Source organism: Sander vitreus, chromosome 7 (assembly GCF_031162955.1).
Source record: "Sander vitreus isolate 19-12246 chromosome 7, sanVit1, whole genome shotgun sequence".
In the NCBI taxonomy this organism is placed as follows: domain Eukaryota; kingdom Metazoa; phylum Chordata; class Actinopteri; order Perciformes; family Percidae; genus Sander; species Sander vitreus.
This window is the reverse complement of record NC_135861.1, coordinates 19,889,648-19,961,736: the sequence shown is the minus strand read 5'-3', so window position 1 is coordinate 19,961,736 and position 72,089 is coordinate 19,889,648. Positions and strand designations below refer to the sequence as shown.

The 72,089-nt window shown below is 40.2% G+C and overlaps 3 protein-coding genes across 4 annotated transcripts in view; 2 read left to right on the top strand and 1 right to left on the bottom strand.

Moving 5' to 3' along the window:
- Positions 1 to 10,567, top strand: part of emilin3b (elastin microfibril interfacer 3b) — a 13,123-nt gene extending 2,556 nt beyond the window's left edge. The window contains exons 2-6 of the mRNA XM_078255181.1: positions 6,022 to 6,144; positions 7,172 to 7,494; positions 7,633 to 7,979; positions 8,105 to 8,455; positions 8,756 to 10,567. Of these exons, the coding sequence (XP_078111307.1) occupies positions 6,022 to 6,144; positions 7,172 to 7,494; positions 7,633 to 7,979; positions 8,105 to 8,455; positions 8,756 to 9,898 (2,287 nt within the window). The 3' untranslated portion in view covers positions 9,899 to 10,567. The remainder of the gene's footprint in view (positions 1 to 6,021; positions 6,145 to 7,171; positions 7,495 to 7,632; positions 7,980 to 8,104; positions 8,456 to 8,755) is intronic.
- A 3,811-nt stretch (positions 10,568 to 14,378) lies between these two features.
- On the bottom strand, positions 14,379 to 62,480 carry b4galt5 (UDP-Gal:betaGlcNAc beta 1,4- galactosyltransferase, polypeptide 5). Of its 2 annotated transcripts, none has more exons than XM_078255180.1 (9): positions 62,298 to 62,480; positions 22,457 to 22,576; positions 22,030 to 22,143; positions 21,437 to 21,564; positions 20,151 to 20,267; positions 19,791 to 19,978; positions 19,574 to 19,696; positions 19,001 to 19,102; positions 14,379 to 18,663 (listed from the first exon to the last, which is right to left on the bottom strand). In XM_078255180.1, the coding sequence occupies exons 2-9, from the start codon at positions 22,557 to 22,559 to the stop codon at positions 18,516 to 18,518; spliced, it is 1,023 nt and encodes a 340-aa protein (XP_078111306.1). In that variant the 5' UTR covers positions 22,560 to 22,576; positions 62,298 to 62,480; the 3' UTR covers positions 14,379 to 18,515. The 2 variants fall into 2 exon arrangements, with proteins under 2 accessions (XP_078111306.1, XP_078111304.1); XM_078255178.1 differs by lacking the exon at positions 62,298 to 62,480 and adding an exon at positions 44,822 to 45,355.
- slc9a8 (solute carrier family 9 member 8) lies at positions 46,480 to 70,289 on the top strand. Its single transcript, XM_078255177.1, has 16 exons — positions 46,480 to 46,825; positions 47,495 to 47,676; positions 49,499 to 49,579; positions 52,464 to 52,522; positions 58,433 to 58,516; positions 59,022 to 59,123; positions 59,391 to 59,425; positions 61,517 to 61,660; positions 64,096 to 64,234; positions 64,350 to 64,455; positions 64,564 to 64,680; positions 64,767 to 64,849; positions 64,968 to 65,079; positions 66,484 to 66,704; positions 67,264 to 67,410; positions 69,067 to 70,289. The coding sequence occupies exons 1-16, from the start codon at positions 46,596 to 46,598 to the stop codon at positions 69,178 to 69,180; spliced, it is 1,956 nt and encodes a 651-aa protein (XP_078111303.1). The 5' UTR covers positions 46,480 to 46,595; the 3' UTR covers positions 69,181 to 70,289.
- The last annotated feature ends 1,800 nt before the right edge of the window (positions 70,290 to 72,089 follow it).

The window sequence follows — 72,089 nt, the reverse complement described above, 5'->3', positions numbered from 1 at the left end:
TCACTGACTGTGACATCTTAGAGAGTTACAATGCTGTACCTGTCATAGTTTTATTGCACAGAAGCCCATATGGCCCATTGCAGAAACTGTGCATGGGTGGCTTAGTTCAGATTTGAGTGTGTTTTGGTCCAAGGCTTTGGCAAAGTGGAAAATATTCAAGAAAAGAAATTACATTTTAACATTTCATAATGTTTTTGATACCACATCTTCATATCCAAGAGAAAATTATAAGACAATAGAGAAACTTTGTTATTAGATGGAATGCTTGTCAAGTGATGCTATACATAGGAAACTAATTACATAATTTATTCTGTCTAACACATAACTGTATAAGTCACAATGGAAAAAGTTAACTTAAAAAATGTGTCTGGCACCCCACAAGCATCTCCTACCATGCTGCATTACCACTATACCTCAAAATGCATGACAGGTGAAACATAAGCCATGAGCCATGTAATACACCCATCATTGGGAAATGAATGTTGTATAAATCAATTAGGATCCCAGCAGATGCCACATGCCTTCACTGATCAGATTAAAGTCATATCCTTGGGCTTTGCAATGATGTATGGGACAGAGATCAAGGAGGGAAAGGTCAGTGAGTTGGTTGAGGTTAGAGGTTATGGGTTTCTATTGTAAGTTTGTGTTCAGTGGAGGACAAAAATGGAGTCAGTCACCTGCTAAGGGTCAAAGAGGCTGGGCAGTAAACTCCCAAGCTCCTTAACAACCCATATTTATCTGATGTACTGCTTTCACTGACCTTTCTGCTAAAATGTTTGGGATTTTTATGTAAACACTCAGCGAACGCGGATTTTACCATCTAAAAGTCTGATGCACTAAATATTTGCTTGGTTGCTCAGAGTTAAATATGGTGCTAAAGCTAGCAGCCAATTAGCGTAGCTTACCATAAAAAAAAAAAAACAAGATATAAAGTGTCAATGAGTGCTTAGTTTCGCATAAGAAACAAGATGTAATTATGTGAGTTTAAATGTTGCTAGGCAGATTTTTTTTTAAACTTTTGCACATAGTCAGGCTGGCAGTTTTCCCCTGCTTAAAGTCAGTATGCTTAAGCTAATCACCTGCTAGCTGTAGCTTTATATTTAGCTAACATACAGACATGAGAGTGGATCTTCTCATCAAACTCTCTGCAAGAAAGCTATTAATAAGCATTTTTCCTAAAATGTCAAAGTATTCTATTAAATTTTTGTTTTACTTGTGAATAGCCCCCAAGATATTTGAACTGCCTCACTTGGGGCAACCAAAGAGGTATATTAGAGCGTAATCAACAGTTTTATTGGTGCAGCGTAATGCAGGCGTCGTGCCAAAATGTTGTGATGAAGAGGGAGCTGAGGTGGAAGGCAAAGCTTTCATTTTACCAGTCCATCGACGTTCCTCAACCTGCAACCTATGGTCATGAGCTTTGGGTAGTGACCGAAAGGCTGAAACAAGTTTTCTCCAAGGTTTTCAAAAGGTTAAGGAGCTCAGACATCCGGAAGGAGCTTGACGTAAAGCCATAGACCCTCAATGTCTTACGTCAAGCCCTTACGTTTAACCCGCAAAGTTCTAGGTCTTGTGGGAAATGGTGTTTGTTTCTTCCAGTTTCACTTTGGCTCTCTATAGCTATTACTGTATATAGGGCCTATCATTATCAGAAAATGTGTTGCTTTGGTTTGTTCAGCAGCCACCTTCTGTACAAGACATTACTATTGATTTCATTCAAAAGCATATTCAGTACAATGAGACCAACAAATCTAACAATTACGTTTTAAAACCCTTTAATTTCAAGAACACAGAGAGCTATTCTTACCCAAAGAAGATTATGTGCTTTGAGAAATGCTTGAGGATAAGTTATTGGGGTGTTTTTTCACTACCGGTGTTTGAGACTCTTACTGTACCCCATGTCAAAAATAGAACAAAACAACATAAAGAATATATGACTGTCTAATAAAACAAACTAAAAATGATATATGACTAGGAATTAGCAGCTATAATTTTGTTTATCTACATGGTTTTATTGCTGTAGTGAGGATTAGAGGTTGATAGCCAAAGTTTCAGCACTTGTAAAAGTAATGGTCTGCATTTAAGCTATAATAACCAGAGCTGGCATCGGAGCTGACTCGGTCTATGAAGGTCAGAGTTATCCCCTATAGGTTCTAGGGCCATCCAGACCTGCCAGTTGGCTAGAAATAGGTTTCATTAAAAACATATATGGAAAGAGATGGGCCCTGGAGGAGAGTTGTTAGCACATAGATATGGTTGTTAAAGTTCCTATTAAAGATTGCATGGTTTTCTATCTGGCCTGCTCCAGTCATAAATCTGTCAGAGGCAGTAGCCTGGGTTCAAACGGTCAAGAACCCTGCAGGTGAAAGAGTGGTTAGTAATGAGGAAGGTAAGTCCTTTAGTGCCACAGAGCAAAGCAATGGAGGAAAAGTGGCAGGTTAGAAGGCCAGAGATGTCAGGGTCATGATGAGACAACAGAGGGGTGTCGTGAAAAAGCGAAAGAGAAAGAAAAAAGACAATATTAGAAACAGAGGCAAGAGCAGGACTGGTATACTTACGATACGTAAACAGAGATTACCTACAGTTTGCAGATTTTGCAGAAAAAAAGGAGAGGGAGGTTATGAGAAAAATGGGGGGGGGGAGGGATTGAAAGGTTAGTTGTTTTGGGCCCAGCAGAGGGTGGAGGTCTAGAAGCAATACTATTTGCCAAAAACACTCCACATGAGAATCTGAGATGGGAATTCTGCTTTCCCCCTGGGAGGCTCTGAAGTGTTTTAGGAACTGTAATACTATACTGGAAATATTTACAGTCGGACCAAACTAGCAGTCAAAAATGACACGCTCCAATGACAGAAAAAAGACAATATTTAGGCGTTAAAAGAAGGAAGGAGGTGTTTTAGGAGAGAGAGAAAAGGGGAAACCATGGTGAAAGGAGGTTAAGACTGTTATAGAAAAGGTCAGGTGAAAGTGGGAGGTGCACAAGAGAGTTTAATACACTGATGAATTTGAATCAGTGTTGATTGTGTCAGTTGGGGATGGGTGGTTCAGTAAAGGTCTGGATCAACTGGACTTTTTTAATTTGGGTGTTTTCTTGCTGTTGTTGGGATTCAAATAGTAAGTTTCTTTTAACATACATGGAAATAATCAGTTAGAAATATGTTTAAAATCGTCAGAAATTACCAAAATAAAATGTACAGCACTTGTAGAGAATATGCAGTAAGCCAATTAGCATTTTTAGCTGAAGGAAGCCTTTTTGTTGATCTGTATTGTGAAAGAGTCAAATAAGTAAAAAGAAACATTTGACTGAGACCTTGGTCAATTAGTATGGGCATTCTGCTAGGCCTAATTTTAAAAGAAAAATGCACATCAGACGAGCGGAATGTATTCACATTAGATACATTAGATAAGGTTGGTAAGTTCAGTCAAAGACAGCACACTACTCAGCTGCTGTTAGAGACTGCTGGCTCTTAAGGTTGGCAGTGTTGGTTGTTTTTTTGGTCAATCGGTCCACCACCTCAAAAACTGTTAGACAGATTGTCATGACATTCGGTGCACACATTCATGTCCCCCTCAGGATAAATTGAGGTAATTTTGGTGATTTCATCTGGCACCATCATTAGGTCAAAGTTTTCATGTATCCAATACTTTGCTTTAATAACCAAATATCTGCAAAACTAATAACATTACAATCAGCCTCAGCTGTGTTTAGCACTAATTAGCAAATGTAAGCATGCTAACACACTAAGGTGGTGAACGTGGAAAGCATTATAACACTATACCACCATGCCTTTGCTGTTGCTGCCACAAAGCTAAGCAAAAGTTCACCAGCCCTACGTTGACATCTTTGAACTCATATCTTCTCAAACAGTGAATCAGATCAAGCTCTACAATATCACCATGCAATTGCATATTTGAAGAGCTTCACTGCACGTGCACAATATGTGCATGTGTGTGAGAGTGTGTCAGTGTCTCTGCAGCTCACACACACTATCACTATCTCTCAAGTTGAAACTCAACATTCGTCCTACAAAGACACCGCAGAGAAGGTGACGTTGCCCTGCCCTTAACCTTTCTGTCTGTAAGACACTGAGGATAAAATATCACTCATAGACCCAAATGACATTGACAGATCTGTGAAAACAGGCAAAGAGCAGACTGGGAAGAGAGAGGCGGAACCAGAGACCAGGAGAATGTTTTTTTTCATCCCATGTACATCTGGATTCCTGCACTTTTCAGGCATTGTGAGCGAGTCTGAAGGTCATTGGCTCCCCACCAGATGTGCACCTGACAAACAAAATGCTGAACATGGTCCCTTTTCACTCCACTGATCAGCTCTGTGTGTAATGTGAGAAGGGGTCACACACTTACTGTACTGTATACACAGACATACTCATGCACTGCTCTCCATTAGGTGTCATAAATCCTCGTATGCCTATAGAAGCTTTTCCTAACTCTCACATACACAAAAAACAAAGTCATAAAGCGTTTAAGCTTTTTCTTGCATTTGATAAATCTGTCATCTATGAGTGCTGATATTCTCTGGATGACAGCATCATTCGTTTTTATTAACTCCAGGAATGAAGAACAAAATGGCGTTTATTTTGGCACCAAATGTATTCTATGAGCAGTAGATGAGAGAAGAGGGAGTGATCAGTGTTAACCCACCTCAGGGATCGTAAAGAAAAGAGCCTGCAGGTGGTGGGAAAAGAAATGCATGAAAGCAAATTGTTAGCAGCATTGTGCCAGCGGCATCAGCAGACTGAGCAGAGAAACAGTAAATGAGCTTCTTACAGGTTTTCATGAGAGGAGAAATATGCCAAAAATTATGATGCAGCACAATGTATTTGTCAGATTGAGTTTAAAGTCTTCATTTCATGTACTTACCTACCTAAACACCATCTGATACATAAAAACAATGTTTCCAAACTGATTTCCTTGGGGTTTTTTGCGCTAAAAATCATCAGCAGTACTCAGTAAGTTGCCCGTGTGAGTGTGAGTGATTTAACTCTCATCATACCACATCAGTTCAGCTCATAACAGCCACTTCCTTAACAACGCATGACCTGGCAGCAGGTTGTCAGGCTGGTATGAAAGGAGCTCTGTCATTCCGACTCCTGCCCTTTTCCTTCCACCGCAATTAACATATGTCAACAGAGTGGTAACACACACACACAGACACACACAAACGCTGTCAATGCAGTCAGCGATTTGTAGAAAGCAGCAGCAGTGCAGTGGTTTCTCACAGATTCTGATAGGCTGCCTGTTAGCCCTCTGAACCTGTTAACTTGGCATGCCTACCCTACTCGGCCCCTGTGTCCCTCCTTGCTCCTCCAAACACTTCTATTTGTCCTGAAACAGCTGTGGAGCAACTTTAAGTACTGCATGTGTTGCTAAATGCTCCCCTCTGAATGTAAGAAATGCTTCACATGTGAGTCTAAAGAGCGCAGATCATCGTTTCCTGTGTTGCACGGGGGCCAGGGGAACATTTGGCAGTTGCTATAGTTGCACTAGCAATGAATGGGAGAAGGAGAGAAAAGGGTCCAACGCCAGCATGATGCAACAACTGTTCAAAGTAGTTATAATAAAGTTTTTATGTGTTGGATTATGGATTTATCTGAGAACTATCTGGGTGATATTTCTTGTTTCTTGTCTAAATGGTTTTTAGCTTAAAACAATGGAACAATAAAACATCATTTTTCATCATTCTGATTTATGCCAGAGGGGTCAGTAAATTAATATGTGCTTTTAAAATTAGGGGAAGGGAAGCATCACTCAATAAGTTATCCATATGCAACATGAAGCTCTTCTAAGAAAACCCCTTCAAAGCTTGTAAGATGTGGTTATAGGTTGCAAACCAAAAATGCAATATGAAATGAAGATTGTTAAAATCTTAGTATTATAAGATTATCAGGTACATAGCAAAACAAGGGCTGTTGTCATCTTTAATGTAAAGGATAATTGCAGTGTTGATATCAGTACTGTTACCTGTTTAACTCTAATGTCACTCTAATGTCCCCACAGAAACCACTGTGCCTACGTGGTGCAGAAGAACATCACATGCACCATGCAGGATGGAGTGGCTACCTATGTGAAGGCTGAGTACACCACCAAGTGCATCTGGGGTCAGAAGTGTCCTGTTGTCATGTAGGTTTTTCAAACAAAACAACAAAATGCAATTAGTTAAACAGCTAAAGTTCAACCTTATACCTTTGACTGTTCAGTTTGAGTCCTGAGGAGTTTGGTTGTGAAGTTTGAAATGCATAATTATTAGGCTCCTTCAGGAGAAACTGCAGAACGGGGAGCACCATGAAATCTACTCTGCATCAATGCTGCCCTCTAGTGTGCACATCATGTGCTGTCCATATTACAGTAAGAGTGTAGGTAGCTGAATGCACTGTTTGTAGTCAGAGTTCTTCTACAGAGAGACACCACTGGGGGCAAGATAGTGTTAATTTAATTTGTATTTAAAAAATATATATTAGGAACCAGCTACTGTGAGCACCATTTTATTCTCTGCACATTAAAAATTCTGAGAAGCTCCTTCTCATTTATTGATTATTCTGGGTTACATGTGGTCTTGTTTCTTACCTGCCCACCTACCTATACCAAGTTCTAAAACACTAGTATAATTTATGTATTGTGATACAAATTGGAGGTCTGAAGTGATACTTTAACTTTACCATGTGTGTGTAAATCCATGTATACATGCCCATAAAGCTTCTACATGTGATTTTGTGAATATTTTTATTATGCCTTTTAAACGCCCACACACAGGGGACATTAAAGGAATGGATTTTCTCTTCATAAAAGACAGCTGAATGACTGTGTGTGTGTGTGTGTGTGTGTGTGTGTGTGTGTGTGTGTGTGTGCGTTTAGACAAAATAACACTGAAGTTGGGTGCTGAACCAGGTTCAATCCTCTGATGCCACATCATTTACGTTACACTTTGTGTTATCTCCTAATCTCCCTCTAATCCGTGTTTAATCTCATAAAGAACAACTTCATCCCTTTATCTCTGGACCTCCCATCCTCTGTCCTGGCTCTGTGCTCTTAATTAGTAAAAACAAATGCAGCCCTATGTTAAAACTGTCATATCAGATGTTTTATCATCTGATATGACAGTTTTAACATACTCTGATAATAAACATGCTTTCCATCATGTCTCCTTCAGGTACAGGACATTCTACAAGCCAAAGTACAAGGTGGGTTTTAAGACGGTGACTGAGCTGGAGTGGAAATGTTGTCCCGGCTACTCTGGAGAAAACTGCTACGATGGACCCACATCGCTGCCTGACGTCATGATACCACCTTTTAATGGTGGGGGTGTGCCCCAACGCCCAGGGATGAAGGGATTCCCCCATGGCCCAAGACCCCCCATGGACCACAGGCCTGGAGGAGGCCAGCTGGAGCCTGGCAAACCCTTCCCCGGCGTGGCTGACCACAGACCAATACCAACAGGACAGCTGCCTACTGGGAACGGAAAACCAAACTATGGTGGGAACCAACACTAACCAATTTATTGTTATTTCTCACTTTTAAATGCTCTCAATGTTGCATCATTCCATCATTCAGTGGTGAACTTTCTAAAAGAAATCCTACTTTCTTCTTTCGGTTTGATCCTTGGAAATACAGGAAACAAATTTGGGATTTCAGGAGTGACTGGTGAACGTTTGGACCATATGGAGGAGGACCTACGCCGCCTCACCCAGGGTCTAGACACTCTCAACGGGGTAGTGGCTGGCCTTGAGGAGCGACTGCGAACATCTCTCAGGGAAGATACCAAAAAAATCCTGGTGTCCCTGCTACCAAACACTCCTCGTGTGCCCGACTCTACAGTGGGATTTGGGGTGATCCCAGATGGGACTCCTGATGGACTGGAAGGAAGAGAAAGCTTCACTGGATTTGGAGACTTAGCAGGGAGGGTGACAGAAGTGAAGGATGAGCTGCGAGCCAAAACTCACATTTTAGAAGAGATTAAGGTACTGTAACACGATGCTTGCACAAAGATCAGTTGATAGAGTATCTGTATAGATTAATCAGTTCTCCTTATCTTTCCTTTATTAAATGCTAGCTTTTTCTCCTTCTCACCTGTGTGTGTCCATAGGGGATGGTCCTGGGTCATGACAGCCAGCTGAAGAGGCTGTTGGAAGGAGCTAGAGGCAGGCCCATCCCTGGCCACAGCTCCACTATTTATCTGGACGAGATCCTGGACGCCAAGCTGGCCGACGTGCGGGCTGAGATCCTGGATGGCTTTGAGCGCCGTCTGACCGGTCTGGAGAGCCAATGTGACGAGAAGATTGGGGCGGTGCAGAACCAGTGCCATAAGGAGCACATGGATAGCCAGGAGCAAATGCAGCAGTCTCTGGATGGAAGAGAGACCGGGCTCAGGGAGGAGTTGGGCTCTTTGCAGGCACAGATCCAGGGCCTAACTTTCACTGAAAGCTGCTGTGGACAGGTATGACATGGATGTAATCAGCATGCAGTAAACAAGCAATTTGTCAAGTGAACAGTCCTTAAATAAATGGACTCATGGTGTTTTCATGTAAAGAAAACTCTAACAATACGACACTACCGAAATTTGGGAATTGTATCGATCTTCTCTTCTAAATCTCTGCTAGAAAGCTTATTTCCTTTAATTACATACTGTACATTTCAGTCACTCAATCATTGCTACAGAAAGAATAACATAGCTACAATGTAATCAGGTATGACTGGACATTTTATCAGATTACTAACAAATGATTGATTATTGCAGGTGAACAGTCTCTCCCAGCGTGTGCTGCTGCTGGAGGAGTCCGTTAAAGGCTTGACAGAATCTCAGAGACAGCTCCAGACTGCCCTCACTGACCAGAGCATACACGTAGAGACACTTATCGAGGCCCGCCTGGTGGACATAGAGGGCCGCCTTAATGCCACAGAGGGTGGACCTGATGGAGTAGCAGGGCTCCCTGGTGGTCTGGATGGCTTCAAGACCATGCTGGAGGACAAGCTGAAGACCCTGGAGGAGAGAGTGTTTGTGGCCGTTGAGGAGCTGAGTAATGCCACTGCTCCGGCACTCCTGGAGGGTCAGGTTGTCCCGGCACTAGAGACAGAGATCGAGTCTGTAAGGAGGAGAATGGAAGGAGACCTGGATGGCATTCAGAAACAGTTAATAGATCTGGAGCTCCTCTGCACCTCTTCCTGCTCACCCTCCACCCCGCCAGCAGGGGGTATCAGTGTCACTGAAGTAGAGGAGGCGTGTGAGGGGATGGGGAAGAAGATGACTGACCGCCTTGACTCCCATTCTAACCAACTGAACCACCTAAACAACACCCTGCAGAACCTGCTCTTCCATATCGCCCAGGAGGACACGGAGGGCACCGTCCAAGGAGAGATCACCCTGCTGAAGGTTAACATCAACTCTGTGAACCGCTCTCTAAAGGGCCTAAAGGACTCTATTCGATTCATTGCGAGTGAAGTGGGCCAAGCTAACGCCACCTGGGAGCAGAGAGAGCACCAGATAGTCAACCAGGTTCAAGGAATCACCAAACTAGTGGGCCACCAAGCTTCTCTCCTGGGGGCCGGGGAGAGGCGGCTGGCCCAGCTAAAGGGAGAGCTTGTGGCCTTGAAGAGACGGCTGGCTGGGGAGCTGCAGGGCTGCCGGAGCACAGCGATAGAAGTACAGAGGGAGGTGAAGGATGTTGATAGCAGGGTGAGCCATGTAGAGGGCCAGTGCAGCAGCCTGGGGGAGCTGGCAGAGCAACTGGAGAGGATCAGAGCAGAGCTTGAGAGACACTCAGACTCCTATCTGGCCGAGGTGAATGGCACCCTGGCCGTCCATTCAGAACAGCTAGCTGAGCTGAAAGGCGAGATCAAAGACTGCAACAAGGAAGCAGCCAACCAAAAAGAAGACCAGTAGCATCTGAGCTACAGAATTTATTCAAAAAAGAAACTTATGTGTGCTATTCATTAGGCTCAAGTGACTTCCTCTGCTTCTCTGCTCTCTCTTTCAAATTCCATCTGCGCAGATGCTAATTAAATGAACCGGCAAAAGTCATTTCCCATAAGCTCTCCCACCCCAGTGTCTCTAGGTGTCCTGGGTATTTAGTTTAGTGAAATGAGGAGAGGAAGACACAGAATACAGAGACACACCTATGGTTGTATAGCTGAGCAATATTTCCCCTTGAGATTTTATTCTATAGGGCATTTGTTTATTTCCTCTGATCATATTTTGTTTTCACATTTTACCTTTTTTAACTTATATGAAGTGATTGCATTGTTATGATGTTAAACTGTAGAGAAATGATTAAACAAGTGGATGATATGGGACTAATATGCTGCTACGGGTTTCTACTGACAAGGACACTTGACATCCTCTGTTTTTTTTTTAAATACTGTAAGTCAACATGGTGCTATTTACAATTTTGTAAACTTCTGTTTCACACGTTAAAAAAAAAAAACGTATTTCTGCTTTGACAGTTGTGTTTGTTTCCTGCCGCATTGCTTCAAGTTGCATAGATGTTCCAAAACTCACCATTAGGGGACAGTGACAACGCATTACATGGCGTAAATAAAATTTAACACACTCCAGGGTGGAAGTGTTTTTTAGACACAATTTTGGCAATGTAGGCCTTTTTTCAAAATGCATGTAAATACATTTTGAAAATGACATTTAATTCAACAAAACTGTATTTATCTCTGTAAGGAGAATTGTATGCAGCAGCTCGCCTATGGAGTTATTGTTGTTGGATGGTTAGCAATTTCACATTTCTTTGTGTTTTTATTAATGCACAATATTAACTCTATACTCTCCATCCATTTAGTGTATGTCAACAAATACACACAACAAATAAGGAGAAAAAAAGATTTTTTATTTATTTATGAGGCAACAATCAAATTCTATAAAGTATGAGCCTAATGAAGCCTTATGAAAGTAATGAAGCTTATAAAAGCATAAAACATGATCTATGAAGAATTGAGAAAGGGACACTGGTGTAACACCATGTTCTGAGACGCAATAGGAATTTAATCTGCAGTATATTACAACTGCAAACTTTCTTATTCTTATCTCATACTTTATTTTAATGTATAATAGTATAGTGCCTCAATCGTAATTAGATATGCAAACATACAAAACACTTCCTCTTTTCACTTATTAATCAGAAGAAGACTCTTTGAACAGATCTTAAAATGATTGTCCAGACTGTTTCTATCCTTCACCAACAGCATGTGGAACCAGCACATAAGAGATGTAGAAAAAAGAATAAGTAAAAAAAAAAAAAAAAAAGAAGCTGCATCCCATTTAATTCTCTCAATATGTGTTTTAGGATGTGTTTTAGGATTTAGGACAGCAAACAGATTTTGAATTATGACTAAGCTTGTAGTCAGGTTGCACTGTCTGCAGGTTTCACAGATATCAGCACGTAGTTTACGAATGCAACATCTCTCACTGATTAACTTGCTGTCAGCATGTAATGGGGAACAGAAATGTATCACTAATATATGCTGTGCAGCACATTGGGTGGAGGAATCTTAGGTGTGACTGTACAGAGAGATTAATTTTTTGTTCAAAACCTCTGACCAAATTGATACATAGCAAAAACTGTGTTCAGCTGGTAACAATGTAACTGAAATAGCATCATAGAGTTGCAAACCAAACCAGCTGACTAAACTGTGGTCACATGAAGTGGTCAGATGATAAGGTGAGGTCATTAGGGGAAAGTGTGGAGGATATTGTTGTGTTTGTAGAGTAAGGGGTTAGGGTAAGACTCAATGCTAATGTACTGTATGAAGCTGAGTGACATGAGCTGTAAAAATTAGTTGACCTTGCACCACTGAAGCACTGTTAGCTGTTCTTCTGCACAGCATCAGCACATAGTTTTTAAAGACAACATCTCTTAGTAACAGGATGAAGCAATCATAGCATAATAAAAACCAGAGGCTAGACATAAAAATAAGAAGGCTGGAGGGACAGTTGAGAGCGAATGGAGAGGATGGAGGGTTATATGGATATGCTATAATTGGAGAACAGAACTGACTGAGGTATGATAGTGAGATAATCATGAGCAGGGGACAGGAGGAATAAAGTAGAATGGATGTAATGAGATTAAAAAAAATAAAAAAATAAAAAGATGCAGTGAGATGGCGTCAGAGAGGAAAAATGAGATGATGAGATGAGTATGGCTGCAACAGCCAGTAAAGGGAGGAGGCGAGCTGAGAGGATGAGCCCGGCTCCGCTGAAGAGGGATTTATTAAAGCTGATAGACGGGGATGTGACGAGAACAGGGAAGACAAGAGAGCAAAGGATGGACATTGAGAAAGTGAGCACGGCAGTGTCATGGAGGATGAAGAATGTGAGAATGGAAAGCAGATGTGTTTACATGCTCCTCGTCCCTCGGCTGTTTCGCCTTGTTGCCTGACAGAAAAACAGCCAGGCAGGAGTCACAACAGGAGCTGGAGAAAATACATGTCTGCTCAGATAAGCATGCACAGGGCACATACTAAAACACAAACAGTAAGCTACAACTGGGCAAACAGCAGGAGCGCAAGTTTAAACCCCAGGGTCTGACAGCAGCTGCATGCTCGGCTGCAATCACTCGGGAAACAGCAAGCACTGTCCCATTGGGGACCTGGAGAAGACACAGCAGAGGGGGAGGCATGACGACATAAAATGGAACTAAATAGGAGGGGTTGCAGGTTCCTATAACGCTGGGTAATGCTCATACCTGAAACCAACCATGATAAATAGTTATGTAATCCCATGAAACAATGTTACAGATTCACGTGACATCCACACACAAATCACATGAGCACTGTGGCTTCTCTCTTCTTTATTTGCACGTGCTTTTTACACATGCATGAGACATTTTTTAATTAGTGCTAAGCCCGTGTCGAGGAGGCACACACACACACACACACACACACACACACACACACACACACACACACACACACACAAAAAGGAGCACAGAGGAAGTGTGAATGAAAAGTGCAACACGATTCTGATCCACTGAAAGCCACAAATGTAGTTATTCAGCTATTTTCTGATTCAGATTCCAGTTTAAGACACTCTGTAGGGAGAAGTGCACTGACACAGACACACAAGCAGAATACAAAGGCAGAGGCGACACAAATTACATCAGAGCCTTTGAGTGGCACAACACTCAAGGGATTGCATGTAAATGAAATAATAAGGGATGTGTATGTGTATGCTGGCGTGTGTTGTATGCACATCTCGAGACGACTCTTGAGATCTTAAGAGCTGTCCTCTGTGTGAGTCTGACAGCCTAGTTTCACTGGTGTTAGCATACCAAAGCCTTGTGTTTCGCAGACTCCATTAACATGTGGCTACCCCAGCCGGGCTCTGTGCCTCTGCCAAGCCTCTCACACACAAACACTGCAACTACTGTTACACAGCAGGAGAGAAAGCAGGGCCATTTTCAGAGAGGATAAATGGAGGTGCACATTTTCAAATGCAGTACATTGCATGAATTACTGCCATCGCAATCTGTTTCCTTAGGTTTTGCTAAGGAAAAACAGTGTGGTAAGTGGCGCTCAAATTCTGTGGAATACATTTAAATTCCCATGTAGATATCCCATCCCGGCCACTTAGGATTTCCTTTTCCGAGAGCATAATTAAATTATCAGCTGTCACTTCTGTTGACTAGCGGATATGCAGAGTTAATGTGCTAAATGCCACAGGGCTGGAACTGCTCTAATTCAATGAATCTTAAGTGACCTCTCGTCAAAGCATCTCATTCTGCTCTCTGTTTTTCTTCTCTGGGTGACAGGCTGAACAATCCCAACAAGCATCATCTTTGTCTTGGATTCCGGATGTGAACACTCTCACTCTCACTCTCTCTCTCTCTCTCTCTCTCTCTGTGATGCCGTCTATATCCTTGCTTACAGTGCGGTTACTCGGTGCTCATGCAGGCATTAAGTCTTCAGACTATGAGGAAACTTAGTTAAGGACGGATATATTTTTAGAGGACTTTCAAACAGTTTCTGCCATTATATTAAGTTAATGAGAGAAACATTCTTCCTTTTTGCAGAATATCCTCTTGGACACACTCAATGAACGTCTCCCAGTCTTAGCTACTGTTGTTATCTCTTATAAGCCATTCAGGTTATATAAAGTGACAGCAGTCTTTTAAAACTACAGTATAATACAAGTAGGTAATGAGGTGTAAACTAATTGTCTCTAAGTATGTGTGCCTGTTTGCACTCTGTGCAGCATGCATAGTATGCAGAATAACCAAAATAGTACTCTGAATATTTAAAAAAGAGCTACTGACCACACTGAAGAAATGCTTGGTTAGAGGCAGCAGTTCCAGGAAAGCACACTGAAAGCAGATGGACCTCAATATGCACACAGAACAAAAACACAAGCAGGGACGGGGTACTGTATTTTTACAAGTTTCATTTTATTGGTGTACTTTGACAATAACAATGATGGTATAAAAGAAAATCTCCATCATACAAATTTCAATAATCAAAAGATAATATGCTGATACACAAAACAGATCCACATAAGGCTGACATCAAGTTTTGACAAGTGGCTTCAAATGGCTTCAATTCAAGGAGAATTACTCTCCTTACAATCAGAGAAGATATATTTTTAATTGAGCAATGTGGATCTTTTTTTAATAGTAAGCTTTCATACAAAAAAATAATGTGTGTGAATTTTAGAGTGGATTGTGTCGCTGGTTTGGGTGCCTGTGATTCATTGCATTGTAAGCATACGGTATTTTTGGCTGACACATCGCTATTCTGCAGTGCTTTCCTCTGACCTACACCTTACCCATCCTGCTGTCACTATCAAAGAGACATCACATTCACAAACAAGGACACTGAACTTAATGTGACGGCGTCTGCCATGATATGTCTCTTCTACTGCTCCAGCATTTTAAGTACAGGGAGGCCTCTGAAATGCAGAACACCTCAGAGATTGCGAGAGGAATCTAAAATTTATGGGATAAGGATATTTTTAATAATTATAAAAAAAAAAAGGCTGTGCTGGGAAGCAGTGATGCAAAAACATTGATGTCGCTGTGTAAGCTTCACTAGCACTTGAATGGCACCAGATAAACCCCCAGCCAAATCGCTCCAAAACCTTGTTCTTTATGCTAGCATCTGTAGCGATTTAAGACCTTAAAGAACTTCTAAAACACTACACACAACAATATTTACAATGATCATTTTCTTGATATGCACTTTTTTTCAATTTAAATATTTTTGCTTATAAAAAAAAAACTTGAGTGAAAAACACTGCAATAAATTAAAAAGCTTTAAGGCTGCCAGTTTTGTCAGATGCCCAAAGCACGGGTCCCTTCATTTAAACTGGTACAGAATGGATCAGAGCAGGTGAGATTATGGTACGATGAAGCCTCTTTAGTGAGTAGCAGGCTTGGTCTTGGTCTGGATTGAGACCATGTACTGTCTTATCACAAACTTAAAACAGTCCATTTCCTGTTTTAAATAAAAAGCAAGAGAGAGCTGACTGATTTGCCCTTGTTACTTAGTCATAGTGAAAAACCCATCTTGTTGATTATGGTCTTGGCTGAAGAAACTGCATGTTCCACATTGTGAAGTATAAAGCCTAATACTGACTCTTAGAATATCTATGTCATCCAGAGGACATCTGTGTATTGAGAGGTCGCTCCATGTCAGAACCGTCACCTAAACACTTAAACTAAAACCATTTGGCTTCTGCTATATGTCCATCTAGCCTTTCTTTTAAAGCAATGAAAACAAGAAAAGATAATAGTATACAGTGTATCATGTAAGAGTGGACTAAGAAAAATAACCTGTGAGTTGTTCACAACCAGGTAATTATAAATAATTTTCATATCAGTGCTGGAAAACAAAATAAACTCAAAATATAGATGGAGGACAGTTAGACCTCTGAAAGGTTTAGCCATTTCTTCAAACACACGGAAAAGAAAACACAAATGCTGCTACTGTTCATCACTTCCACTGGGTACCTGCTGAGTATTTGGCTAGAAGGTAAACCCACGTTTCTGTTTGTGGCAATGAACCAGAGCAACAAATATACAAATGAGCTTCATCTGGCAGGATGAAAAGGCAGCAGGTTTACAAATGTGTGGATGCAAAAACACTGAATATATTTTGCCACCTATATGCAGTAGAGGGATGTTTTGCCTGTCAATACTAGCCTTTATGATGTTAAGTATGGTTCTAGTAAGCACGTAGAGAGAGACTCCCACAGAGGGAGCTCTGGAAGGTCAGCACCATTGATTATCAATTAGTATAAAGGAGGTGCCCAGTGAAAGACAGTGACAACTAGCATTTTCTGATTAGGCGTTTTGCTCTTCCTGTGGTTGTCACACAAAATGGCCTCCTCCAACATGTCTATTCATCAGATTAATACACATCAATTTCATCAAAACCAGCTATTCATTTCTTTAGAGGAAATCTGTGGCTTAATGAAATAGCTTCCTGTTTACACAGACCTGAACCTCACAATCCCACACAAATACACATAAACTACAAGTTTCAGTGCATCTAACACAGTCTGTCATATGTCATCTATTACATCATCACATCAACCGCAAGAAAAAAAAAAAACCTGAACAATTACAATAAGAAAATAATCCATAAAAGATCAAATAAATAAAATGAGGTCCAGCCTCTTTACTTCTTATTTCATTGTGGGAACACAACAGTTTGTCAACCACCCAAATCTCCCCCCAAAAGATACATCTTAAGAAATGCATACAAGGCGATTTGTGTGAAATGAAGTAGCTGCATGACTAGAGGACAAGACAGTGAAGAGAGAGTGTCTGCATGGTTGTTTTTTTTAATGAACTACGTTTACAGTAATGGAATATTTTACTCAAAATCAACACTGTTAAAAAACAAATCAGAGTAGGGACATTTTAGCAACAGCCGTATTGAGTGCTGTCAGTCTGTCAATGCAGTGTTAGGCTGCATGCCAACCAAACCAAAAATTCTAATTTCACATACATCCTGAAGTTTGATTTAGGCAAACAAACTCACTGGCCACGCTTGGCCAGAAACTAACAAAGCTAATCAATGGTTTATTATGAGACGTGTCAATTAAGCATTCAGATCCGCTTTCCCCTACCATGTCTCGATAAAGAAGTGCCTGCTACAAAAAATGAAAGGCAGCCATACATTGGTTGTTGAAGATACAGTTCTCACAGCACCCATGGTGGAGGGGGGCTAGCAAACAGTACTACAAACACTAGACAATCTGAAAAATAACAAAGCAAAAGCTTCTGTAAACAAGTGACAGGGACGGCAATCAAGTATTCTCTACCTCCAATTCTCTCCTGTAAAAAATGAAGGTGAATAAATATTAAGGATGTGTGATCTAAAAACAAAACGGCAACTGTACATCTCTCCCTGGCCTAGACTTGCACACCACACACAAAGTGAGGTCTAAAGTCAGTCAGTCACAGGTTCAGGGGTGAAGTCTCCTAGAGGTCATCCTGAAGACCTTACACTGACAACAGGATACACACAGGCCATTTGCATAGCTCTCCCTCACTTATATAAACACACAGGTTCTGAAAAGGGTGGCATGTTTGCTTAGGCAAAGGTGTGTTGAATGTGAAGTTTGCATACGCAGTCACTCCTTCTCTGTCGTCCAATAACGGCATGATAGCACCCGTGCTATTGCATCTGTATAGTGAGGAAGTCAGGTCTAAGTTCTGCTGTCTGATATTACAGCTTATTGCTAACAGGATGAGCATTGCTCTCCAACATATAGCCACATGCAGGCAGCCAGAACATCCAATTCAACTATGCAAACACAAACATCGTAGTCTTCAAATGGTATGTTCACAGGACAAAATATAGTCGGTGAGAGATGATTAAGGTATTAATATTCTCTAAAGTCAGGATAAACTATTTCACATACAGTATACATGACCGAAAACACTCACACTTTATATAATTTTCTCTTGCTTTCTTCACTTGTAGATTTGGCAAACCTTCTGCAGAACCAGCTGCAAGAGTCCACTCAGTTTAAAAGTTGCTGTATTGTGTGGGCATGCAAATGTTTTCATAGGCTTACTGCATTTATGAAAATAAGAAGTGCAAGAGCAAAATAAAAATCAAAGCCTCAGGGACCAGGTCAGCACATGTAAGTCAAATTATTGTGTGCGTGTGTATCATGGCCTATTTTAATAAACAAGCACAATAGTGTAGGGCTGAGCTAATCATTGACTGAATTAGAAAAATGAATGAATGAATGAATGAATGCTGAAGGCCAAAATGGTGCAAAAGGCATGTGGAGACTGAAGACTAGTTAAGCCCAGATGAGAGGAGTGATGGACTGTGGCACAAGCAAGTGCAGCATTTATCCTTAATTTCTTTTATGATTTATCCAACATACTTATTTGAGTCTCCTTTTTTGCATACAAACTAAAGAAATTAAGCGAAGAATCAATCAACTAAAAAGTCCTAAGCAGTGCTGCCACTGGTGAGATATGGCTGATGTCCCAGAGGACTTTGATTCCCAGGTGTTTTGCAGTCCAGCTGTTCCTACATCAGTAGTCAGCTATGGGTGCAAGCATTCTGCTCAAGCTGACTGTAATGTTGGTGTAGAGGGGTCTCCTGGACACTAGGGGGGAGTAGTTTAGGTTGTTAAGACCATCCACTTTCTGTCTCTCCTTTGAGTGGCGTAGTAGACTATACCTGCAAGAACAAGCAATCAATAAATCAATGAGGAGAGGAAAAATAAAAACAGTATGCAACAGCTGTTTTAAGTAACTTGTGTGAGCAGAGAGAGCATGATGGAATTCAGCCCTGAAGCATACAAGCAAATCACATGCAAAGTCTTTAAAAGAGTTGAAATTCTCTCAAAGTCACTACTCTGGCTTTCTCATGTGACTGGCTTACACCACATGAGCCTAAGCCTCATTCAAATTAGCAGCTTCCACATTTAACCAAAGTGTGTGTGTGTGTGTGTGTGTGTGTGTGTGTGTGTGTGTGTGTGTGTGTGTGAATGAGCTGTGCATGTATAGACACCAACCTTCCTAGGAACTGGACTTCCCCACGATGGTGATGTGGAATTGACATATAGCGCCCATGCTCTCCGTGTGGTCTACTAACTGTGTAATTGGCAAACTGCACCCTACACAAACATATTAATGCTCTATTAATCCACAATGTACACAGGCAGGCAAAACAAGCATTGCAGTGATCACTACGATTGTCATATTTTCACAAAAAGCATAATAACTATTACTTTGATAACAATACTATCATATTAACACTGTGAGAAACATGATATAGACATGTACAAATACAAGAGGGAAAGGCTTTGTAATAACTGCATACATTACATACAGAAACAATTGGCAGAATTGGTGGTGTTTACTGAGAGCCCTGAGTGTGTACAGCTGCCTGTGCGCTTTGTAGGTGTGGGGAGGGACAACAACATTCTGTGGCAAAGGCAAATGGAGTGAAAAAAACCCCACTAACAAACAAAAATTAATACAAGAGCCTGTTATGTGCAAACTGACCTAACCCATTTCTTAAGGATGCCTTATGTCAACGATACTGAGAGCCTCATGCTGCAGCTGTGTGTGTGTGTTCCCCTCACCTGTTCCAGAGGTCATCATCCTCTCCTCCCCAGCCCCAGAATGCATTTGGAAAACCATTAATCTTTTTGAACTGCTTCACCGTCAGGCCACTAACACCACCGAAGAACTCATTATACGGAAGCCTTGGAGGGACAGTTACACATATTAAACTCATATTAAGTGAGGAATACATTTACTGTATATGCCCATGGAGATGGAGACAGAATCAGGACTCACATGTAGGAGTACTTGTCGAGTTTGACCGCAAAGTGTCGGGGCATGTCTGTGCAGCCGTAGTAGTTTCTGTCATTCTCCATGAGGTGGTCCACATCGTGGAAGACCAGACAGTCCCAGTCCAGATCCTTCATAGCCTCCTTGTAACCCACGTTGAACAACATGGCTCGGTTAAATGGCTCCGTGCCCAACTAAAGAAAAAAGAAAGAGACTCTATTTTTGTAGGTCATAATGCGACAGCTTAACAACTCCTGTAAAAGACAGACATTATCACAACCTGAGAAGGAGACTCACTTCCTGCAACTGACTTTACACAGGTGAATCTGTCAATCCCTGCCAATAGTGGTATAGGTGTATGCATACCTGCTCTATGAAATAAAAGGCAAACTGAAGTCTCTGTTTTTTCAGCACTGGCACCAGGTGTCTCAGAAGAATGGGTAAGTGCTCATGTCGGTTCCTGAACGGGACTAGGATTGCCACCTAAGGGACACAAAATGGATTAGAACACAATAGATATGAAATGGCATGCATGTGCAAACACCTGGAGATACATATACATGTATGGGGACACACAGAGAAACAGAGCAGCCTGACCTGCACAACAAAGTAAACTGTACTATTTGCACAAAGTGAATGTTTCTGAGAGCTGTGATCTCTCAGCAGTAGGTAAATGGGAAAGTGTGGGTGAAGTCAGCACCAAAAACCACCAACGAACTATTATAATAGAGTGGCAGGTTCTTGAAATCTCATTTTCACAATGAGATCTAGCATGCATCAATCATAGAAGCACTGAAGCACTAAATGTCTGTAAAAGGGTGTTTATTTTTCCCCATAGAGTGGAAGCTATGACAGTCCCTTGTTTTAAGTTTCTTTTGAAGCTCCATGAAAAGCAAACTGTCACAGGAAGCAACAAAAAGCTTTGGAAATGGAAAAAAAACGAGTGGCTAAGAGAGAAACAATAGAGGTAGATGAGAGAGAGACTGCTGATGAGAGAGAGAGATTGCTGATGAGAGAGAGATTGCTGATGAGAGAGAGAGAGATTGCTGATGAGAGAGAGAGAGAGAGAGAGAGAGAGAGAGAGAGAGAGAGAGAGAGAGAGAGAGAGAGAGAGAGAGATTTGGTTGTCAGAACATTCACAGTCCTTCTGGGCAAATGAATGTGAGACAGACACACAGATGGCAGGCAAGATTGCTCTGTTGGACAAAAAAAAGAGTGACAAAAAAGAACACAGTTCAAGGCTATGAAACAGTACTGCAAAACACATAGAAAGGGTTGAATCATGTTTCGCCTTTGTGTAAATTGTTTTTGCATTTGAACGTCAACCAAAGCAACCACATCATCCTGATTTGCACAGTGAGCAACAGAGCAAGCATTTTACGTGGTGTAAAATCGTGTATATGACACATACTGGGACATGAGTCAGACATGCCAGTTACTGTATGTGCACTGTATGAATGGACTGTGAATGCTGCAAACTTCTTCCATTTGGGGCATTGATGAGCTGCTAAAATCTCCCATATGTGTTCACTTTGGTTGAGATCTAGATCATGTTCATACTAAAAACTAGTCATGCCCTGTATGGGAGCATCTGCATTGTGTTTCTCCGTTCACAGACCTTCTAACAATCATCCACACACATCCACACTTACTTTCCAGCGAGGTAAACAGTCGTCGGGCTTCCAGTGGCCTCCTTGGGCCATGTTAGGCTCTTCCTCCAGCAAAGATCTCTCCACCTCCTCCAAAGACACCTCACTCATATTCACCTCCAACCTGCCCTCTGCGTGTGTGGGTGTGTGTTTGGGGAGGGGGTGGGGCAAAGAAAAGAAAGAAAAAGCAAGGAAGAAAGAGAGACAGAGTGATGGCATACATGTGAATAGGATCAAAAAGTAAAGTAAGGGATGAGGGAAAAGAGATGATGAAAATGTTGAGAATTGAAAAGGGTATGGAGAAAGAGGGAGGAGGGGAAAACAGAACAATGCTTGTCAAAGCTTGGAACTGCTGACCAAATAAAATACAAGCTCTCAACCATTTCACTACTCATCATTAAGGTTAGCTCATTATGTACAGAAGCACAATGACAGTTTACTTACAGGAACATGTTACTAGGCCAGTAAAACATGAAGAGCAACTGCTTTATGTAAAGGTCAACTAAGGGTACCATTTTTTCTCATTTGGTGCCTTTCATACAGTACAGCCAGGACCAAATCAAAGCATCCAATCAAAGCTTTAACCGTGAACTTACTCATGGTGTGCAGCCTCTCAGGGCAAACCTGAGAGGGGAGGTAGGTGAAGCCCTCAGGGAGGTATGTGGTGGGAGGAGCATCACTCTCGCTCACGTTGAAGTCATAGGCATAGTCTGGAGTCACACACAAATAGGACTATCAACATAACAACCAGAAGCATTTAAAACCAGTCTTTATCTGCATGAGTGTAGCTGTGTGGCTTTTTATTTTTATTTTATTTTTTTATCATCTCCTCACTTCGTTCACTGCTGCCTAAGCTACAGTATGTGCTCTATACACGTGTGCATCACATAACAGTAAGACTAAAACAGTTCCTTTACTTTCTTTATACAACCAGGGTGGAAACTGTGTTCGTTTCCACATAACTGCATGTAAATAGTTAGGAATTCCCGATACACCTTGGTGTATCAATGTGTATCTTTTTACCTGTGCCATTGATGCTGTAAGCCCCTCTCACAACCTGTTCCAGAACCTGCGCCCCAATGTTCTTCACGTTCTCTCTGATCTGGATCCCTCTGGCTTGAACCATGAACACATACTCATTCACTGTGGACAGACGGGAAACGGACAGAGAGTTAAGCCATTTTTGGACACACTGTAAAAGTAACAATATTGTTTCTTTCCAGAACATTGGAAGATACTTTAGAATTAAAGAGCGATAGAGCAGTTATATAATAACCAAAGATAGTGCAGCAATACAAACAATTATTTCAAAGAGGTCCTTATCTTCACAAAATATTTCACTCATGACCAACATCTTCCTCTTTTCATTCCTCCTCTAGTGAGACACAATATGGAAAAATACCCATGTTTGAGAAAGACAAACTTGGAATGCAGGAAGGTGAATGCGCTTTCACCTCATCTTGCCCAAACTGATTTTCTGCCATGGTGACTTAATGAGGGGAATTTCCCTACCACACATCAAAGGGCTTTCATTCCAAAGAAGCCAACTATTAGAATGTTAATCTATGGCGATGGAGGAGGAGAAGGGAGAAAGATACAACTTATTTTAGGGAGAAATAAACTGAGATAATCAGTTTAAAATAATTGGTCAGTTCCTGCCTTCTGTGAGTTATAACTGCAATGTTATTTTTATGCCTTATTATGTACCCTTTTCGGTCATTATCTACTGCACTATCAGTTGTGGGTTAAGATTTTTGTATGTTTGTCAAACAGAAAGGCCACAAACAGGGTGGAAGTGCAACATACTGCACAGACATCACATAGAGGAAGCACCAAGTTTCTGCATGTATTTCAGTGTGTCCGCAGAACAGAACAGAAATGACCACAACACGCGTCATAAGAGGGTGCTGTGTTGTACATCTCATGCAATGACCAGCAACATATCAGCCTTCATCATGCACAATACCTCATTACATCTTTATATCATGTTGGAAGTCTCTTATTAAAACTGTTGAGTGGAGATGCTGTTGGAACTCACCAGAGAAGCTTAGTGCTAGTTTCGCTTAGTGTGGGTTGACATACATACATATATATATATATATATATAACACCACAACAGAGTTCAACCTGCCAAAATGGAGCAATAAAGTGGAACAAAAAGAGGGGATGTGGTCTACTTGTTCACAAGCTCATATACAAATCTAAATTCCAGCCACGCATGTGCGCTCGCTAGGCATACAGTATGTGGTAAGCGGCTGTGTGTTCCTGAGTTACTACAACAGTGACTCATACAAGTTTCTGATAAATTGAGGAAAAGACCTTTTGTCCAAAACTCCTGGAGTAACTTCCAGGATAACTGACTACTACGCCTGTTTCTTTATTTGGAGCCACATGCCAGCACAATGCTGCTAAATTGACAGATCTCTGCCTCAGCAAATTTTAAATTGTATCCAACTGCACAATCTCTCAGCATTAATTCAATCAGCATTTATCTTAAAGCAATCCCAATATGATCCACATCCTCCTGTGAATGCACACTGTCTGTGTGTAATACTGCTGAGCTAGAAATCCAGGGAATGTGATTTGTCATTAGTAATTGTATTACAGTTTCCATCACATTCATCTTGTTTTATACAAACTGCCTGGCTGGCAGGACTAGAGAGACAAGTGGCTAAGCGGCAACTGAAATCGATGTTCTCATTTTACCTCTGCAACACGCAAATATTACAGTACTGCTGAAGCAAATTTGCAAATGATAATAATGATAAAAAGGAAAATAGGAACACAGACTAGATCCTGTTCAGTCTCAATGCACACAACAAATGCAGACGTGGATCAACAGAGTCTCTCTCTCTCTCTATATATATATATGATGGAAAAAGCTAAGAGGCGTCTGGAGTTTGATTCACGCCTGCAGGCACCAACTTATTTTGACATGTTGGCTTGTCCTCCTCATGCCTGCCAGACATAGGGAGACATATTATCTATGCATATCTTTACCAGGACAAATCAAGACATATGCACTGACTGCATATGTATACTCTGAACAGCTTTAGCTTGCAGAGGAAAGCAAACCAGAACCTCTGTCTCATCTTTGCTGTCAAATATCATCTCTGAAACATTTTAGATTTTTTTTAAAATTTTGGGTCAGCAAAAGTCTAGAACCACAGAGATGCAGGACGTGAACACTTTATCTACTGTACACAAAGAATTGGGCATGCAATTCCTCTCTCATCAAACCCAACGTGCAGGGTGGTAGTGCCAGGGTATTCAAGGCTACAAACTGTGACAAATGCAATTACACATGAGAGACCTGGAGTTTAGAGGAAGCTAACGTGGTAGGCTTCAACACAAGGCCATTAGCGCTAGACATGCAAGCACAGGGATGCATGTACACACACTGCATACTGATGCGTCACTGGCAAGCAGCATTGCATGCACAACATCATGATACACATGGAGACCAGAAGGACCCCCACAAACCCAACCACACTGCCCCCTCCTTGTAACCCATCAAGCATGACGGGAGACCTTGAACCACCTTGTCCTCCATAGCTCAGTCAGTCAGTCAGTCAGTCAGTCAGTCAGTCAGTCAGTCAGTCAGTCAGTCAGTCAGTCAGTCAGTCAGTCAGTCAGTCAGTCAGTCAGTCAGTCAGTCATCTCTCTCTCTCTCTCTCTCTCTCTCTCTCTCTCTCTCTCTCTTCTCTCTTCTCTCTTCTCTCTCTCTCTCTCTCTCTCTCTCTCTCCGAAAAAGAAAAAGCCAACAACCAAGCAGAAAAGTAAACGCACACAAAGAAAAAAAACACAACAACCCCCCCCCCGCTTTGCCTCAGAAAGGCAATTAACTCCACGTTGATAGCTCTGCAGTGGGAGGTGATCGGCCCCGTTCTGCTAGCTCCCTGATAAGAGCTGAAATGCAGGTTTTTTTTCTCCTCCCAGCAGAAATGGTTTCTGACTGCTCACACCATACATACACTCATATCTGTCAGGGTTTAAAGCTGTCACTCTCAGAAAGGGTCATTTTTACTGCCACTGGATATCAGTGACACCCAAAGACCTGACCATGCACACCCAGGCAGTGGGGCCCTATGGGTGCAAATACATCATTCCTCAGTGAATGCTGAATGTGTGTGATGCCAGTGTAAAAGCTGAATTAATGACACTATCAGTAAGGTTACACTCTAAATTGGCCATTCATGAATCACTCGTCCAGTCCATTTCAATGCCATATTGGAAAGTAAACAACAGATTACTCAAAGCATTAGCAGTAAATTCCTCACAATTAACAAGAATAACCACTGCAATGTAAGTGTATTGATCTATTGAGGATTGGCGTGATTATCAGGATTATATTTTATTATGTTTCTGCCTCAATGTAGGAGGATATTTTAAACACATAAAATGTGTGTTCTTTTTAAAACCATTATTGGATGTCATCTGACGGGACAAGCGTGTTATTTCCTCCTTTGACCCTCTGTAAGTGATGCCGAGAAACCCTGAGGCTGTCGTAGATCAATACAAAACACACACAGCAGCCTCTCAGTCTGTACAGAAACACACACACACAGTGGGCAAAGCCATGTGTTATTATATAGGGAAAAATCATACATTTCTTTTAGCTTAACTAATTTATAACTTTGAGAATAAAAAAAAAATAAAATAAAAAAAACAGTTGTCAGGTTGTTTTTTTTTTCTCTGCCTTTGTTATCACTATGTGAAAATAAATCACTGTAAAGGTGTTTTTTTGTGATTTGTCTGCAGAAACATGGGAGGGAGCTTTTTCAGGGGTCCAAGCCCAAGTCTGCAAGAACGGGCAATAGCAAAGCTATACCGTTCGCACAGCAGGGCTGTAGAACCCTATTGTTTTTCTACTGATTTCTGATACAGCCTAAACCGTACATGGGGGTTGGCATTTTCAGGAATGGTCCAGAACTCCGCAAGGACCTCAGGTGCAACAATTCACCCACTTCCACCACTAGGTGGCGCTATAGCAGAAAAAACACATTTGGCCCTATAACTCCCACACCGTACATTCAAAAACCATACATCCATGCATTCCCTGGATCCAACTGAATCACATGATATAGGTCACGCCCATTTCCGCCTAAACTTTAATGCGTGAAAAATCGCGATTTATCAAAAACCTACTTTTTCGAACTCCTCCTAGACCGTGTGACCGATCGGCACGAAATTTGGCAGGTAGCATCTCCAGATGGGCCGGACAAAAAGTTAATAAAAAGAATTTTGATAGGATAAAAATTGTAAATATTACGCACAAACAAATTTGTGTAGCTAACTATGAAAACACCAACTTTGCCATATCTCGGCCAAAATAAATGCCATCAATGCCAAACTTTAGATTCTTGTTTACCATGACCCTCTGAAGGTCACCCACACGTTTTACAGGGTAGATAGACAATGGGTCATGGACTACACCTACCAAAAATTACACATGTGGACCACTAGGTGGCGCTATAATGGTTTTTTGCCTTTAACTCCTACATTACACATCACACATTAAAAATCCTTACATCCACGTGTTCCTTGAATCAAGCTGAATCACATGATATAGGGCACGCCCATTTCTGCTTAAATTTCTTTCTGCAATATCGCGCAATACCAACTTTTTCGAACTCGTCCTAGGCCGTGCGACGGATCAGCACGAAACCTGGTACGTAGTATTTCCAGATGGACGTGACCAAAAGTTACCCAAGGAATTTTGCTACGTTAAAGTATGCGCATTTGACGACCAAACAAATTTTCCTAGCTAGCTACCACACACACGTATCATATCATATCTCGACCAAATTAAATGTTATCAGCAAGGAACTTGACATCATTGTTCAACATCCCACTACGATGCTCTGTACCAAATTTGGCAACGATCGGCCTTTAGGGCCTTTAGGGCGCTATAAGCAATGTTTATTGGTTTTGGCCAATAACTCAATGCATTTAAATGGGGAATTTGCAATTGCAATATCTCTGCCACAGTAAATGCAATCAACATGAAATATAATATAAACGCTATAATCAACGTAGATGTATTTTGGCCCTTTTACTCAATGTTAATGACATATTTGCAATGGGAATGTACCACAGACCTTGCAGCTCACACTTCTCAATATTTACTGATGTTTGCCTCCTACGTTACGCTTTGGTTTTCGCGTGCTCCTCTGGGTTTTTTACAATAAACAAACTTCTTAAGCCACCTGACAAAGTTTCCACAACCTTCACAGTGGACAAATGCAACTCTTTTCTCTCACTTTCAATCCAAAATCAACACCATTCATAGGCGTCGATACCGTGCAATTAAACATTGCAGTTGGTGCTAAGTGGAACGTCTGGTCAGGGGGGTTAAGAAGTTTGTTTATGTAGAGCATTCTTAAAGGTGGTCTGTATATGCATGGAGGTGAACTGTTGACCGCTATGTTTGCAACGGCGTTGTACTGCAGACCTCAAGGCTCGCACCTCTCGATATTTACCGACGTTTACCTCCCCGCCGCCGGGCTTCGGGATCCGCTTTCGCGCGCTCCCCGGGGCGTCGGGGGGTGACTGGCGTGGGTGGCTTGGGCCCCGTCATAACTTCTTGCAGTTCTAGTTTTATAATGTGTTTCCTGCATCAGAAGGGATATGCCAGTTAGTTCGTCATAAAGACACAGACTGATAAGTAAACTCACATCCTGTTTGTTCGTCACCGACAAACCAAAACCACACAGAAACACACACACACTTATGTTCCCACTTGCCAAGTATTTGTGTGACTCATTCTGTTGAAATACAACACTACATAATTTGTGGGTTTTTATAGAGCATTTCAGAGTTATTAGAGAATTACTTTATGAGTATTTTGACAAAAAGTTAAGTTGGTCTTCTGCGTAAATCCACACTGTTTTTTAGTAGATTCCCTTGCCATGGAAAACACAGTAAGGCTGTGCCAAATCAGGACGCCTGCACAGCTCTGGTATTTATAAATATTTGAGTTTCTGATTAGATGTGATGTGTGATACCCATATTGTTTTTGTAACTGGCAAATACATCCTCCTCCATATTTTAGGTTGACAAGAAGAAAAGGGACTACATTCAACATTGTACTGTACTGACCTGAACACATTCAAAACACTAATCAAAACACACTTCTTCAGATTAGCTTTCCACATACAACACAACATTTATCACCTGACAGCTACTGGCTTTATTGTTTTTAATTGTTTTATTATTATTGCTTATCTGTATTAATGTGATATATGTGCTGGTTTTTACTGTAAAGTGTCTTGAGTACCATGAAAAGCACTATATAAATAAAATGTATTATTATTAGGGCCCGAGCACGAAAGTGCAAGGCCCCAACGGTGCCTTGCACCCCAACGGTGCCTTGCACTGAAAGTGCAAAAGGAACCTATTGTTTTTCATCAGATTATTTTTCCGAGTCCTTCGTCGCATTTTTGAGGGGGTTAGAATGCACGAAAACTCACAAAAATTTGCACACGTCACAACTGGTGAAAATTGCAACGATTCAAAAATAATTACTCATATGCACCACTAGGTGGCGCTATTGCAGAAAAGAAAAAAAAACATATCTTCGCGTTCCCTGGATCCAGCTGAATCGCCTGATATAGGCCACGGCCATTTCCGCCTAGACTTTTATGCATGAAAAATCGCAATTTATCGAAAACCTACTTTGCCGAACTCCTCCTAGACCGTGCGATCGATCTGCACAAAACTTGGCAGGTAGCATCTCCAGACGGACCTGACAAAAAGTTATCCAAAGAATTTTTATAGGATAAAAATTGCACATTGCGGACAAACAAATTTGTGTAGCTAAGTATGAAAACACCAACTTTGCCATATCTCAACCAAAATAATTGCCATCAATGCAAAACTTTAGATTCTTGTTTGGCATGACACTCTGGAGGTGCCTTACACATTTTACCAAAATTGGCCACTAGGGGGCGCTACAAGTACATAAAGTGTATAGCTCATGAACGGCTCATCCGATTTTTACAAAATTTGATGGGTACCATCTAGGGCCACTCCTGAGGCCATCCCTATAGTAAGGTACTGATTGGTCAAAGTGGGCATGGCCTAATTGGTTTTAGCCCTTGGGGACGGCCTCAATATATACAAAACTCACAAAAATTGGCGCCCACATAAACACCTGAGAGCTTTGCGAGACTGTACAGTGATTTGGCCCATACCTGTAAGCGGACTCCATAGCGCCCCCTTATGCGTGGAAGGCCTTAACTTGGAGATAGTTGCTCTGATCTTCACCAGATTTAATACACATATTGCTCTAATCATTGCAGACATATTTGCCAATAACCTTCATTAGCTCCGCCCAACCGGAAGGCAGCCATTTTTATTTATCCAAAGAATTTTGATAGTTAAAAAAAATGCGTAAGTTATAGCAACTTCCTGTCTAAACAGGAACAATTATTCAGATTGCCGCGAAACTTGACAAGTTTGTTCGTCATGGCTGGTTTAGCATCTGTGCCAAACTTGGTGGCAATTGGCCATTAGATGGCGCGGTTTTAAATTGTATTAATTAATCAGCAAAATATTGATATATGGGAAACATACTTTGTCTAACTACTCCTGGGGTGTGAGTCCGATCGGCACGAAAACTTGCATATAGACTCAGAGGACCCTCATGACAAAAAGATATCAAAAGAATTTAATCTGTAATCATGTCAGCACTAATTATAATAAGCTACAATTCAGCACTGAAATGCACACAATGTACTGTAATGTATTGTAACACAAACCCTAAATCTTGTCAGTGTTTGCCCTACTCTTAATACACATGACCCACTATCTACCTGCTGGTTACTCATCGTTTATATCTACATACAGTTAGGGCTGCTTGATTATGGAAAAAAAAAAAAATATATAATCATGATTATTCCGGTCAATATTGAAATCACGATAATTTAACATGATTACTCACTGACTTCTGAAAAGATGTAATTATTGAACTTAAAAAACAGTGGAAAAAGGTAAATAAATCAACAGCAAAAAAAACAAAACACATACAACTGTGAAATTTGTCTTAATACTATTCCTATTGAAACTTTATTTTTTCATTCAGAACACAAGAGAAAATAAGAGTTTACTTGCAAAACGTAATGAGCTAAATAATAGTTTTCCTCGATTATTCTGTTTTTGTGATCATTGGGAGCCAAAATCATAATCACGATTAATTGCACAGCCCTACATACAGTATAATTTACATGCATTTGTTACAGTAGTTCACCCAAACAGCTTTCTTTCTCCCTGTTCTCAGCTCAGCTGTTGAGGCCAGGAACATGGTCCTCAGTTCACCACAGGAAGGAAGAAGAGGAGGAGGCTAGAGGCAAGCCAAAGACAGAAGAGCAAGACCATCTGAGCAAGTTAAAATGCAATTTTGCTCTGTGAATTGGTATGTTAATTTACAGAACCAAACTCACATGAGCACAAGCAGTTGCAGCTGATAATCAGGACAAAATTAGTTCAGTGCTAGTTATGGTCAGATGTCACTCAGTCATAACACACACACACACACACACACACACACACAGCCAAGAGTCCATGACCACAAAAAAAACACGAAAGACTATATTCTCAGAGCAGATGTTATGTCAGAAATGACGTCAGCACTTCTCCCAGTCCTTGGCATCCTGCCCACATCATGAGAGCATGCACTAATTCCCCTCTTCCTGACTTCCCACTTCCTCTTGTCCGGTCAATTTCATTCATTCAGTTGTCATTTATCTCCCAAATCTTGCTCTTCTTAGCTTTCTCCCCTCCCTGTACTGGGGTTAAACGTCTGCCTGTGAAAGATACTTGAACAAATTTTTTCTTTTTAAATAACCCTAAAAGGAACACATCAGGTGTTTTTAACAGTGCTTATGACGCATACTATGTCTTTGATTTCATCTATTTTTGAAACAGACAGGAAAACCATGTATGTGACATCAGCAAAAATTTCACTCTTGCACTTCCTGCCAACATGTTTTATTGATTTCCTTTGTGTGACTAATAGAGGTGAAAGTAAGAGTGCTGATTGGGTAACCAGCCATTAGAAATGTAGGTACCCTAAAGTCTTCATGACTTGTTCTATATTCTAGGAACCATTTCCTTTTTTCTTACCCTCTCAGCTTTAATGCTGCTGTGAACTGCCCTGGTTAATCAATGACACTAATCAATTGATTAACCTCTAGACAGAGAGCAAACGGCACTGCTGTCTTAGCTAATAAACGCAGCATGCCACTGTAAAGGGAAATGGTGACCTTTTCCCACTGATACACCTAAATAAAGATAAAATAAAAGGAGTGGAGCTGATAAATTACATAATAAATATGTGCAATATAATGGAAAATATGTGTCATGGAAAATGTCTTGTAAGAGATAACCTCTCCAAAATGACATATCGCACACAGACACAGCATACACTAACGCATGCCAGTAGGGACAGCATGGAGTCTAGTTTGAGTTCATTTTTGGTCTTGCACGTGTTACTCTGCCCTTCCATTTGCTCCGATGTCCCAAGTGTGGGTGTGTATGTGTGATTGTATGTGTGTGCATGTAACCGCCTGTTTGTGTGCATGTGTGAACCTCCCCTGAGTAACTGTGTCTGCCGAGCCACTACATGGCAGAGAAACACAGCGGCCATACGCAGAGAGGTGGTGCCAGCACCCCTTGTTTTCAGTCTGCTGCATGCAAATACTGGAAAACAGATCTGAGTGACTGAAAGTGAGAGATGGAGTGTGGGGCAGATTGTGTGTGTGTGTGTGTGTGTGTGTGTGTGTGTGTGTGTGTGTGTGTGTGTGTGTGTAAGCTTGAGAGAGAGAATTCATTTTCTGAGCAAACACTCAACACTCATCTTTTTCTCTATTCCACTGCTGCCTGTGCCATTTTGTGGGTGGATAAGAGAATATATGCAGGGGGAAATCCAAGGGTTATTTCTTTCAGTGTCAACTTAGTTTATCTTAGGTCCTAGCTTTGGTCTGAAAAGGATATCAGCGCATAGATGAGAATATAGAGAAAAGAGGACATAGCACTGTTATAGGTTCTCAGTTTTGAGGAAAGAAAGAGAGATTAAGTGAGACAAGTGTGACAAGAGTGAGAAGTTGCAGGAAGGCAAAGTGCCTTTATCTTGCACCAACTTTAAATAAATGAGCTAAGCAGGTGGAAAAAACTGAACATCTTTTTGGCTGAGGTGTTATTTGGGTGATATCAGGGTGTTATTTGCTACAGTACACAATAATACCATGTATTTCCTCTATTCATAAATGCATCTGTTTAACTGTTCTGTTATTCAGTGTATTAAATGACAAAATGTGAAAATTTAAAAGAGGTCACGTGGTGATGAACCTACAGAGAAATATTAGCTGAATCTGCAGCTCCACTTTACTTTATGGAGCTTTATAGCGAGTTTCAGCTCATTGTTTAATTTAATTGATTCTGCTGCATCAAAGTTACCAAAAAAGTTTTAAAGAAAGACAAAAATGTGACCATCATTCAATTTTCTTCATTTTATTTAAAGGACTACTGGTTTTAACGCTGTAAACACCTACAACAGTTCTGTGGGACTATGCACGTATCATTCACTTCCCGTTTCCTCTGGCGACATAGAGGTTTTCCAATTGTGTGAGTTTCCTATCCATCCAAGTTCCTTTGAAAGCAAAGCTGCAGGTTAAAAAAGAATGACGGCAGGACATAGCTTTCGCGGTTACTTCTGCATAATCTGCAGCCGCTGGTGGAAAGTCTAGAAATACAAATTTAAATCTTCAGCATTAAAACTTTACAGAGCAAGCAGACACGGGTCTGGGACGCTGATAAGGAACAATAACTTTTAAACAAGTTTTGGATTCTGTCTGACATGTAGGGTGGTTTTCAGGCTCTTAGCTGCTGTAGCAAGTGTGCCTCCAGGTGGTGATAACCCTCTCCTCACTCATGCTTCCCCTCCCTGTCCACTGCTGCTCTCCATACCCATTTGATTGCAATTGTTCCGGTGTGTGGAGAGGGACAGAAACTGCAGGTTTCATCAACGCTTTTAACTCAGCTCCTGCCAAATGCAACTACACTGCAGATCATTAAATCAACTCAAGATTGATGTCAGTGTCTTCCCTCAATGTGCCCTCTCCGCGTTCTGTCTCGCCACAGCTTTTCAGTCTTCCTATTTCCAAAGAACTCATATGCTAACCCAGCTGCCGCATTGCATCCTTTTACAATCTCTTAGTTTATTACTAAGTAAATGTACATGTGTGTATTTATGATCTTGTTGAAAATGGTTAACCATCCCTAATGCGCTGTAACAAGCACTTACTTTTTCACACCAAGTACTGTCCCAATCTTGGGATTTACAGTAAACAAGACAGTTGTGGTTTCGGTAGCACGGGGCCGGTGAATAGTAATTAATTCTTGCAGTGCCTCCAACGCTCCCTTTTGCCAGCACATATCCGCCTGCTTTTATATTTGGCAGCTGCCCAGAACATTCTTGTGTTATTGCAGTGGCTCAGTGTACAGAGGACATACACAGAGACCTACACACATGCACACAAACACACGAGTACCTAATGACACAGACACACAATACTGCCTCTGCCTATTTTCTCCTATACACTCTATTTTCCTACCCCCCTCCTAGATGAGGTCTCTTCGCAGCTGGAGGTTACTCCTGTTGACTGAACAAAAGGGCCAGAGCAGGCAGCTAGTATACCACGCTGCCACAGTAGCTACATACAGTTGAACAAGACACAGGAAAACCACACAAGCCCTATAACTTTCCTCATCTAATTCTCTGCAAGGGCCTATATGTCTGCTGTAGCTTAATGGTTCGGCTATTCCACTAAACACTGTGGTTTGAGTATACACACCTAAAATCACTGTGAGACACAAGGTAATTTGGCTAATCACACCAATGCTAAATTAAAACCTTATTCTGCTTCACTAAAACATATGCTGTCAAGTGACTGTCCTTGGGAAAAGTTAAGGGCATAGTAAATATTATAATGTTAGTATGGGCTAAATAGTCCCAGTACTGCATTTTATTATACTGCATGTAATAAATATTTGTCTATGTATTTATTGGAAAACATTAAGGAATTGTGCAGACTTTGTAGCTGTAATATTTCATGAGAAAAAAAAACAAAAACAGATTTGTTGCTTTAATGCACTGAGGGTTATGCAAAACAACTCTATGTGGTAGTAAATTGAGGAATTTCAGATTTAAACTACAAAATGTGTTTCTGCCAACGTGAATCAAGGTCATGACACCGATTCTGCTGATACTTCGTAGACTAGCATGTTTTACAGGCGAGCCTGGTGTTAAAGTTAGATTTGCTGTGCATACAACAAAAGAGGTAAAATATAGTCTAAGGAGGAGGAAGGTCTGTCCCAGGGAGAAAATAGTAATAAGAAAAAAAAACGGTTTTATCCAATCATATCCAATCTAAAGTGTGTTAAAAACTAGGATAAATTGTGTGTGGCACTAACTCCACCTGAAGATCTAATAAATGGTCATCAGCCCACTTTACCAACTATCTTCTAGCTGCCCTCCTGAGGTTTTTATTAGCGGAGCCTTGTAATGAAGCTCCTACGTAGGTTCTGTGCTGATTAATTACTGCCATGGCCAACCTAAGGTGTTGATCTGGATACCTGAGAATAAGGCAGGTGTGTGTTAGAAGGCAGCATCAATATATCCATGTCAGTTAGGTTGCGTTTACACTGACAATAGCAGTGCATCAAATTACGTAACCTCCTTGTCATTTTAATGGGACCGATTTATTGGCCAAGTGGAGATGATGTGTGAAGACACAATTTTATACATAGAATGTAAACACATGAAGAAAATTACAACAATAATTTGGCAAGGATCAGCAGGATAATGTATTATATTTCATACCACTAGTAAATACAATACCTGGCTGTCAGCATAAAGGTGATTCATGAATCCTTACATTTTAAGGTTGGACATGGGTGGATTGCACATAGTGGACTGTTCTACTAAGAAGTGCTTCAAAAGGAATATATTATATCCTTATTCAAATAATTATAAATAGGTCAGCATGAATGAGTCTAAAGTCTGTATGGAAAACAGGTTGCCAGTGCCTGTCCAGAAGTAAAGATTAGACAGAGCATACTTGCTTTCATCAAACGCTTATTGTGTGCAAACTTTAAAAAACAGGTGCAGTCATCACAACCATTATCCCTACAACCAGCAGTACTCCACCCGTCATCAACATTTGTGTTTCGACTATGCCTCACTGGCACCATTAGCGGCTGCAAACCAGCTCATCACAAGTTACAGTTTGACTGCCCTCATAACACATGACCAATGTAACCACGGTAACAGTCTCCATAACAATGAGAGGCCCATACCAGTTCAACAAAGACTGGGATTCTCCTCAGGATGATTAGGTTACATGACTGATTAGGGCCTCAACACAAGACCTTCAGTCTGCCTCTGAAATTACTCACAACTCTCCATCTGAACATTGGTACACCACCACCCCCCCTCACCTCTCCTGCATGCATCTCCACCCTCTGTCAGACATGGCTGACTATTGGACATAGGTCATCTTACAGACAACAGTAAAATACGTAAGACTGGGGTGACTATGTGTGTAGGGATCACCTTTGTTTGCTGTGTCTTTCTATAGTCGGGCAAGACGGACTCAAATTGCAGTGACAGTATCTAACAGGAACTCCGGTTGATGGAAGCTGAAAACGGAGTACAATAAGTCATCTAAAAAATAGGTAAACTATTTGAAATCTGTGTGAAACTTCAGGTACATAGTGTCAGAAGATTAAACATAAAGAGGAAGCAGGTTTTCATATATCAACATGAATTTAGGTGCACACAACAATCAATGTTAGAATAAATAAATAAAGTAATGCTAAAACTCAAGTTTACTTGAAAAGGAAATGTATTGGTAAAACATGTTTTGCATTTTTCTTCCCTGTTAAATATAGTAAGTAATGGCCTTCTGTGTCTATAATAATTTAAATCCATTAATTTTGAGGACTGGAGACTGACATAATGTCTGCTTGTTTATACCCAAATAAATATTACAATGGAATACATCAGCAGCAACAGGTTAAACCATCTGTTCACAATAGATCTGTAGATCTGTACATACCATGCTATCACATTTATAGAAAAATATATGAAAATCTACAAATATAAACTGAATTGTCTTGAAAACATTGGATGGAGTGATTTCCTCTATAAGCTAAGACGTGTTCAGACAAAAGCAAGGACTTATCAGTCTCTTGTCTTCTGCAATCATAGGAAAAGAATGTTTTAACATGCTGGCCAGTTGGCTTGCTTGCTAGGGGGCTCAGTTCCTAACCATGGTGCAGAGGGAGAGAGGTCTACATTTACAGTATGGGACATTAGTTTATTTGTAATTTGTAGGTATGTAGATCTTTTAAAAGACATGTTTATGTTGAAATAAATATACTACAGAAGTAGTTATGTATTCTGTTGTACGTTTGCCCTCTTACGGACATAATGTGCACAAAAAAAAATTCCAATAGTTAGAACACAGTGTTTTTTATTGGATTGATCGGATAAGATGAAAATGAAAGATGGTAAGAGCTTTCTGTGTGCTCTCGGCAGTCATTTGCTTGCTTTCCTCACTAATGTTTTTCTTCTCAAGCACTAATTCAATCAAGCCGGATAGCCAATCAGAGGGATTCCCCTCACCAAAGTCTCTTGACGCCAAAAAAATGAAAATCCAGACAGACAGACAATCTCCTTGGGTTTGTCAGCACCTTTAGATTTAACAGTGTCACAATCAAAATGGATGTGTTATCCGTGTCCTTTTCAGGGTGACGCTCAGTGTTCCTGCATATTCTAGTAAACCATATTTGGAGTGTACAGTAAGTGTATTTGTGTTTGTGTGTAATGGGGGATAGTGGGCAGGGTGTCACACGGTCAGTGAATGGATTTAAGAGGATTGCTCATGCCTCTGACTGACTCACAAGGTGCAACAAACTCCCACTCTATTGATGTTTAACTAAATTCCTTTGTTAATGGAGTATTTAGAGTCACATGTCCTTGGACTGTGCACACAGATTTACAACACAAGAATGTAGCAGACGACCACAGCAGGTAGATTTAAGTGTAAAAAGTCTAGAGATGCAATCAGAAATAACAATCTTGATGTGTTTATATAAATAATGGGGCACGTGTTGTTCTGACCCGTCAGTGGTAAAGAAAGAAAAGAAATTTATACTAGTTGTAATGGCTTTTATTGAAGGTTCTCCTTTACAGTTTACAGATGTCCCAGACAAAGAGACAGTCCATGGCCCTGTCCCAAAGGACAGTATCCTTGGGGATTTTTTGTCACTCCGATCATCAGGGGAACAAGGGTGGCATGTTTCTGTGGTTGTTGTGACGACAAAAAAGTGTGAGTCTTGGATGGGAACAAGCCCTCAGTGAACCATAGCAACTGCAGTGAAAATGTCAAACGCCAGACCTTAAGTGGTCTAGCTGGAGGGATTTCAGTGATTGAACTGCTGTGTAGCCAGCTATTTATGTTTTCCTTGCATGCTGAATTCATACAGTTTTCATTGTTACTCAACTAGAGATTTAAAAAAGGCAGAAACACTTTACAGAAGCTAAATAGAGAAGCTGCAATATATTACAATGTACCATGCCTCTTTATTCACAGTGGAATCTATCTGAGGCAGCTTGGCACCAAGTTAATGTAAATGCTGATGCCTATAAATGCAGACAGTTAAAGTACAGCTAGTAGTGATTTGGAGTTTCTGTCCTACCAGTGGTAGATCAAACGTTATTCATTTATCAGACTAGCATGAATAATATCAGTTCTATGTGCACTTTGCAGTACGTTAAACGCGCTGTCTTCCTCCTCAAAAAAGTTAATGATCTACCCACATTAAGTCCGCCAGGGTAACAGGTTAGCATCTAAACAATGCTGTCACAAACACATGATAATCTAGGCTAAAGCTACCTACATATTTCCATTTCTAACTCTATGTAATGCTAAGCACCAAACTGCATAGCACCAAACTTAATCTGTCTGATCTTTACAAGCTGCTTCCTTCTTCAATACCTCTCCACTTCAAGCACCAGTTTTTACCCAAATTAGGATTCAAATGTCCTTGGGTAAAGGCAGCCAGCCACTCGTTTCATTGGAAATCGGCTTTGCAGGAAGTGGCTGCACAAACAAATAGACATAGAAGTGTGTTGACAATCATATATGTGCAAACTAACACACAGCTTGGAGGTTGTGACCAAAGGAAATGTTAAAAGTGCTCTAGCACGGTTACTGAGTACCATTAGGACTGAGAGAGTGATAGCACCGAACCGGCCTATGATATCTCTGCCATGACAGTGATAACAGGGCACAAGGCTTCTATTATTTATCCGAGTCGGAGTTCTGACTAGAAAGACAGACGTTGCCTAGCAACACGCACCAACACGCCCCCTTTCCTCGGATTTCCGAGCTCGGAACTCAGACAACCCTTGAGGACACCGAGCAAGAATTCCAATACGGAATCCAAGATGGCTGCGCCCTGTGTGGCTTGAAGTATGAATTGCTTTCATTGTTTTTGGACCGCTTTGGTTGTTTAAATGACGATTTCAATCACTCGTATTACTGCAATACCTTACTGCGTCCGTATCACTGCCTGTGGGTATGGGAATCGGTCTTGTTGTGAGTGCAATATTGAATGAAGACTTGTTTCAAACGGGTGTTGCTAAACGTGGCTAGCGTTGCTAACAGAAGATAAACTAAAACATGAAATAAAGTGAAAATGTTAAAAGTTCAAATGGCTGCGTTTTGATAAGGTGGGGTAATAGTCATAATCAAACAATGTAATGTAAGTGCTAGAAGTGTTACCCATGGATGTATTAAGAGCTACCGCAACAACAGCTTTCTGGGTGGCGTCCATGTTTTTCTCCAACTCGAACGCACAAAACATACCTTGACTCCAACGCTTGAAGTGTGGAAGTGACGTCATATCCGAGGTCCGAGTCGGTTCGTTGAGAATAACAGAACGCAGCATTACTGTAAATCAAAAGCATGGTCCTTGTGCTAGTCTCCACAAATGAATCCCTTAGGTCAGGGTAGGAAGAGGAAGAGAGCATTAAACATTCAATTATCAAACTATATAACACTATATTTGATGGACCAGGCATTACAGGGTAACTCATGACATGATAGTATTTTGCCTGTGATAATGACGTATCACTGTACAGCAGATTCTGCAAGAAAAGATAGAAAGTCAACTGCAATACATCGCAATCTCTTTGTTTTTTAACCAATGATTCACCTAAATATTTTATGTTTATGCGGTACTGCTGACGGCAACTACATCATATCTGTTTCCAGCAAAACAAAAATACATCTTATGTACTTCTTTACAAATAAAATATGTCAGACTGACTGTCTGCATTCTTGAATATTGTGCATTCTTCTTAGAAAACAAATCGTTTTTAGGAATGTCTCATGATATATTGTCTAGGAGTGTATTATTCAACTTTTGTTTTTGTTAAAGAAGGACAATAAAATTGCAATATTCAACACTACTGAATCGCAATACTTCATCGCAATACTTCTAGAATCGCAATACAAATTGAATTGGCACCCATGTATTGTGAAAAAAATTTAATCGGGACGAAAGCATATCGTCCCAGCCCTAGTTGCGCCCTTGCGAATGCAAAAATACAACATGCAGGCTAAATGTAAATGGACTGTATTTATATAGCGTCTTTCTAGTCTTAACGACTCCTCAAAGCTCTTACAGGTACAGTACAGGAACCATTCACACACAGTCATAAACTGTGGCCGAGGCTGCTGTACAAGGTGCCACCCGCTCATCAGATAAACATTCACACACATTCGCACACCAATGGCGCAGCATCGGGAGGAATGTCTTGCCCGAGGACACTTCGACATAAGGACACTTCGACATGGCACTGCAGGGCCAGGGATTGAACCAACAACCTTCCAATTAGTAGCCTTCCTGAGCCACAGCCGCCAATAAAATGAAAACACGTGACATGATTTAAATGTCATGAGTAATAAGCTGTCAATAGGCTGAACAGCAAGAAAGCAGAATGGTTTGAAAGCTAAAAATGTGTTCAGCAAAAGAAGGATACTCCTATGCCTCAATATCCCAAGAGCATATATTGCTATACTGCTGCCAGTGTTGTTAATGTATCAGAAGAGACTGCATCAAGATATACATTATGTGTCCCAATTCCTGATCCACACTAAAGTTTATTAAAGTTTTCACAGTTAAGCACATTTCACAGTTTTAAGCAAAATACATACTGTAGGCAGTTGAAAAGCAGTCAAAGGCTGAGGTTCACATGTGTTTCTCAGGTAGCTTAAGCACTACTTAGGAAAGCCATCTTTATTCAATATTGAAGTAAATACTATTTGTCTGCGGTTTATTTTTGGTGAGATTTGTTTTTATGATAACTTACCCTGCACACCTATTATCTTACTGATAGAATTCACACTGGGCTTATCATTCTATAATAACAATTGCAGGCATATTCTCAAAAGCATAAAAATAAGGGCCACACAATATTGCACTGTGCAGGAGAGAGTTTATCATTAGTTATTCTCAGTGTAATACTTGCTCATCAAGCAGCACCTTGAAAACCTGACACCAGAGAGCCTGTGTCTTCCCTGGATCTCACTCCAGTGGGATTCTCTCATGTTTTAATTAAACTGCTACAATCAGGCCCAGCTGTGCCCTGCATCAGTCAGTATCCATGCTCGGGGGAAACATAGAGGCAGTGCATATGAGTACATGGAGATAGAAAACCTGAGAGAGAGACAGAGGCAGTCGGGAAGGGAGAGAGAGAGAGAAATGGACTAAGCCGTGAAATTGGGGCATTCTGCACTGAAGCCACCTGGGTATTACAGGAAGCCCTGCTCAGGTGTTCTAGATGGGTTCCCCGATGTGCAAACCAGCAGAAAGGAAACGGAAAGGAGCTAGGCTCATCTCTTTCATCCGTTCCTCTCCGTATCCCCCTCGTCTTGCCCTTTTCCATCGTTCTGTTTCTTCTTTTTACTCTGAATTATTCTGCTAATTCTTTGCAGTGTCCCCTCCTATATGGTCTCTTTCAGCAAATGTGTTCACCTTCAAAGTGTGGCTACCATCATACATAGATATATTTAAGACATTCCCCATTTGATGAGATGTACTGTATAGTCTATTGCTATAGGAGACCCCAAATTGGAGGATTTTGTTGTAAACTCACATTGTATGCAGAAAGATAATTATGGAAATAGGAAAAGCTAGAATGATCATACTCTTGCTGGGATTATTTATGGAGAATGTAGCTACAATATAGTAAAATAATGTGAAGGATTCACTGGCATCTCTGAAGCCCCCCCTGACAACTCCACCTGCTCTTTTAGGGTTAGGGATAGGATAGCAGATTTCACACATGCAGTATGATGGTTAAAGTTAATTACTGGAAGTAATATTAATGCATGGACATTAGCTCAGGCTACGATTATGTGAAGGATGTCTGAGGAAGGCAGCAGTTTGTCAGATACAAATTAAGAGTAACCGACAAATGGAGTCACACCAACACGGTACCCAATAAGGTGAATAGGGTGTGTGATCTCTTTGCACAATCCTCTGATCATTATTCTTGCAAACCCTGCGCATAACTGTCCAGCCTTCTTTTCTCATTCTAAAAAGAGCATCTTGTAATAGTGTCTTTTACATATTTGTATTATATTTCTATTGATGATCTTGTCTGTTGCAGTACTTTGTTTTATTGTTTAATTCCTTTTAATATGTTATTGAATGCACCAAACACACCAAAGTAAATTCCTTGTAAGTGAATACTTACTTTGGCAATAAGTCCTATTCTGAATCATTTTAAAACACACACACACACACACACAACAGAATACAGCATCTTGTGTGTGTGATGCATCTCTCAAACCTCTCTGTATCATGGAACCATTTTCTTTGTTAAATAGGTCCATGATACCGAGAGGAGATTCTACACTAAAGATGATGTATTCTGTTGAGGATAGTTAAATGCTATGGTTCAAAAGGTTTTCGTTAACAGGCTACATTTTCTGCTGTTTGTCTCAAGCTACGGCGCAATTGTGCATCTCTGACCACAGCATCTGAAACCTCAGCTAATGCCCATGCATCAATATCATGACCAGTGAGTAAATCATACCACCTTATGTAAAATGAAATTAGTATTGCACCATCCTCCAACCCCCACATGATATATCTGTTTGGGCCTGCTGCTAGAGCTCCATCAGGCACCCTCAGTGTAAAAGACTAAACTGTAGCTTCTAGTAACAGCAGCATAAGCTGCCCTGCTCCTGGTTACCATATATAATTAATGGACTGGTGCTGTGCCATTACAGCCCTACAATAGTCAACACCCAGGAGGACAGTTACGGCCAAAAGCAGCTCTCAGACAGTTACCAGACACCATCAATACTTGAGCTGGAAAACTAGTGAACAAATAAAGGATTATTTTTACCCTGGTTGCTCAACGATGTAGCCTATCTGTTTATTTGTTTCACATTTAGATTATGTTGTAGATGTAGATGTTATTGAGATTTACACAGGCTACTTCTGTCAGTAAAGTGTCCTCCCCATGAGAATTGATTCAATTATTGATCAAGTTGTCCACAGCAGGTAAAAAGCGTGAATGGATCAATACCCATTTTGATGAGTAAGTAGGACCAGTTCTCTCTTTGATGTTTTAGAAAGGCTGCACATGACATAAACACTATTTCACTCATACAGTCACTCTCTACTCCAACAATGACTGGCTCTCATGTTTGGCAGTGAAAAACCATTACCTATTGATTGTAAATGTGTTCAGTTGGAAATTGAAACGTTTTTTGACTTTCTTGTGTAAACTATAACACTGGTCTATCTAGGGCTGGGTACCGAATTCAATACTTTTTAGGCACCGACTAAATTGCCTCTAAAGTATCGAGTATCGAAAAATGCCTCGTCATTCAATACCCAATTTTCAATACCTAAGGAGTAAATCTCATCAGCGTCAGTGAGCTAATAAGCATGCAGCATGCTTCTACCAAGATCTAATAATGCTCGGGATTGGCTGTCTAAAGTAACACCTCGCAGAGGTAGGCAGTAAAAACTCAACGTTACGCACAGAGACAGGGCTAGTTGTAATTTCTTTTTGTTTAAAAAAAAATTGGTATCGAAAGAAGTATCGTTTAAGAACCGGTATTGACATCACGGTATTGGCATTGCAAACGATCCCAGCCCTATGTCTATCATTATATTATAGGGATCAGATAACAATGTTCCAAGGAAGTCCAACCAAGCATGCCTGTTCAGCAAGCACAACAGGATATCGGTGAAATATTTCCTCGTGAACTTTTCCACACAACTGAAGTATATAGGCAACCATGTAGTTGCTGCTCATTTGCACATTCATCAATGTTTTTACACCCACTCAGTGAACAATTATAACAGATCTGGTTGGCACAGAGTCAACTACAGAGTCAGGTGAAAGTCCCAGTTTTACAATATGTATTAAGATAAGCAGAGCTGGTTAAGCTACAATAAAGTGACAAATGTTTGGACATCACATGGGTGATACTGACCAAAATAGCAAGCATGAATGGCCCTACGTATCTAAGCTGACAGGATGAGTGGACAATGGCCTCAGCTAGCAGGTGTCAAGAAAAGATGCTCAAGAAAGATTGAGGTGACACACATGTCCGCATATACATTCACTGAAAGAGACAAAGAGTGATAGAGAAGGGCGGGGATGATCGAGACACATTAATAAAATATAATAATGATGGCAGAAATTCAGAACATTCAATATTACACAACTGCATGTGACTTACAGACAGCAAATGATGTAAGAATGTATTTTTTTGTCAGTGATCTCTATGTTAAGATTGACTTCACAAATGTAATTTAGGCCTATGAATCCATGACTCACAACATGACCTTTGCCCCCCAAAAAAGAGTCAGACAGAATGAGAAAGGCAAAGCACACATGATTCAACTTTGGCTGTTCTATGGATACCAACAATAAACCCAAAATCAAAGCCAAATACCATATTTTGCCTTTGGCCCCAGTCCCTACTATAAACATAATAATCATAGTTGTTAGGCCTGCTAACATCAGCATGAATAGCAGCCATGATGCTCATCAGTAGCACTATTATTATCATGGTCAGGTACATGGATATTACAGGATTGAGTTCCAGCATCCAGCTGAGTCTCATCATCGATTGGGAGAGATCAAGGCTCAGCAGAGGAGCATGGCCATTTCGCTTTTCCACACTCCCAAGCCGAGCGGTCACACATGACCTAACAGCCCATGCAAACAAAATCACCTTATTATAACTTCTTAGTATTTCAAATACAAACACACAATTCACTTACCGATTCCGGGGGCGGAGTAGATGAAATACAATGCGGAGGTGGACAGTGAAAAAAGGAATACAAGCCCAAGGAATGACCTTCTCCGGAAACGCATATGTGTCGGCATTATAAAGGCAGCACAAGCACACACAGGCACGTTAAATTCAACAACGATAGACCAGCTCTGATGTGTCCAGATGCCAAAGACAGTGTTCGGCAGACAGTGTGGATTAAATGAACCGAGTAGAGTGGCTTGTCTGTGGCAGCGATGAGGAGCCAGGCGACGAGGAAGTCAGTCTATATCCGCGGCAGGCAGTCAGCGCAGGAGAGGACCTAATCAAGACATTCAAATTCCATTCCTGAGAGGAGGTTTAGGTTTTAGTTGCGGTTATGTCCGATGCCGAAATGGCTGATGATAGCGCAGTTTAGCCTGGCCTGGAATTTTCAGTGAGGGACCATCATTTGTCTCACACACAACGTCGGTGAGGATGTGTGACCGCTCCTGCGCTTTGCCTGCCTGCCTACCAGCCCTATGAATGGGACTGCCTTTCCGCAAAATGAGCAATACCTAAAGTGGGCGTTAACGGTACCCAACAAAACAACGTGCCTACAACGTAACCTGGCGACCAACCATTCGAAGGAACATAATATGACACTTTGACGTTACGGCATACTTGTTTTAAGCTAGCGCTAGCTATTTCGTTTAACAAGATTACATTGGGTCTGATGATTTAGCTATATGACTAATCAAAGCACCAATGTAACTATTGCCGGCTCAGTAATCTGCAGTTTCACTCTGAAACAAAATTTAAGTTGTATAAAACCAGTTTTTAACGTTAGGCCTAGCTACTGAGAAGTGCTAGAACCTATAAGGGGTGTTTAATAATATCTGTCCTCCCCAATTAGGCTACACGATAACTCAGTTACAGCCTCCAAAATGACTATAAGCTAAATCAACAGTTTCAATAAAACGAAAACTGAACTCGTCATTTGAATTGGATTTATAGCATATGTAGGATTTATTGCAGGGATGTTGTAGGCCTATTTTCCAGCGTGAGGTTAGGCCTATAATATGTGTAGGGCATTTATGAAGCAAGACCCGACACTGCAAAAGTGTAGAGGTCCTATGAAAGCTGTAGGCCTAATGGCCACCGACCGAATATACTGTAAGTGTATGATGAACTTGCAGTGGCCTACTTATTAATGCATGTCTTCATATTGAAGATGTAGGGGATACACACTTTTCCACTAATATTTATTATTTTTGTCATTCATTTGTCATTCATTTACATATATATATATATATATATATATATATATATATATATATATATATATATATATATGTGTGTGTGTGTGTGTGTGTGTGTTTGTGTGTGTGTTTTACATCTCCAGGTAATTTGCAACTAATGCAGGTTACAATAAAACTACAGTATCCCTAAAACAGCAGGTGGACGGGTGACGCTACACTACAATGGCTTATGGGAAATCGAGTGCACCAGGGTTTACTGTGAACCATCGACACTTCATTTATACTATTAAAAGTAGAATCTTATCCACTTTGACAGAAACATATATATTTGTTTGACAATGGTTTTATCAAAATGCGTGCGTTTGTGTCTTTGCTAGACTCTCAGGTCATTTATGCAAAGTAAAGACTACAACTCCCTAAAAAAAAACCTTTACCAGGAAATGGAGTTGTGATGTCAACAGATGTATTGAGCTGTCGACATGGAACTTCCAGTCTTTTTAATTACAAAACGTTGTTTTTGGGGTTAAATGCACTGGTTTGAGAATGCAAGGTGTTAACCATAAAGTTGTGTTGCTGTCCTTTTTGCTGTTATTTGTTAATCCGTGCGCGCCAGAGCGAGCCGAGAGGGAAAATTCGTTGGACCTGCATGAGAGAGATGACGACGGAGGGGATGTGCACCATGCTCATGATGAAAACCAGCAAACTTTAGTAAAAAATACAAAAGAAGATGGACACGATTCAATCGGCCCACAGAAGGATGGACAGTCTGTCAGGTTTGAGTGCTCTCACTTTGGAGTAACTTAGCCCAATATTGTAGCTAGCTAGCTAGCGATAGCTTGTTTGTAATGTTTCTAACCGGTTTCCAATGTGACGTTACCGCAATCTAGCTAACGTTAACGAACAACTAAAGACACGACACAAAAACAGGTGGTATAAAATGATACATTTTGGCTTGAGAGATATAGATAGCTAGCTAGCTAACTAGCTAGCTATAAACAAACCCCTGCCTCTACTTAATCACACTTTTCTAAGGCCCTTTCTTTTGAGTCTCTAGTGTAGTCAGGTTATTATAACCCTTATGATTAAAGTAAGTAACGTTAAGGTTCAAATGAAGTAACGTTAGTTGTAACATTCCAAATTTACTGGTTTACACTAATTGCACCTCAATAATAATATTAAAGTTTAGGAGGGGTATCTCTGCTCTTCAATTTAACACTATATTGTTCAACAGAGTTTGAAAACATACAAAATTAAACATACCAAATTATACACATAGCAATATAGATACAGATATAGACCGTACAACCTCTCCATGAATGCTTCAAAAAAAGTGATTTGAATGACTTGTGATGTATATGGAATCCAAAGCCATATCTTTATTGATCTATATAGATTAATTGTATACATCACGCCAACATGCTTTTTCTCCTGTCTCCTTCCAGCAAGTCCAATGACACCGATAACTACGGCAACGAGACCCTCCACTCTACAACACCTGCTGTGAAGCCAACGACCCCAGCACCCCCAACCGCCAAGCCCATTCTGCCTGTACAGACAGGGGTCAAAGCCCAGGAAGAAGAGCAGTCTAGCGGGTTGACCATATTCTTCAGCCTGCTGGTTATTGGTTGGTAGTCTCTCTGTTGCTGCATCGCTGAGTATCTGTAACTGTCAGCATGCTCACAGTTTTTATCCTCACGCACATTGTTTTGCAAGAGAAATCTAGTCTAGTGTCCTTCTGAGCATACAGGATAGCAAGGAAGATGGAAATATATCCACAATGGCAAATATGATCACTGTGGTTTACGCAATATACATAACTTAGACCTCATACAGCTAATAATGGAGGGAAAATACACAACCACTTTAGCAATTCATTAAATCAGTGGGTGGTGATTCAGGATGAAGGAAGTAGATAAAGCAAAGGATGTGGTTAAGTATCAATACAGTATGTGTAAGTTCACAAAGAGCTTCTTCAGAAGTGCCCATTATGCACTTTAGTTCACTGAAGGTTGAGTCACAGGCTTACCACTGTAAGTGTACTACCAACAATTTGGCATAAATCATGCATAAGGTTAGCCTTGTGAGACCGTCCTGATCTCGCGAGCTCCAGTTTTCCACTCGCAGATCAGTCTGGCATCTCGAGACAAGAAAAATTTTGAGCCGTTCGCCAAACGACCGACCAATCAGCGTTGATTTTGAGGCGGGTTTAGGTGTGACGCAACAAGAAGCGCTTGTTCAGTCTAAACAACATGGCGGCTTCCACGGATGAGATGAGCGTAGCTATGCTACTGGAGGCTTTTCTCGGAGGAAAAGATGTTTTTGCTCTTCTCCCAACTGGTTTCGGCAAGAGTTTGATATATCGATCTGATTGGTTGATTTGGCCCGTCTATCACCAACATAGGTGGTGATAGACAGATGGTTTATCCAATCAGCTAACCAGTATTTTCGCCCCTTCCCAAAAGTTATCCAACGGAAAGTATGCCGAGCAAATCCATCTGGCGGAGTCAGGTTAGCATAAGGTTACCAATTAGACTAATTCACTTTGTAGACACGTTACTTAGTCTTGAACCAAATGTTTCACATAGCAAACGTTTTATTGCTTGCAGGAAGCACAACATGCAGAAAATCATTAGTCATTTGTCTTCTGAAGTTAATACCATCTCATCAGTGGTTTGACTGAGATGGTATAGATCAATAAATGAGAGCCCACCTCAGAGTAAAATAAAGAAACCAAACATTAGTTCTAAAAAGCACTTCTGGGAAACCATACTAACGTTATGTACCTTATGTGCTTTAATTAGGCCTAAATTGAACCTATGTCCCTTACGACAAAACAGTCCAGCTTTGATGAACCCACTTCTGCTGGCTTCAGTGTTGCATACACTGTGTCTTATGACCATCTCATTTGCTGCACTGCATTTCTGCCATATGTTTACTTCATTATGGCCTTGGAGTTTGTCGTCATAATCATGCTAATATGCGTATGCGCCGATTCAGCACATTGATATACTGTACATGGTTGTCTATCGTACTGTCTTTAACCTAATTTGATGTTTTAATTGTGGGCAATTATCTTTATTGTACAGTCTCAGAACTCTAATTTTAAATGTCAAGCAAATGCTTTGTACGCATATTTATGTCAAGCAACTGTATTTGAACTCATTTGCATAACATTTTTTCATAGACTAGTATGATGTGAATTAAAGTATCCATTTAGACTTTCAATGAGAGGAAATAAAGTTAGATCTATATGAATTTTTATTCAGACATCCCTGTCCAGTCTACAGTAGTTTGTGTGAAGGAAAGCAGCCAGAGAAATGATCTTAACACTATATGATGTGGGGGCTATTTTGGGCTGATCTAAGTTGGTGTGACATGATGTTTGGGACATGGATGTATTTGTCCTAAATATTCATTCAGTGTTCTTTTCTCTCATCTCACCCCAGGTATCTGCATCATATTGGTGCACCTGCTTATCAAGTTCAAACTGCATTTTCTCCCAGAGAGTGTGGCTGTCGTGTCCCTTGGTGAGTACTTCTTATGGAACGTGTTACTCTGCACAGACTGGGTCTAGGAGTGTTCAATGTTTCTGTATTTAAGAGCTCTCTAGGAAATCTTGTTTTCAAAGCAGGGAAAGTTTTAGTACAGCAAACTTATGTTGAGACTGATTTGGGCGTTTTCCCGAACACGCCACTCTTAAGAGCAATCAAAAAATGTATTTGAAAGTTGATCTGTTCTCATAATTTACATCTTTTACTCCAGCCACTCTTCCTTGTGTTTTCTCTCTTGCACATATTGTATGTCATAGAAAATTCTTAAAATGATTGCCCATTTGTGTGTGTCCAGCTGTGGATTGAAACCACTGTAAGGTTACAGTACTAAAATAACTTACGTCTTAGTCAAATGTGTGTCTTTTACGATGAGTAAAGGCTAACCGGTAACACTTTATAATAACCATCATTACTAGATGGTAAATTGACAGTTAATTAATCTTTAGTTAATTGTCATTTAACTGTTAGCAAACAGTCATTTTACTGTTAACAAACAATTAAATTATAATTACTAATGTTTACTAACAGTTTATTGTTACACACATTATATCCCTCATTTACTATATTAGGTATCGGGTAATGATTAAAAAATGTTTGTAAACCTTTAAGAAACCATTTTTAAAACATCTATAAACATTACATCGATAGATGGACGAGATATTCCTAACACTTTGTTGAGGGTTACTAGTTGTTTTGTAAACTGTCTATAAACATGTGTCTGGATGGTTATTATAAAGTTGCAACATATAAAATAATTATATATATATATATATATATATATATATGGGCACCATATGCATTTGTGGGATTAGCAGCAGAGCTGAGTATGTGGGTTGCACCCATGAAAAATTTGCCAAATCGTCTCTGTCAATGCCAAACAGCTTTTCTTTGCTGTTGCTATTAACTCTTGTTTTGAGCTTCTGGTACCCCCAGGTGCTGACAATCAGGTACCTGATTCTGCAATCAGTGGCTATACCATATCTCCACAGTCTGGGACCGAACTCTATCCTCCAAGATGACAACGCTCGCCCCCACAGGGCGGGGTTTATCAGAGACTACCTCCAGAATGTGGGAGTGGAGAGGATGGAATGGCCTGCCAGCAGTCCTTATCTCAACCCCGTTCAACACTTGTGGGATCAGCTTGGGCGTGCTGTTCGTGCCAGAGTGACCAACACAACCACGTTAGCTGACTTGCGACAAATGCTGGTTGAAGAATGGGATGCCATCCCACAGCAGTGTGTGACCAGCATGAGGAGGAGGTGCCAGGCGGTTGTGGCTGTGTATGGTTCTTCCACACGCTACTGAGGCTCCTGTTTGTGAAATGAATCAATTGCCAATATGTCTTGTTTCTTCAAACTTCAATCATCTAATCCACCAAACACCAAACGAGTCAATGGCAGAATTTTGGCATTGGCAGAGAAGATTTGGCAAATTGTTCATGGGCGCAACCCACATACTCAGTGCTGCTGCTCATCCCACAAATGCATGTTCCTTACAAATGGGGCACCATTTGAATGGGAACAAAACAGGCTTTCCAACGGTATAAGATTCATTGCCAAAAAGCATTGTTACCACAGAGAAATAATCTACCAAACACAAATTTCCTTACTTTTTGTGCTAAGTGTATATATATATATATATATATATAATTATTTTATATGTTGCAACTTTATAATAACCATCCAGCCACTGTTTACAGACAGTTTACAAACCAACTAGTAACCACTGACAAAGTATTAACTATCTAATCGAAATAATGTTTACAGATGGTTTACAAAGTATTTATTAACTATTTAACAAGGTATTATAGTCATCTGTTTACCAACTAGTAACCCTCAACAAAGTGTTAGGAATATCTGGTCCATCTATCGATGTAATGTTTATAGATGATTTAAAAATGGTTTCTTAAAGGTTTACAAACATTTTTTAATCATTAACCGATACCTAATATAGTAAATGAGGGATATAATGTGTGTTACAATAAACTGTTAATTTACATCACTACTAATAATTAGTAAACATTATTAATTATAATTTAATTGTTTGTTAACAGTAAAATTACTGTTTGCTAACAGTTAAATGACAATTAACTAAAGATTAATTAACTATCAATTTACCATCTATTAATGATGGTTATTATAAAGTGTTATCGGCTAACCCATTGGTATCACTGGCAGCCTTATCCAAGATTTAGGAAGTGCTTTGTTGTAAAAAGATTTGTTTTAGTTCTTGTGGGAGGTCACTTTAGATTAATTCTACTTCCTCTCCATTTTTTACGTTTGTGCCGTTACACTTACTCAAACTCAACTGACACACAATCTGACTTGACCCTGAAGGCCTTTTCCTCTTTCCTGAGCTTCATGTGAGACAAAGCTTGTTGCTTACAAATTAGGAAGGGCTGCTCTTCCTCCCTCATCACTTCCTCTCTCTCATTTACCGATTGTGTGTTTTCTTCTGCAATAAACCCCTTCAATCTGCCCACATATGTCTGGGTCTTACACAATGCGTTCTTCCTTTTTCCATCTTATCTCTCTCTCTTTCTCTGCTCTTTATACATATTTTTGTTTTCCTCAACCTTTTAATTAATGTTCTGCTGGGCTGTGTAACAAGAGAACTGAAGGCCCAAGGGGACTTTCCCTACAACAAAACTACGACAATAGCCCTTTTACACTCTTCATATCTAATTCTTTCCTGAACTATGGTGGACATTTGCCAGGCTTCCATTTGTTTTAACCACTAAAATAGCACTTTGCCACAGGTTCCCACTCCATCTGTATTCTAGTTGTATTAAAATATTCATATGAAGTAGTAAAATATTTAAACAGTGGTATTGTTTTTCGTTTCTCCTCAATCTCTCCAGGAATTCTAATGGGAGGCTTCATTAAGATCATTGAGTTCCAGGAACTGGCCAACTGGAAGGTATAGTTTCACACCCCGCTTCACAGCTCTTCACTGGCTACAATTTTTGTTGTCTTTTGTCTCAATTAACACACAGTTATAGGTGCTAAGTTTGGTTTAATTCATACAGCCACATTCCTCCACCCACCACACACTTAAACAAACACATGAACACATATGCAATGCATGACATACAGTCAGGTCCATAAATATTGGGACATCGACACAATTCTAATCTTTTTGGCTCTATACACCACCACAATGGAGTTGAAATGAAACGAACAAGATGTGCTTTAACTGCAGACTTTCAGCTTTAATTTGAGGGTATTTACATCCAAATCAGGTGAACGGTGTAGGAATTACAACAGTTTGTATATGTGCCTCCCACTTTTTAAGGGACCAAAAGTAATGGGACAGATTAACAATCATAAATCAAACTTTCACTTTTTAATACTTGGTTGCAAATCCTTTGCATTCAATTACAGCCTGAAGTTTGGAACGCATAGACATCACCAGACGCTGGGTTTCATCCCTGGTGATGCTCTGCCAGGCCTCTACTGCAACTGTCTTCAGTTCCTGCTTGTTCTTGGGGCATTTTCCCTTCAGTTTTGTCTTCAGCAAGTGAAATGCATGCTCAATCAGATTCAGGTCAGGTGATTGACTTGGCCATTGCATAACATTCCACTTCTTTCCCTTAAAAAACTCTTTGGTTGCTTTCGCAGTATGCTTCGGGTCATTGTCCATCTGCACTGTGAAGCACCGTCCAATGAGTTCTGAAGCATTTGGCTGAATATGAGCAGATAATATTGCCCGAAACACTTCAGAATTCATCCTGCTGCTTTTGTCAGCAGTCACATCATTAATAAATACAAGAGAACCAGTTCCATTGGCAGCCATACATGCCCACGCCATGACACTACCACCACCATACTTCACTGATGAGGTGGTATGCTTTGGATCATGAGCAGTTCCTTTTCTTCTCCATACTCTTCTCTTCCCATCACTCTGGTACAAGTTGATCTTTGTCTCATCTGTCCATAGGATGTTGTTCCAGAAATGTGAAGGTTTTTTTAGATGTTGTTTGGCAAATTCTAATCTGGCCTTCCTGTTTTTGAGGCTCACCAATGGTTTACATCTTGTAGTGAACCCTCTGTATTCACTCTGGTGAAGTCTTCTCTTGATTGTTGACTTTGACACACATACACCTACCACCTGGAGAGTGTTCTTGATCTGGCCAACTGTTGTGAAGGGTGTTTTTCTTCACCAGGGAAAGTATTCTTCGGTCATCCACCACAGTTGTTTTCCGTGGTCTTCCGGGTCTTTTTGGTGTTGCTGAGCTCACCGGTGCGTTCTTTCTTTTTAAGAATGTTCCAAACAGTTGATTTGGCCACACCTAATGTTTTTGCTATCTCTCTGATGGGTTTGTTTAGATTTTTCAGCCTAATGATGGCTTGCTTCACTGATAGTGACAGCTCTTTGGATCTCATATTGAGAGTTGACAGCAACAGATTCCAAATGCAAATAGCACACTTGAAATGAACTCTGGACCTTTTATCTGCTCCTTGTAAATGGGATAATGAGGGAATAACACACACCTGGCCATGGAACAGCTGAGCAGCCAATTGTCCCATTACTTTTGGTCCCTTAGAAAGTGGGAGGCACATATACAAACTGTTGTAATTCCTACACCGTTCACCTGATTTGGATGTAAATACCCTCAAATTAAAGCTGAAAGTCTGCAGTTAAAGCACATCTTGTTCGTTTCATTTCAACTCCATTGTGGTGGTGTATAGAGCCAAAAAGATTAGAATTGTGTCGATGTCCCAATATTTATGGACCTGACTGTAGTTGCTTCACATCCATAAATGAAAGAGCTACACCCACTGCAATCTTGGTGTTAACTGCAATTTAGAGTGTGGAGGACAAACGTTTGCATTGCTCAAGTGTTTGCTTATTGAAAACATAATACATCAAGCCTATAGGATGTAACCACTTTTTCGAGTTCGTACATGATGCACTTATCCTACAGCAAATTCTCTGGGAACTCCCCACCCAATACCAACCCAATAAACAAGCATCTCTCCTCTCTGTGCTGTAGATTTCCATCTGTCTTTCTGTGCCATTCTTTTTGCTCAGTCATTCATTTCCTGGCCACTGTTTTTGTCACAACTCGTATCTCTCCATCTCCACTCTGTTACCTAGCCATAGTGAAGCACACCATTCTTTGCTATCTTTCCCCACTGTGTCCCGATGAGCCCTCCATTTTTCTCCTGGTTCTCACAGCCTTCAATTAACATTCCTTGTTCTCTGCCAGTGAATGAGAGAAATTCACAAAAGATGCAGAGTGAGGGAGAGGGGAGAAAAGAGGACAGGTTGTGTCAATGTTTCTTGCACACTGGGGCCCATTGTTTTTTAGCCTGGTGGCCCCTGGGTGTTGCTGAGTCATCGGCGCACTACTAGTAACCAGAGCCCCTTTCCCCAGTTTCCCCATGTCCTGTGAATCTCTAGACTGCTATCTCTGTGTCTCACATCAAGCAGACCTGCTCATCTGACCACATATAGCAGGCAGTGGCTTCATGACCTGTTATCACTACACAGTTTGATAAAAACAGTCTCAGTAGAGTGTAATGAAGTTACAATGTGATATACAGCAGCTTCTTTGCAGGGGCATGGATATGCTAAGTGGTTTGTCTTTGTCTAAGTCTTTGGAGACTTCAAAAAAACCCAGGCCTTGATGCAAATCCATTATGTCTGACCTATTTGTTTTTGAGAAAGCCCCTAAGAGCAGGATGCACCATGTAACCTGTTCAGTGAGCAACACAGCCGGTGGAAAAACTGTGATTCTGTCAGCATTATTTTTTTCAACTGCAACTCTTTTGAAATTGTGCATATAGTGCACTTACTCACACATCCATATTTTACCACCACAGTCAACGGAATGCATCTGTCTTTTTTCAATCACTAGCTCATTTTGCAGGTTTGAACTGGATGCGTCATCTTTTAATGCTGGTGCTTCTCTTCCAACTCGCATGTTTCTAAAGATGGCGCACTTGGCTAATCTAGCAAGCCTCCAGGACTGCCCCACAAAACCACCAAGGGTATACAACCCCCTCAGGCAGCAGCATCCTGTCATCACTGGCTTTACCCTTGCCTTTAACCACCAAACTGCTTTTTGTTACCAACCCCTCTATCTCCAGTCCTCTCCCTACAATCCAGCATATAAAGAGAAGCTTTCCCTTATGTGCTTTTCTGGGACTGTTCACTGCTTCTCCTTTTCTCTCATCTGCCCATCTCTCCCCTGTGCTCTGACACAGATTGAAGAAGAAATAGCATGCTGGTAAGAAGTAACATGCAGCAGCAATTTGTCTCCTAGGCAAAGCACAGAGAGGGATACATAGGTGTGTATATTTGCATCTACAGTGTACTCCAGATAATAATTTAGTTTTCTCTCTGTACTGTATTATGTTGCCTTATTCTCCTCAGTGGCTGCAGTGGTGTGTTTTAAGCCTCAAAGGGCAGCACATCCTTTTAATAGATCTTTCCCACGCTGGGGAAAGAGCGACACAGGGAGAACATTTTTAATTGTGGTTTCAGGGGCCTTTTTCCCATGTGGTCTCTCCATCGTTCCTGCTCATATTTTTTCTGTTATCTCTGTTTCTGTGCTCCCTTCATCTTTGCCATTCATCTTTTCTCATTTAGTTCAAGCTCTGTATCAGCACTTCCCTCTTCTATGCTCTCTGGTTTTATCCGTTTCATCTTTTCTTCTCTTACCACATATATTATATATATGTCTATCAATATCCGCATGCCTGAAATCTCATAATGCCTTCTCAGGCCACATCTTTACTCATGGTTTCAGGACCAGGTCAATCTAGTGCATTAAATTAGCATTAAATATCCTTAAATCTAGTGCAGAATCGATTAGTCAGTCAACAGTAATTAAATCCCCAACAATTTTGATAATTGAATAATCATTTTAGTCATTCATTAAGCAAACATTCCAGACCAGAGATGTGATGGTTTGAACTTCTCAAATGTGATGATTTGCTGGTTTTTGTTTTGTTTTATATTGTAAATTGACGAAATTGTATTTGACTTTTTGTTAACTGAATGATTAATCAGTTAATCAAAAAAGTAATCAACAGATTCATTGACAATAATTGTAACCCTTAATTGCAGCCCTACTAATATTAGCCTTTTATCTGCTTATTTAAAGTAGTATATGCAGGTCTGTGTTTGCTTCAGTCACTCCAGTAGACATCACTATATGTGGCAGGGAAACATGAGCATGCGTGCATACATGCAGGAGTACAGCTGAAGATGTCACATTGTAGTGCATGCATGGTATAGCTTCTTGTGTATCAGATGTTAATATTCATTCCTGACCTTTCATCTGTCCTGAAGGGTAAAGTTTAGCCAGAGATAAATGTCAAGAAAAGTGGTAATCTGGGAGCAGTCCTTGTTGGCCTAATTTTCCTGAAATTTAAATGAATAATCGTACAAAGTAAGCAGGAGCATAGCCTTTTACTCCAGCATACATTCTATATAGGCTGTCCTCTATTCCTGACCTATTTGTTGCCCCAATAGTGTAGGTCGGTGTCGTCAAGTCGTACCATTAATCGGTGTCGTAGCATTAAAGCCAAAGTTAACATCCTTACAGCCAGAAGTCGGTGCACGGTCTTTAAATGATGTGCTGTGGTATTGTCTCATCTCATTTTCCAATCACATCATGCTTCTTTGGGTAACAGCCCTATTTAATTGGTTAGATGGGAAAAACAGATTAATTTAGAAGATTATGAACTAGTCATGTCATCATGGTTTTGATAAATTGTCAGCACTGTCCTTCCTTTTGAATAGTTAATTAAAACTTTGCATTATATGTCAAATAATGGGTAATTGTAGATTAAAACTGTGCCTGTCAGAGGAAAGTAAATCATGCTCACCTCTCAGCAGTTAATTGCTAACTTATAGCAAATCATATCTCTGTAATATTTAGAGAAAAAAATTAGATACTTTTAGGTAGTAATTGTCTTCATATCCATCTTCTTGTGGGGTTATTGGGATCGAGAGTCAGCTCTACCAGCTGTCAAAAATGGATTGTTGATTGGATGGAGTAAATATGGGTCTTCCCTCTTCTATCTTCCTGACAGACACAACTGCAGGGTCAACCACGGCCCGGAAATAGATCTTCCCTATGAACATTCACTAATGCATACCGTGTATTGACTTTTACATTACTAACATAGATTATGCACAGAACACACACACACACACACACACACACACACACACACACACACACACACACACACACACAAAAAGAACACATGGCACATCATGCACAGACACATTGGCAGCCAGAGCGTAATGCATGGCCACATGATGCCTACGCCTGATATTGGAGGCCCATTTAGCTGAGAAGCAACAATGATTTCTCTGTGTGTGTGTGTGTGTGTGTGTGTGTGTGTGTGTGATCATCCTTTCCCTTCCTTTTATGTCTAAGAATTTAGTCAGCTGATGATCACTGAACCGGCCTTCATCAGTGTATATATATATATATCTCTCAATATCAATAAAATATGTGACGGCACTGATTAGCATTAGCACTGTTTTAGCATCAAGATGGTAAAACATGACAGAATGTGTATCAAACTAATCTCTTTGGAAATAAGTATTTTTTTCAATTTACATGTTTCCTGTTGATTGTACTTTGTAATTTATTCAATCTGAAGGATTTCTGAATGTACTCGCAGCTCCCAGCTAGTTGGACTTGGCATTTTTTTCCTTTACCACTACAATTTGTTACAATTGTTAATTTGTTAGTCAGTGTGCAACTGCAAGCCAAGTTTAGAATGACTTGTCTGTTACCGGATCACTGCTACTGTTTTACTGTCGATTGTATGTAACTTTGTGTCTGTCCTACTCTAAAAGGAGGAGGAAATGTTCCGACCCAACATGTTCTTCCTTTTGCTCCTGCCTCCCATCATCTTTGAATCTGGATACTCTCTACATAAGGTATGGTAAGGTTTTTTTTTTTTTTAAACATTTTTTTCTTAGTTTACAGTTTAAAAAAGTAACAATATCCAAATGTGCAGAGCAAGTTTCATAGCAACATCTTGACAATATGCAGTAAATTAAGTCAATAAAAGAACTGGGACCTAAGCAGATTTTAAGTTTGCTCAGGCTTTCTATGACATGAAAGCATTATAGCATAAGCAGCTCTTCTTTCTGTCAAGTTTTTTCTGTATTGTCACAATTGTCATATATTATCATAACTTAGGTTTAAAAGGAATTGGCAAATTCAAAAAGGTGGCTCATAACATTTCATCATTTATTAGATTATTTATAGATACATGTCTACTCCATTACTTACAGCAAAACTATGCCTAGTTTCGCTGTACCTGTACTGTGCCCTACTTTTCATTTTAATGCTTGCTACATGTTATGTAACCCAATGTAACTTAAAATGTCATGCTACTAAACCCCATCAATACTTAAGCGTGTGTTCATGTATGTTCAGGGTAACTTCTTCCAGAATATTGGCTCCATTACTCTCTTTGCTGTGATCGGCACAACTATCTCTGCCTTCATAGTCGGAGGAGGTATCTATTTCCTTGGGCAGGTGAGGATTGTCATAGTATCTGTCAGTAACTCTGGCATTGCCAGGGCCTGTTCAGTAAAGCAGGGTGAACTTGTTTACATGTCACAATGAAATAGTTCCTTTTTGACTTTCCTGGAACAGCTTGTTAATACAGAGAGGTGTAGGCCTCCATTATTTCTTAATTGTTCAGAATATTTCTTGCGCTACGGATGTCGACATAACCAGATCTCTGTGTTGCAACTCTTAACAATGTGTGTGTCTGTGTCTTGGTATGTTTTTTTTTCTCAGGCTGATGTAATTTATAAGATGTCTATGACTGATAGGTGAGTATGAGTGTTTAACTCTAACTAGCATAGAAAAACACTATTTGTGTCCAAAATGACTTATAGGGAAATTGGATATTAGTATATCATAATAATAATAATAGCATCACCCACTGACATCTTCAATCCACTTTAAGAACCAAGCCCTCGGAAACGTAACAGTTGAACTATTAGTGAGTTCCAGACAGTAGGATAATCCAGCCAGAGATGCCCTGAAAAACGTAATTGATTTAGTTTTAGTTTGTTTATTTACTTGCACAAGTTACACAACACACACAAATTAATTCATTGAAGGAGTGAAAAAGATTGTGCCTTTTGATAAAAACAACTCAACAAAAAAACTATACAGTTCATTAAAAAATAATTTTAGTTTCATAGTGCTTTCCTAGACTTTTTTTTACCATATCATTGCAGGTGTGGTCTATTTGACACCGACTGTCATAACTCTTGAATGCATTGTGAAATCTTAGCCAAATTAAGATGAGCCCTAATATTCTGGGACAGGATGTATGTATTCTTAAAAAATCGTGGCAATTATTAAAGTAACAATTTGTATGATTGTGCCACCTTAGTGAACACGTGCTTCCTTGTTTGTGACTAGGGCTGGGCATTGTTCAAAATTTTTCGATCCGGTGCCAATTTCGATACCTCCGTTTTGATGCCGGTTCCTTAACGATACTTCTTCAATACCATGTGTTTTAAAATCTATTTCAACATCAACAAAAATACATTGAACACAAAACTTTTATTTTCCACCTTAATTGTGAATCAAAACAGTTATCAAAATTAAAACATTCTGGTAACACTGCTCACTCAGAGTAACATTGATAACACTGGTTGTGCTTGTGGATAAGGGTGCGCCAGTCAGGATTGGTATCAATCCCAACTTTAAAAATTAACAAAAAAAGAGAAACCTTTTTGACCAACATGAACATATTATAAATAATAAATAAACAAATGACATTGTGTACAGGCTAATATTGAACTAACTAAAATGTAAAGGAATGTAAACAACAAAGACTTTTTAGTGCAAACTGCAAACCTTTAACAATAAACTTGGTGACTGCATCTTTGTTAACATTGAACTAATGGAAAACTAACTTATGTGCAAAGGAATGTAATTGAAATGCCTTGTTGCTGAAAGGTGCTGTAGAAATAAAGTTGCCTTTCCTTGCAACCTCAGCCTGTCAGTCAGTCAGTCATCAGGGCACAGAAACCACTGTTGTGCCTGCTTGTCTCAGAAGAAGTGTAAAACAGCAGCACCGCGACCGCTTTCGGCTCGCCATTAATATCATATCGCAGCAAGCGCTGTCTGCGTGAAGTTTTGAAAAACTGTAACCGCACTTGAAACCACTCTATCGGCATTGCCGTGACTCACTGTGACTGACTGTGACAAAACGGCAGAGCCGGCGTAGTTTACTCTGTCCGCACATGCGTGCGCGTGTGTAGAGCTGGGCGATATGGAAAAAAATCTAATCTCACGATATTGTTGATCAAATACCTCGATATCGATATTGTAGGGGAGACAATTGGTGCTTACAAAAAAATATTTACACAATGAGATTTTTAATAAATAATCATCATTAATGTGACTAAGTGGGTAAAGGCAAATAATAGAAAAGATATAACAGTCTGGTAAGTTTAAAAAGTACATCACTTTACTGTAATCCAGCCATTAAAACCAGGAATGACAACACTACTTGTCATATTACGATATCCAAAATCTAAGACGATATCCAGTCTCATATCACGATATCGATATAATATTGATACATTGCCCAGCCCTACGTGTGTGTGTGTGTGTGTGTGTGTGTGTGTCAGAGCGCCACTCTGTGTCAATATGCAGAGAGGACAGATAAGCTTAGGATCATAGGATCCGGGTATTTTTTTCCGGGTGCCATAAAAGTATCGACGTTTGGTGCCCAGCCCTATTTGTGACACATTTCCTGTCTGCCTCCCTCTGACCTACATACACAAATTAGCTATGCTGTGCCCCTTTGTTGTAGTAGTTTCTAATTTCTCCAAGTATGTTAATGGCTGTAAAAGTGTCTTATAACTACTATATAACTAATTTTCACTCCTTTGCTGTAGCTTTGCCTTTGGCTCACTGATCTCCGCTGTAGACCCTGTAGCTACCATCGCCATCTTTAACGCCCTCAACGTGGACCCGGTCCTCAACATGCTGGTGTTCGGTGAGAGCATCCTTAACGACGCCGTCTCCATTGTCCTCACAAAGTAAGTCTCTATCCACTCCGTCAGGGCTAGTTTATCCTCCGCGGGACAACATTAGCACATTTACATTTGCCCATGAACGATGCTTACACAGATTTTCACCCACTAGCCACCCAAAGGACTATGTGCACTTAGATTTTATAAAAAAGGCTTAAACATACAGCACAGCTGCTGTCCAAAATGCATACACAGAGACACACATACAATCAGGCTTACATGCACACTGACTGACGTCTCTAATAGATGTCCTTTCGTGGAAGAAGGCATCTGTGACACCAATATACTTTCTATATACTCTGTTCTAAAAATTAGACAAACATTGTATTTACAATTCGGTTTACCTTTCTGTAACTCAAAACTTCCGTAACGCAGTCTCTCAAGAATTACTTGGAGCCAAAATCAATTCTTAACGATTAAGACATGGCCATGGTTTTCAGTAAAAACAAATTGTTATCTTAATTTCCTCACCTGCTGCTACACGCACACACACACACACACACACACACACACACACACACACACACACACACACACACAAATGAACCAATAACAGTTGACCAAAGTGCTGTACAATCAAAAATAACAAAAACATAGAAAGAACACAGTAAAAGCACAAAGACCAGTTTAAACAGCGACACACCGTTTCCTGTGATTCCATTGTAAAATGCAGTTGGGGTGTAGTCAGGTGTCTTCCAACCATTCAATCCAACCTGCTTTTTTTCTGATTAGTCTATCGCCAGTTCACACAGCCTGTTCAAAGTGGGACGGTTGCACCTTTATTCCGCACCACCATCTGTATGAAAGGTACAGCAGTAGAGGTATAGTCACAGAGCTGAACTCACGTCTGTGTGAAAGGGACAGCCACCGTGGCGGGACTACACGCAGTAGTGATGCGCGAGTCGACTCACAGGCGGGTCAAAAAATGAGAAGGCAGCGTTCCAAGTAGCTGAAGTTATTAATAACTTGCAATAACATTGTGTGCAATAGTCCACCTTCTCTTCCCCCTCATGGTTTCAAATTTATAGGATGCTAAATGTGAATTCCAAAAGCTGGGACTTAAAATGGTGATCTGACAAATGTGGAGGACATTCACAGATGAGGATTTTTGTTGGAATGTTTTCATAGTATCTATGTCATACCAGAAACTTCCAGTAATGGGGGGGGGGGGGGGGAAAGTTAATTTGCTGCCTATATGTTTTGCTGCCCATATGTGGTACAAGTGTCATGGAATCTACTGTAGTCATAGGGGATCGTCTATTTAAAGTATCACTCTCTTAGAATTGTTTAGGGGCATTGTCCTGTATCAACAAACAGGACACGCCAACATACAAATTCTTGACAGACAAGTTTGACGGAAACAGACAGTTGGCAGAATTCCCTTGTTTGTCTGCATTACCGTCATCCTATCTGCAGTTTTTTTACTCACTTTGTGGCTGCCTTATCTCTCCTACTCACAACCAGCTAAATGTGCAAAGTGATCTCAAGTGTCTGCATGCCCCGGTAGAGTAAATGAAAGCATGAATAATGGATAGGCTGAACAGGCCTGGCAGTTTGCTTGTTGTTAGCACCTCTCAGACTGGCTTTCTTAGAAAGCTACTTATTACAGTTTGGCCCAGTCGTTTATTACAGCCACGCAGCTAATGCCTTTGCTTGGGAGGTTGTTAATAAGCATTACAAACTGATTATTAATTGCACTGTGTTGCCTGACTGTTTGTCTGGATGACTGTTATTATAAAAAGGATTTAAATTGTACAATTGACTAGATTGTGGAGGATGTAGTGCAAGTCGTCATTTAATCAAAGATTGGCGGTTCGATCCCGGGCTTCTCCTGTCTACAATGAGCAAGACACTGAACCCTAAGTTGCTCCCGATGGGCAAGCCAGAGCCTTGCATGTCAGCTCTGCCACCATTGGTGTATGAATGTGTGTTTAAATGGGTGAATGAAAAGCGCTTTGTCTGGTAAGGTAGACATGCATTACATAAATGCAGTCTATTTATAAAACATACAGATGCACATATGATGATAAACTTAGTTGAGGGAAAATAATTTAAGTCCAAAGAACAAATTAAGTGAGAGAATTTGGTAGCTCAGATGCTTTTTGCATCAATGTTTAAATGTCAATGTGTCTAGGTGTGCCAAAACTCACGCTACTCTTTTAAGATGCACATTTGACATTCAAAAACAAATTATTGTTGCCAGTTGTCACAATAAATTCCTGTTAAGTTGCTGGGGTAATACAATACAGCTGACCTCTGTTTAGCAAACAGAAGTTTGATGGCAGGATTACAACTCTTCACGCACTCTAATATTGTGCACTTTTAGGATTCAATGGTGGAGCTTTTCTGCCATCTAGGGTCAGATAGAGGTATTACAACACAGGATGTGTAAATGTAAAATGTGGCTTCATTTGTCTTTTTTTTCTTCTTTTGTCTTTCAGCACGGCGGAGGGCTTTTCCCGCTCAGACAACTCCATGGTAACAGGCTGGGAGACGTTTTGGCAAGCAATGGGTTATTTCCTTAAAATGTTTTTTGGTTCTGCTGCTCTGGGAACCCTCACTGGACTCATCTCGGCTCTTGTATCCGGACTGTGTATGTGTGTGTGTGTGTGTGTGTGTGTGTGTGTGTGTGTGAGTGAACTGTAAACTCATGTGGGTTTGTCATCTTATTTAAATTCCCTAACTCACTGATTAGTTTCTAAAACACTTTGATCTGAGGAAGACTCCTTCACTGGAGTTTGGTATGATGATCATCTTTGCGTACCTGCCCTATGGCCTGGCAGAAGGCATCAAACTGTCTGGTGGGTACACACATACACAGGCACATACTCATTGATGCATGCCAAAGAAGATTTTTATTTACTTCTATAGGACTTTTTTTTAATGCCATTCTTTCTCTTCACCTACAGGAATAATGTCCATCCTGTTTGCGGGAATTGTGATGTCGCACTACACCCATCACAACTTGTCTCCTGTCACCCAGATCCTCATGCAGCAGACACTGCGCACAATGGCCTTCATGTGTGGTCAGTGAATCCCATCTTCTTTTCCTTTTTTGTTTTTTACTTAACAATCAATTCTCAACACAATTTCTTTTCATTTTTCTCTCCAGAGACATGTGTGTTTGCCTTCCTTGGTCTCTCCATCTTCAGCTTCCCTCATAAGTTTGAATTATCTTTCGTCATCTGGTGCATAGTAAGGGCTCTTGCATTTAAAAAAAAAAATGTTATCTGAATGTCGATTTAACTCATGGTGATCATTTCCATTTTTTTCCCCATGATTGTCATTGTGACTGCTGTTGTTCTCTCCGTAGGTCCTGGTTCTTCTCGGCCGTGCAGTAAACATCTTCCCTCTGACATTCCTGCTGAACTTTTTCAGAGACCACAAGATCACACCCAAAATGATGTTCATCATGTGGTTTAGTGGTGAGATGATACAGTGAACCCTCTGGGCCCTATTTTAACGATCTAAGTGCACAGCGTGAAGCACCTGGTGCAGGAGCGTTTAGGGCGTGTACGAATCCACTTTTGCTAGTTTAACACCGGAAAAAAAGAGTCCGTGTGCCAGACGCATGGTTCCATAGGGTTGTACTTAGTGTCTTAATTAATCATAGTTGTGTTTTGGGCATAACATGCAATAAACCAATCAGAGTGTCATCTCCCATTCCCTTTAAAAGCCAGGTGTATTTGTACCTTAGCACATTGCTATTATAATGGCGGATTTGCTAAGCAGGAAGGAGAGATTTTCAGCCGAAGAAACTGATCTGCTCGTGCGTGAAGTGAAAGCTTCAGTAACCATAATAGCATGTAATATAAAATATATAGATAACAGACAATAATACTATTTTACATTGTAATATTTTTAATATTTTGCAGGTGTGTGTGCTGCTGTGCGTCCCTGTGTGTGTAACAAGCATAGTGTGTGTGCGCATTTTACCAATGCGTTGTTAAAATAACAATGAAATGCTGCATTATTGACTTTAGACCAGGTTTTTGTTGGTCAATGGCGCGATCACTTCCCGCTGCCTCAAGATAGCAATACGCCAATAATGCACCTGAACACACCTCCCTGTAAGACCAGCACGCCCATGGGCGCAGGTGCATTTGCTATTTAAACGACGTGGGCGCTGGACGGGAAATTGACAACTGCGTCGTTCTTAAACTAGCAAAGACACTTGCGTCGGGCTTTGTGCTGCGCCGGGTGCAAGATAGGGCCCTAAGTCTGATGTGTCACAAGAATGTGTTACAGTCAGCTCTTTGCTAGCGTCCAAGCCTTGATCATTGCCCTTACATAGTGTGCATGTGTTTGGGTGCAAATGAAAGTAGTAACAAATAGAGCTAGTCGATTAATTGATAAGTCGATCAGCAGGAAATTAAACTGTTTTGATAATCGATTGTTTTTTGTTGTCATTTAGCAAGTAAACATTCTCTGATTCCAGCTTCTCAAATGTGAAAATGTGCTGCTTTTCTATGTCATACTGTATGGAAGTAAACTGACTTGTCTACATTTTGGGACATTTGTTAAATGAGCATTTTTTACTATTTTCTGACATTTTTTGGACAAAACGATTAATCAATCAACAGAAAAAAACAACTGGCAGATTCATCCTTAATGAAATAAATTGCTATATGCATATATTTAAAAAAACAAGCAATTAAAACATATTAAGCATACTAGTGTCCAGATTTAAGTTTTACATTATATAATATAAGTAAATGTACATTTTAATAATATTTACAATGTTTCTGCGGATAAACATTTTCAAGTACGTGTGTTCTCATGTAGCCATTTCATAGTCCCATTCCTTTGTCTTTTTCTTTGTCTGGTAGGTTTGCGAGGTGCTATACCCTACGCTTTGAGCCTTCATCTGGGCCTGGAGCCGATTGAGAAACGTCAGCTAATTGGTACCACCACCATCATCATCGTTCTCTTTACCATCCTCCTCATGGGGGGCGGGACCATGCCACTCATTCGCATCATGGACATTGAGGAAAGCCAGTCGAGGCGTAAGAGCAAGAAAGACATCAATCTCAGCAAGACAGAGAAAATGGTAATGATGAAGCACTTAGATTCCACTTTGATCTGTAGATGCTCACACAGCGAGCTTGTTGGCTGCATTGGTAATAGCTGCGCCATCCTCTCGTCTGCCTTCAGATCCTTACTGTTCTCTTTAGAGGGAAAATCATCAAAGGGTTGCTTGTGGTTTGTGTGAAAGACACTGAATCAGCAGGGAGCAAACCACTGTCATCACAGAGATGCACACTCAGTAACAGCAACACTTAGAAAAGCACAAATAAACCCTAACAATACATTTCCCAGATACACCAGAATATACAATAAGATATAATATACAGTTCAGAATGGATTGACACATATTTTATACGTCTCTCTTTGCGCCCTCTGCTCTTTCCCCCACATCTCTGGTCATTCTGTGTGCCCTCAACTCCATCCCCCTCCTTGCTCTCCTGTAACTTTGACTTTTCCCTGCACTGACCTTCCTCTCCTCCATCTCTTTCACCCCTGCCTCATTTGTTGGGCCCTCTCCTTTCAGTTCTTTGTATCTATTCATCTGACTGCCCCTCACACTGCTCCTTCTCCTTTCTCTCCAGGGTAATACCATTGAGTCAGAGCACCTATCAGAACTAACAGAGGAGGAGTACGAGGCTCATATCTACCAGAGACAAGATCTGAAGGGCTTTATGTGGCTCGATGCTAAATACCTTAACCCCTTCTTCACTCGCAGGCTCACCCAAGAGGTAAGAGAGGGAGACAGAAATTCTCTAAGACACCTGGGCTTTAGTCACAATCCCTTAAACATATTTCATTGTTTTCCAGTCATACTGGTTTGCTTTCAGTACTTGTGTTTAACGTCCAATAAACAGAAGTGCTTCACAATACACAACCGTGCTGTAAATACCAATTTGGTGAAGCTCGTAATTGTTATTGTTGAGACTGTCAGAGGTGGGGATTCAGTTTGTTCCTAATTTTTGAAGCTATACAGGGATACTTAAGTATTTGTTGCCCCGTTTTAGGCACTCAAGGACTAAATGACTGCACTGAGGTTTTGCACAGGCTAAATAAATGAGAAGCAGCTTTGCTGTACCTTGCATGTTTGGGCTCATGCAATATGTTTTTAAAGGTTTTTCCTTTTTAAAAGGCACAAAATATGGGAACAAGGAATGTCAATTTCTAAATATGCTGCACCTAATTTATCACTGCTGACCGACCACTGTGGCAGAGGACAATGCCTCTGAGATGTAACGTCTGGGATAAGCAGGTGTAAAATCTTGGTCGCAAGGTAAAGTTATTTACCGTGATGACATGTTCCAGGTGTACTGGTGACAAACCACAGTGAGAGCCTGTTGCCTGCAGCCTTTTTCAGCTCACTGTGGCTGTTTCTACTATTCTTCCCTGTAATATTAAAATCAGATTGGCTGACCCAGGGTTTCCGCAGGGTCTTAAAAAGTCTAAAATTTAAAAATCTAAATTTTAGGCCTTAAAAAGTCTTAAATTGAAACTTAAATAATTTCCATGTAACGCTACCTCTAATGCTCATTGAAATGCTTTTTTTTTGTGGTGTAGTTTTTTCTTTTGATAGTCCAAGTATAATTCTCTGTATGTTATGTAGTCAATTTGAATACATTCATTTACTTTGCAAGTACTTTTGTGACTCTGCATTTGTTGTACGTTAATGTCGTGATATAGGTTTTAAATTCCATTCATAAAGGTCTTAAAAAGTCTTTTTTATTTGATTTGTTGAAACCTGCAGAAACCCTGAAAGCACAGACTATGTCCATATCTGATAAATTAGACCTGTTTTTATTCTTCAGAATAGCACCGCTAATGAAGCTCTGCTTACTTGGTGACACATTGCATTTCCTATTACTTATTCACAATAAAAGCAGAATAATAATAATAATAATAATAATTTACAGTAGGCTAAGTAAATTTCCCCCATAGTTTGTCGTTTTGCAACTTTAAAAAATATATTGTAGTCACCTCAACTGAAATGGTGATTGTCAAACCTCTGCTGAAGGGTACACACTGTATACCATTGGTAATGAGTTAAATATCACATCTTGTGTAGTAGCCCTTGTAATTATGATTTACAGCCATTTCCTCCCAAATTGCTAGTGCAAAAGTCATACATTATAAAATAAAAGGCATGGGGACATTTTTTAAACTCGGCCAAAAATACACCACTAAGATATTTTATGTTAAATCAGCATCTCTCAGAGAAAGCTTCGTCAAATTGGATTTTGCTGCAGGCCAGGGCTACTTTTTGTTAATGTGTTATTTTTGTCTTCACCTTGACCTGTTCATAATTATATATAGTCAATATTTCTCTATGTTCCTTTATTCTTGCAAGTGAGCTGATGTGCCAGTTTGTGTGTGTAATGTGTGTCTCACAGGACTTGTTACATGGCCGAATCCAAATGAAGACCCTGACCAACAAGTGGTACGAAGAAGTTCGCCAGGGACCCTCAGGCTCTGAGGATGACGATGATGAAGCAGAACTTCTTTGAACTGAACAAACGCTTTGTGTGTAAGCCCTCTTTTCAGTGTCAGTCACGTGCACTTCTTGTTTCTTCACCTGCCACCAACTTTATGTGACAGAGAATTCTCAGTCAGTGCCCACAGCATTTTTAGTACACAAAGTGGGCTGGCATGTGTCAAATCACAGTAAAAATAAATTAGAAAATTCTAACACTAAATGAAGCAAAAAAGAAAAAATCTGTGAAATGATATTTCTCATATAAATGTCATATTGTTATTTTTTTGTTTTGTCTTTTTTTGTCTTTTTTTTTTTCTGTAAATCTTTTCCCAAGTGTTTGTTACATAAAGGTTTAGGTCTGAAGGGAAGACGGCAATGAAGCCGATAGGGACATTTTCTGTGTGATCCAATACTCCAGCACCTTTTCAATTTTTCTCTTCACTTTTGTATTTGTTCGTCTTTATGTGGCACTAAGTTTTACTTTGGGTCAGGGGAAGGATGAAACTAGGATAATGTCACTACAGGCTCAATTTTTAAAGTGGGATTTGTAATACGCCACAGGCTGCTGCTTTGAATAGCTTCCTGTTAAACCAGATTTAATTTGTATGAATGAATGATTCTGACTGTTGACTCATATATTCATACATAGGTAATGAAGAGAGAGTACCAGAAGTGATGCAAGAGCTACCACTACACCCTCCAGCAAAGAAGCAAACAAAGCTAATTTCAGGCGAGAGTTAAAGCTAATGAAATGCCTTGGGTAAAACTAATAACTTTCAAAACTTTAAACATCTAGCTTACAGGAGGATAATTACACTCCAGGAAACTGGAAATGGCCTTCATTTCCAATTATGGTTCGTTTGGTTTCCCTAAATTGACTTTTCTGTGTTTATTGTCAGTCTCTGGCACGCCAATATATAAAGTAAAACTTGCAATGTTGCTTTTGTGATTTTTCACTATGAATTTCTAATGAAGACAGGCAGCAATGAATGTGTGGGTAAATGGAAATTGTGGAAAATGTCTTGTAATCTATTTTGTTCTATTTATTTATGAAATGTTTGTGGGATCAAGGGTTTTATACAAGCTCTATGAGCTGCTGAATTATAGAACACAAATCTATAATAAAACGTATTGACATTTTATGTTGTACAGAATGCTAATTTAATGGGAGAAGAGCAACATCTCTTAAAGAGTTAGTCTTTTGCTACATTTCACAAATACCTTGTGAAATGTTTCTGAACCGTTCCTATTTGTTGAGGTATCTTAAGGAGACGGAAGTATTGACAGTATTTATGATCTGTGTCCTGCAGTCTTAAAAATGCAATTTCAACATTGGAGCACTTTTAAGAGAAACTGTAATATATTTTCTGATAAATAAACTGTAGCTAATTTAGTGAGTATTGGAACACTGAATAATAAATAGGAACTGAAAATCACCTGAACAAGTCTACGGAAGCGTATTACATTCACCATAGAAAATAAAAATTTAGACACCTTATCTCGTAATATTGAAAAAATAACTCATAATTTTGAGAAAAGATCTCGTAATTACGAGATTCTGATCTCGTAATTTTGGGAGAAGATCTCATAATTATGAGATAATTTTAAACACCTGGAAGGTGGCATATCTAGTTGTCAGTAGGCCACGGAAAAAGTGAAGCGCTGGGAATACTTTCCAGATGCACTGTATGTAATTCCTGTCATGTTAATTTATAATTGTCTACTTGTGTTCTTATCAGTGTCTGATTTGCCACAGCCTCTCAAACATTGATGTGTTAATGGTCAGTGTTACCCAGAGGTTGGAATTTTGTTGTGGTTTCAAGGTAGTCCCTCACATCGCATCACTTTTTCAACGTTTTTTATATTAGAAAATATGGCATGGTGAATTAAGCGCCGAAAATGTAAAAAAAATAATACGACAAAATTTTGGGAAAAGCAACAAAAACAATGAAAAAACCCCCTGTCAAAAACACCAGGAGAAAATGTCAAAAACTTCGGAAAAAGCATCCACAACATAAAAAAAAAAAAACATTGAAAAAGTGACAACACCTCGAAAAAAAAATAACAAAATGTCAGATAAAGCGATATCAATTTTGAAATAAATACTTGGAAAAAAGCAGCTAAAACATTGAGATAGGGACAACAAAAGTGTTTGTTTTCATGGTTGACGGGAAGACAACACAAGGGTTTAGGGTTAGTAGTAGGGTTGTTTGGTAGTAGTGTGGCTATTTTTACTTGAGAATGCATGTAGCCATATTACCATTCGTGAAAACCCGTCAATTGATCCATCGATGCAGATCCCATATGGTTTGAGTTTATCATATGAATCTACATGCCATAAAAAGTTCGGGCCTGGATTTTGATGCAAACGTCGCCGAAGGCGATTCTGGAGCCGTAGTTGCACTCCGTGGGGATCCAGTATTTTCAGACATTGCCTGGTTGTCTCTTGAGTCACCACGTAGCCAGCCTGGACGCATTTCAGATGCATCATCTTATAACCGTGAAGCATGCCATATCTGTTCAACTGATCCTGCAGAAACACTACAATGTCCAACAGATCAGAATGGCCTTTCCACCGGAAAAACCGCAAAGTCCTGAGGTCCTGCACAAAGTCGACAAACTTAGTTTAGGTTAGGTTACTTTATTGGTACCCGTAGGTAAACTAGTTTTACAGTCTAGGAGGCAGGACATCATTAAAACTTTATAGACCACAACATAACATGCAACACACAAAACATTAAAACATATAAAAAACAGGTAGTAAAACATAGATAAAAAGGAATAGAAAACGGTAAATGACCAAAGTGTGCGTTTTGTGCAAATAATTTTATCGTCTGTTTAACAGAGTGATTGCCGCTGGTGCAAAACAGTTTTTAAATCTTGTAGTTCTGTAACCAGGAACTTTTAGCCTCCGTCCAGAGGGGAGATACTGGAATTCCC

Excerpts from the sequence above, each read along its gene's own strand:
- b4galt5 (XM_078255178.1), bottom strand. The coding sequence starts at position 44,927 with ATGCCGACACATATGCGTTTCCGGAGAAGGTCATTCCTTGGGCTTGTA. Across the intron at positions 22,577-44,821 it reads CTACTCCGCCCCCGGAATCG|TGAATGAGTATGTGTTCATG; the intron begins GTAAGTGAATTG and ends GTCTGTCCACAG. Across the intron at positions 20,268-21,436 it reads ACTGTTTACCTCGCTGGAAA|GTGGCAATCCTAGTCCCGTT; the intron begins GTAAGTGTGGAT and ends TGTGTCCCTTAG.
- slc9a8 (XM_078255177.1), top strand. The coding sequence starts at position 46,596 with ATGCAAGGTGTTAACCATAAAGTTGTGTTGCTGTCCTTTTTGCTGTTA. Across the intron at positions 46,826-47,494 it reads AAGGATGGACAGTCTGTCAG|CAAGTCCAATGACACCGATA; the intron begins GTTTGAGTGCTC and ends GTCTCCTTCCAG. Across the intron at positions 67,411-69,066 it reads CTCGCAGGCTCACCCAAGAG|GACTTGTTACATGGCCGAAT; the intron begins GTAAGAGAGGGA and ends TGTGTCTCACAG.